The sequence below is a fragment of the Pinus tabuliformis genome, chromosome 7 (assembly GCF_031772625.1).
Source record: "Pinus tabuliformis cultivar Carrire ecotype Pingquan chromosome 7, CPIR1, whole genome shotgun sequence".
In the NCBI taxonomy this organism is placed as follows: domain Eukaryota; kingdom Viridiplantae; phylum Streptophyta; class Pinopsida; order Pinales; family Pinaceae; genus Pinus; species Pinus tabuliformis.
The window spans coordinates 408,900,166-408,972,254 of NC_142293.1; the positions used below are offsets into that span (position 1 = coordinate 408,900,166).

Sequence of the window (72,089 nt, forward strand, 5' to 3'; positions counted from 1 at the left end):
GGAAAGGTATTCTTGAGGCATGTCGGCACTGGACAGACAAGGTGAATAGGGATTCGAGTTAAGAGTCTCTACAAGCTAGAGGTAGATGACTGTGTTACTTTGAGTTCCAAAGCTGAGATGGTGCAAAGCCAAGATGTTGGTGAGCTATGGAATAGAATAATGGGCCACTTGCACCATGCAGCCCTAAAGATCATGAAGTAGATTTCTACCGGATTACCCAAGGGAAAACTAGAGTAGATGAATATATGCAAAGGTTGTACCTTGGGTAAGTATGAAAAATCTTACTTTCCGGATTGAGACATTAGAGTTGGAGCAATCCTGGAGTGAGTTCACTCAGATTTTTGTGGACCATTCTCTACATCCTCCATCGCTAAACAAAGATACTATGTTATTTTTATTGATGATTTTTCTCGTAGATGTTGGATCTACTTTATGCAAAAGAAGGATAAGACCTTCTTGAGGTTTTGTGAGTTTAAAGCCTTGGAAGAGAAAGAATCTGGAAAGAAAATAAAAGCCTTGCATAGAGACAATGGTGGAGAGTATGTCTCCCAACAACTTAAAGACTTATGCGCTACAGAAGGAATTAAACGGGAGTTGATGACACCCCATAACCCATAGCAGAATGGGGTGGCCAAAAGGAGTAATAGATCAACTGTGGGATCACTCGAGCGATGTTGCATGACCAAAGCCTGCCACTGCATTTGTGGGCTGAGGCATGCAAAACAGCAGTATACTTGCAGAATAGAAACCCACACTGTATACTGGGGATGAAGACACCTATGGAGGCCTATTCTGGGAAGTGACCTGATGTAAGTCACTTTCGAATTTTTGGATCATCAGTTTACTATCATGTGACCAAAGATGCTGGGAAGAAGCTAGACCCAACAACTGAGTTGGGAATATTTGTGGGGTACACGGATACACCCCACAACTATCAGGTTTACCTGCCTTACACTCATAGGACTGTGGTACGGAGGGATCTGAAGTTCGATGAGAAGAAAGCCATGAAAGTGTCACTTGAGTGGGAGCTCAAGTTTCATGCAGAGGGGGAACCTTCAGTTCCTAAGGAGGAGGAGCCTTATATTGATGTGGAGCGAGCGCATGCAGAGGATCCGGGAGTGGAGACATCCACTCATGCTGATACTTCCAGAGATGGGAAAAAATGCTCAAGGGAAGATAACAGGTTGATGTTGGATGCACGGGAGAATATGGGATAGCCATCTTCTCACCAAAGAGAAAGGAGGTCTACCGAGTGGTACACTGGTTACATGGCCCTGGTTGGGGAGTGTGTAGATTCTGAGCCTTATTCATTCGAGGAGGTAGTGCAGCAATCAGTCTATGTTGATGCAATGGTGGAGGAGTACGACTCCATCATGCAGAATTGTGTTTGGTATGTTATCTTAAGACCTCCGGACAAGTAAGTGGTGAGCTCCAGATGGCTTTACAAGGTAAAGTAGGCAGCTGATGGTAGTGTTGAGAAACATAAGGCAAGGTTTGCTTCCCGAGGTTTCTCACAGGTTGAAGGGATCGACTACGATAAGAATTTTTCTCCCATAGCAAGGTACTCATCGATTAGATCGATGTTGGCACTATCAGCTCAGATGGGGTGGAAGATCCACCAGATGGACGTAAAGACAACATTCCTCAATGGGACGATTGAGGACGAGGTGTACATTGACCAGCTAGAAGATTTCGAAGCCTTCAATCGTGAGTCACATGTGTGCAGACTCAAGAGGGCTCTATATGGGTTGAAGCAAGCATCCCATGCTTGGTACACTAGGATCGACAACTATTTCACCGGGTTGGGCTTCACCAAGAGTGAAGCAGATGTGAACCTTTACCACATCATGGTAGAAGGTAAGCCATTGATCATTGTTCTTTAAGTTGATGATTTGATTTTGACAGGTGATGATCAGCTGATACAGTCTTGCAAGGAGGACCTTGCAAGAGAGTTCCAAATGAAAGACATGGGTCTTATGCACTACTTCCTAGGCATGGAAGTGTGGCAGAGAGATGGAGATGTTTTTGTGTCTCAAGGCAAGTATGCCAATGAGATCCTCAGGTGGTTCGATATGGAGAAGTATAAACCCATGTAGACTCCTCTAGCTGGGAAATAGAGGAAGGAGGATGCTACTTCATGTGAGGTAGTAGCTGCTACTATTTATCGGTAGCTGGTGGGTTCACTTATGTATCTGGTGAACACACGACCCTACTTATGATTTGCGGTGAACCAACTGATTCAAGCTATAGTTCAGCCTACCAAGCTGTTTTAGAAGGCAGCAAAGCATGTGTTGAGATACCTCCATGGAACATCTCAGTTAGGATTGTAGTACAGACGGATAGAGGGAGTGAAGCTTTAGGGCTTCAAAGATGCAGATTGGGAAGGGAGTCTATTAGACCATAAAACCACGTCTGGAGGAATCTTCAACCTTGGTTTAGTTGAAGTTTCCTGGTATAGCAGGAAACAAATATCAGTTGCACTTAGCTCAGCAGAGGCTGAATACATGTCTGCTAGTCAGGCTACATGTGAGGCCATTTGGATGCGGAAGATTCTAGTGGGATTGTTTGGTCAGAGGATGGATCCTACAGTGATCTACTGTGATAATCAGAGTTGCATCAAACACTTTGAGAATCTAGTTTTTCATGACAGGTCCAAGCACATAGATATCCGGTATCACCATCTTCGGGACTCTGTGGTCAAGAGGATCATTTTGTTGCTATATGTTTCAACCGAGGAACAAGATTCATATATTTTGACAAAGGCATTGTCAAAATGTAAGCTCAAGTTCCATAGAGACAGGATTGGGGTTACTGATAATCCCTTTCTTGTTGAGAGGGAGTGTTGAAAATAGCAACAAGAAATGCTAAAAATAGAAATGTTAAAAATAGTACTATTATAAATAATAGTTCAGCCAGTGTTGAACATAGCAGCAAGGAATGAAAAAAATGGAAGTGCTAAAAATAACATTACTATAAATAGAATTTCGGGATACCTTCCTATTTTAGTCAATCCCTAAACTAAAATAGTGAAGTAAAATTTGAATTTGATCTTAACAACAGTTTGTAAAATAATTAATTAATTCACCATGAGTTAATTAGTTGTGAAAAATTAAAAATGAAGTCTATGTGAGGACATGCAACAATTTCTCCATTGATTGAGAAATTTATCCATCAGTTAAAGAGATAAGGATGAGTTGTAATTTGAGTTGTAATTAGTTGGCTCAGTCAATTGATTCAAGTCCAGTTAGATTAATTCAAATAGTTTGTTGAATTAATTGTGAGTTTAGTTAGTTAATGCATGCTTGCATATAACTGCTGCACTTCAGATAACTGGATATTCTCTCATAAATAACTCATGCATGTCAGTTTAGATAGAGAACTAGTTGAGATCAGATGGAGGGATAGTGTACTATTAGTTTCTAGAATATTCCATTGTGAATATTCCTTGCATGCAGAAGGAATTCTTTCCTTGAGGATTGCACAGTGACTTCTTCCTGTTTAGTGAGTGTGATGTGGTCAATTCACACATGTGGCTTCACTAGACCCCAAGAAAAACTACGAAAGGAAATAGGAGGCTTAGAGGGCTTGAGGAGGACATATATACTGTCTATTCAGTCTATGAGTTGTAATGTTTGATTACAGAGAGAGAAGGATAGCTTGAGAGCTGATTCTTTTTGTAACTTGAACATATTTCCACTTGTATGATAATATAGAGTTGGGGTTTTATGCTAAGGCTTTCCCTGGGTTATTTCTTCTGTGTTATGTGTGATTGATTTCTCCTTATCAATTATATGTCTTCTATTGATCTTCCTCATATTCTATTAAGCTTTTGCATAATTATTCGTAGAAGTAAATAAAGCATTTTTCTTTAGTATATTGCATTATCAAGTGATTTGCAGTGGGAATTTTTACATATTAGAGAATGATGACCTTAATGGTCAAAGTCATGGAAATGGCACCAGAAGATCCCTTGTAGACACAAGGAGAGTTGGCCTTGCTTCGTCAAGGCATATAACAATAGATTTTTGGCACAAATTAAGTGAACAAACGACTAGAGAGAATTGAAAATCACATACCATGTATTCCCCGAGCAGCCAAGCACGAATCCACTGCAAAGGATCCAACTTCAATCGAGTCATTTGATTATCAGTGTTTTTTATTTTAAGTTAGTAGCCTCTGAGCATTGTAAAGTTAGTGTTAGAGGTCAGCATGATATTTCAGTGTTTTTAATGTTACTATACTTGACCGAGACTTTTAAATTTTGTTCGGGGTATGACTCCACTAGATGGTCAATAAACTTGGTTTCCTTTGGGCGGGTTGATACCATCTGGTTCTTTTTTGAACTTGCATGTTGAATCTACACTGATTATAGGTTCAAATCTCATGGGAGGGGTTAACTATGAGAGCCACCTTTGGGAGATTAAACTATCCCCAAATACATGTGTGTGTGTATCTATATATAGATATATATTAAAACAAAAAAATATTTAATTAATAAATATATAAGAATTTAATACTATCATGCTCACTTGTTATTGTGAAAAGGGGCATAAGTAGGAACATGGAGGTTATAGTGGTAGTGGTTGAAATGGACCACATATCATGCTGAGTATGAGACGTTTACTAAGAAAACAAAAAAACAAAACGAAACATATATAAAACTAATGTTTTACATATCACATTAAAAACTTGAATTACAAAAATTACAAAACATATTAAAGAAACATGAGAAGAATAAGTATATGTAATTATATGCATTATCAAGGATTTTAATAAAATTAAACATGAGAGTATTTCTATATATAAAAATGTGAAATATATATAAATATAAATATTATTATCAAGAACCAACATATATTTATCTTAACTTCATATCTGCAAAGTGCCTAAAAGAATTAAGTCTTTTGAGGTGCAATTTTTTCTTCATGCTTTGCACTCAAAAAGAGGTTTGCATCTTGAGATATTTGATTTTCCTAAACACTTGATGGATCAATTCTAGTTTATTTATTTATAAGAATGGATAACTAGTCACTATTTGGACGAGGTTTACGTTTAATTGTTATTGGTTGTTATTATGAGGGTCATGTTAGGTTACCACCAACAACTTGAAAGCAAAAATAACAAATTTTTGACTTATCAAGAACCAATATGTCTAGAAACACACCTTTAAGTGAAGTTCCATTTATCAAAGTCGACCCTCATATTCTTATTTCAAAAATCACATGTGTGGGATAGTTCGTTCACAGCTCATGTTCAAACCTCGTGGTAGTGGGCTGAGAGTGAAAGTCACGTGAAATAAAAATAAACTATTTCATGGGACATATAGGCTCTACCATGTCTTCAACCTAGTTATTTTCAATTCTCATCAGAGTTAGACTACACAGCTAGGAAGCCATAAGACATGTTAACATACCTTGGAAGCCATAGGGATGGGATGTTAACATACCTGTAGGTGGTTACACCTTAAAAAACTATATTGAAAACATACTTAAGTAAATTAGAACTCACATCATATCCTTGCTTATAAATTGTACATAAACCCATCTCAAAACAATTCACAATCTCAATAATTAAAACTAATAATATTAATGAACCACCTAAATTCAAATCCTAACTATAATTAAAATCCTAACTAATCTTCAATATAGTGATTTAACATCCCGATGGAGTTAACAATATCAAATATTAAAACTAACGATATTAATGCAACTACCTAAATTAAAATCCCAACTAGAATCAAATCCCTAACTAATTTTCAATATGGTAGTTTAGTTTTTGGAAGACTGTCAATAAAATTGGAAAGATATATATGTTTACGTGGACATATTTCTTAGTGCTGCGAGGGAAGGGTAATCCTGAAATAATAAGGTAACACCGTGTATACAATTTAAGTTCAACGACCAATGCTTATTTTAGTTGTCTATTTCAATCAATGGAGGTAATGTTGGAGGCATGGATAGTCTGAAGTTTTATGCTGACATATTTCTTAGTTCGGTGATGGAAAGGCAATGCCGAAATAATAAGGTAATACCGTACCCAATAGAGGTAATGTTGAAGGCATGGATATTTTTAATTTTTATTTTGTGTTTTGATACTAATTGAAGAACCAATGGAGGTAATGTTGAAGGCATGGACCATTTCAATTTTTACTATGTTTTTTTTATAATAATGGAACTTTTTAGTTTTTTAACTATTTTATATTTTGTTATTACTATTTTTAATATTTTATTTTATATATTATTTTTATCCAATGAAAATAGTGTTGAATACATCAATAATTTTAATTTTGATAGTGTGTTTAATAAATTCTTTTTGTTTTTTTGTTTTATATATATAATATAATATAATATGGGACATTATTATTTTTAATTCTTTGAAATACATTTACTTAAAAAAAAAATTAAAGACTTACATTGTATAGATTATAGATTATATAATTCTAACAAATTTCTATTGGATTTCTGAGAAAATTGATTAGAAAATATGTCTCATAAATTTCAAAACAAAAAAAATTAGATTATGGTAGATTATTTTACATCTAATCATTTCACACTAATGTCAATAATTAAATTTGCTGTGTGATTTGGTACTATTTTTTGGAAAAATGGAAATATGGTAAACTTGTTGTTTTCATCTAAAAAATAAGATAGAAAGATGGTAAACTTATTATCGTCATCTCAATGATCATAAACCTATCATTAACTTAGTGCATGATAATCTTCGTCATTACAATCCAACAAACAGTCAAACTACAATTAGTGAATAATGAGAAAACTTTTGGTAAAAAATCACATCATAAGTGCTTTATCGATGTGTTTCCAACCATCTAGTGTGGTTCATCGTTAGAACAAGATGAAGAATCACATCTTGGCATCTTTGGAACCATCTAGTGTTGTAAGAATCACATCTTGGCATCTTTCGAACCATCTAGTGTTGTTCATCGGCACGACAAGATGAAGAATCACATCTTGGCATCTTTAGAACCATCTAGTGTTGTTCATCGTCGCAACAAGATGAAGAATCAGTTCTTGACATTAGATTAAATTAGAGGCAATCAATTCTAAGGCTTATGATGTGAATTTTTACCGGAAGTTTTCTCACTATTCATGATATGGATCACTATTCACTATTCCTGAATTCAATTATTAAAATCAATGAGTTTATTAGTAGCATAGCCTTATAAATTACATAGATGAAACACCCATAGGCACTTAAGCACTTTGTCATCATACATCACATTTTAAGACTTGAAAAACATAAAAATTAACTACTTTATTATTATTATTAAAAAGAATTGATATACTAGTTGAACATATATACATTTAAGAAAATATATAACAGAATTCTTGACCATAGAGATTAGCCTCCACTTTACAATGGTGATTCTTAACCTATAAATCAACCAGGTAAGGTTGAATGCCGCCGTGTTGAATGCACTGTCTAGGTTCGAACAAGAAGTCAAAAGCGACGTGTTTGATTTATGTGCCAACTGGTAGGAAGATTCCAAAGATCACATGGTTGCTCCCTACGCCCGCGACTTTGGATGATAATGGAAGTTTAAACTAATATTATTACATCAAAACTAAGATGGATTTAAACTAATATTATTACATTAAATTTGAAATTAAGATAGATCTAAATTAATACTTTTATTTTTCATAATATATTTCTTTAGATTTCGTTATTACAAATACTATACTAAAAAATAAATATATTAATTTTATTATGCATGTCTCGCTATATTAATAAACAACATATACAAATAAGCAGCCCATGCATACAAGTCAGTTTTGCTCGGTCCGAGAGGGAACCGGTCAACTCAACAGCACATGCAAGAGGCTACTCAACTGCTAGGAGAAAATGCGCATTTCGGGAAGGCATATGGGCTGGCTACCCAGGATATTTGCATAATTTTTGGGTCGAGGAGCTGACTATTGCCCAGGATTGCATAATTCCTGTGCTGAGAAACCCTGCTAAGAGGAATTGTGCAATTTTTTGGATGAAGCTTGACTGGAAAAATTGCACAATTCTAGAGCCTAGCAGGCTGCCAAATAGAATTGCACAATTTCTAGAGGGAAGGTTGGTTTCCCTCCAGAATTGCACAATTTCTTGAGGGAGCTGCTCAGCCTACAACTGGACTAAGTCTGAAGGAACAAGCTGTGAGGGGAATGCAAAAAGCTTTGATGGACAGGCTGTCATTCTACAAGAAATCATTGAAGCTTGTGTGCTTGACGAAGCAAGACATGCTGCTATGAAAGGTTGGTAGGGAGGCTCCAAAACAAAGCTAAGGCAAAATTTTCCCTGATCAAGAGGCATGGTGTTGGGGGGCTGGTTTTGGAGGATTTAGTCAATGAGGTCATCTTCATCAGGTTGCCTCCCTCTTATAATAACATCAAGGATACAGATTGGATGGGATGTGGTATGATACACTTCATGTTCCTCCTCCTCTTCCAACCATAGGGGTAAGTCATGCTCCAAGGATGGTTGAGAAGGAGGGTACAATACCAATTGTTTGGACAAATTCCCATTCTTAATGGTCATGTTCCTAGCTCTGCAACTTATGTAAGCATCATCATTGGCTAGCCATGGTCTTCCAAGGATGAGAGGATAGCCATTGAATTTGGTCTTGGGCTGGAGAACTAGGAAGTTAGCAAGATACTCCCAGGAATCAATAGAGACCATTACATCCTCAACAACTCCCTCAGGAGCCATTGTGGACCTATCTGCAAGTTGAAACACTATGGTGGTCTTTATCAAAGATCCTTGGAGGTTTAGTTTGAGCATGGTTTCCTTATTCATCACATTGATGGCAACCCTAAGATCAATCAAGGTGTGAGGGACAATGATTCCATCAATGTGTACATCTACCATAAGACTTCCAGGGTCTAGATACTTTGGGAAAATCACTCTCCCTAGCATTAGATCAGACAATTGACTAATGACATTGATGATAGGGGTGTATTTATTTCTCCTCCCATGATGTTTGAATAATTTCTATTTTATATGTGTTTTGTAGATGGGAACATCCTTGATAGATTGGAGGAATGGGATTTTAACATGCAAATTTTTCAATCTCCCAGAAGTTTAGTCTCTTCTAGGCTATGCTAGTTAGGATGGATCAATATTTCAGGAAAAGGAGGTGGGTTTTCTTGAGGGACACTCTCTTCCTTTTCCTCTTCAATCTCCTCAGGTGGAGATGGGGGTCAGTTATCTAGGAGCACTCTTCTAGACCTAAGTTTGATTTCTTGAATCTCCCCAGCATAGGCAGGGTAAGATGTCTCTCCACTGTAGACTTGTTGTTCCTGCTTGTTGTCTAGGTTCAGATTTGGTTGAGTAGGCATCTGAGGTTGCCTAGGTGGAGAAGGATGAATGAGTTTTGTTTGAGATGGAGGTGGAGGAAATAAAGTAGGTGGTTGGTTGAATTAACACCTCCAACCTTGTGATGGGTTATTCCACTAAGGATGTGTAGAAGCATATGGCTGAAATGTTTCATTGGAAGTTTGGGGAGGATACTGAGGTGCATAAGGCCAATGAGAAGGTGTGGACCATTAAGGATGAGTAGGATAATACCAAGGGGGCAAGGGTGCATTATGGTTGGGATGGTAATAGGAATAGGATGCACCTTGCATGCCCTGCTAGTATGGCCAAGGTCCTTGAGGCCTCCTTTGATTAATGTAACATAGTTGTTCAGCCCCACCTTCGACCCATTGGTATACAAATTTAAATCCAAGCAAATAAGGACACTTATCACTAGAATGGTTTTGCTCACAGACTAAGAAGCCCTCTATAACATTTAATGGGCATTCATTCCCAGGGTGCCTTCTAGTGCATTTAGGGAAAAATATAGCTAAGTCTCTCTCTGCTTCCTCTTGTATCCTTTTGATCTGCATGGTGTCCATTTGCAGAGCAAAGGTATCCATCATTTCACTTTTAAGGTCCTCCAACATTTTTCCAATTTCATTCTTGCTAGATGTGGTGAAGGAAGAGGAACTGGCCAAAGCTCTACTAGACCTGTCCTTCTTCCTAACAACCCTAGAATGGTTTTTGAATACTGTCTTGATGTTTCCATAGTGTAGTTGATAAATGTCTCCTCCATACGACATGTTTAGGGTTTCTAGTATGTCCTCCCTGATTCCTCTAAGAAGGACTAACTTGAGTGATTGAGGATGAAGGGAGCATCTAGCTCTTTTTCAACTGAGTTGGAACAATTCCTCATAGTCTTCCAGGGATTCATCTGGTCCAAGATTCATTCTAAAGATTTCCTCATTGGTGTATTTGGACCTACAATAGTCCATGTACTTTTTGTTAAAGGATTGTTGCATTTGAGCCCAGGTAGTGATGTTATCCCCAGGTAGACCCATGAACTAGCGCAAGGTTGCATCCTTAAGGGTGGATGGGAACAACTTCAACTTCTGGTCATCAGAGGTATAATCATAAGTTCTACAGACAACAACAAACTCAAACAAAAAAGTATCAGGGTCCTCTGAGGTTAAGCCATGGAAGTGAGGAAGGGAAGAAGGGCTTATATTTTTCATCCTAGCATCTCCATTAGTCTCTCTGATGGGAAAATCACCCTCATTTTTGTTTTCAACCATGGTGTAGGTATGTGGAAGGGTTTATTATTCTTCTTCCCCAATAGGCTCTTAAAATATCTTAGGTTGTTCACCTAAGGGGTCCTCTAACCTCCCCTGCAGTTAGAGAGGGAAGTTGACAGACACCGAGGAAAAGTGAAGGTTGACAGTTATGCTAATTTGCAGAAAGGAAACTATGTTAAATTGCACTCAATCATCTAGCTATCAAGGTTGCTTGAAAATAGAATATTATTCTACCATTTCTGAATTCAAGAATGCAAGCATTGACTATATAATTCACACTTGCAAAGTAAATAAGTTCTGCTTGCTAAATTTAGAAATGAAAGAACTAATGCTATATGATCTTACAGTAAAGGAAGAGGAGTGAAGGGACTGGTCTAGGTGCACTTTTGGTCATGGAATCCAAGCTAAGGGGTCAAACTACTCCTAAAATAAGCTAGGCTATCATTGTAGGTCAAAATGGGGTCAAAACATGATACTATAGGTATGCCACAAGATGTTGTTACAAGATTTCTGTACTGCTAAATGATATCTTGAAATGATATAGGAAGTCGTCTGAGAGGTTTTGGAGGGTAAGGATGGTGAGATGAAGTGTTGGAAAGTTGTATGAAGGTTGTGGGAAATGTGGGGAAGGTGATCAACACCCTTAGCCAAACCCAGTACTTCAAGAAGGTTGGGTTTGGGCTAAGGTGGTTTCTCACGGTGACTGGAAAAACAGAGATCTAGAACATGGGTTGGCAAGCATAAAAAGAAGGTGGAGAAGACCTTAATGGGGATGGTGAAAGGGCTCCTTTCCTGCAGATCCAAGAACATTGCAATAACACATGCACCTATTTCTCTTTTCATTTGCAAATTATTACAAGTCAATGTGGAAAATATTAATTGAATTTGGAAATCTTATCTAACTAATGCTAAGAACTTGATCTATGAAATGAACTACCTTCTAAGCTACAAAAATCATACGAATAAAAATAAAAAATGTAAATCTTTCCAAGAAATCATAAACAACTATCTAACCAATGCTAAAACTTGATCTATGCAATGAACATGAAATCACGCTCTATTTTTGGGTTGTGATAGTGGGGTCCTCTAATCATGATCCCATGAGGGAGACGAGATAGGGTTCACTATCGTAGGATTTTTGATGGAATTTACTCTACGGAACTGCAATAACTAATTTACCCTCTAAGATAAAGGAAACATGCATGAGCAACAACTTAATCTATATTCTAAGCTAAAAGAAACATGAATAAACTTTAGCAATTACTCAACATTCTAGACTAATAATATAGATACAACAGAGGAACTTCTGATACTAGGGTTGGGCCCTAACCTAAGAGCTTCAACCTTTGAGTCAACTTAGTACTGGGTCAAAAAAAAATTTCTCATTATCATTCAAAAAGTGTCAAATACATCATAAAAGTAATAGTAGAATGTGCTTCAGCTCAATGGCCTCTTGGCTACAATAAAAATTTAAATCCTAATGAGTCCCTTGGCTTGTTTACTTACACAAAGTTGGGGCTACCAACAAATCCCTAGAAAATGTAGATATCTGACTCCCTAACTCGAGAATAGTTGAATCTAACTCTTCTTTGACTTGCATTGGCTCAACTATCAATGAACTCGTTTTGCTTAGCCGCCATTGCCACCAAGTTGATGAGATAGAGCGGGGGGTCTTCAACTGATTGGAGGAGTTAAGGAGGTGTGCCACCTCCTAAAATCTCTCTTTCTTGTCTACTCTGAATTCCTACACTCAAATCAAATCAAAATTTCTCAAATTCCTAAATTTAACACACATTAGGCCACAAGACATAACAACACATCTTTAACTCTCACACTAAGCATAATATAATGAAATTTGTAGATAAATGTGAGAAAAAGATAATTTAATAAGCTGGAGGATGGCATTGTGACCCATATAATATACCTATTGATGAGCCTCATCAAATAGTGTAGGTGTGAGCAATGCAACCCAGGTTTGTAAAAATTAAATGAATTGATGTGTGATGGGTTTTCTCCATCGAGTGACCTAACCAATTTTCTCTTATTATTTAGGAATTTCATCATGATTGAGTGACAGGAACATGAGAACCAGGAAAATGATATCCAAGCCCTCACTCATTCCCTAATCCTTTATGCTCACAGAGACTATGGTTTTCTTAAATTTTTCAAAACTCAGAGCATGAAGAGCTAGACAGGGTTACTACAATGTTTGGTGGAGATGTGGAATTTCCAAAACCAACATTTCATAGTGAAGGGGGGAGTTTTGCAGCTAGAGGTAGAAGACATAAGCTTTTGGATATGTTCACACAAGCAAGGTGCACAATTAGTTCTAGATGGTGTGAGGAGAACCGTAAAGGACAATGTGGGTAAGCATGTGGCTCAATATTGTGGGCCATGTGTGAGAAAAATGAGCAATAAGGTACCCATCAAAGATATCTCATAGCTCACCCTATAGACTATACTCTTCACTATCCTTTGAATGCTTGGTTCATCAACACCACACCTAGCCACCAAGTCTCATATGGATCTAGCTATATGATGTGTGGAGCCAAAACTCTTCAATTGGTGTGAAGGATTACTCGAAAACATGAAATACCAGCACACCTAATGTAAGATGGGATGGCAACAACAATTTTTATATGCCAATATTATTTGTTCTTCCTGGAGTGAGTTCTAATTATGAGACCATGGATGTAAGTTTGTTGACATTTGTTTTTTTATTTAAATGGACGTAAAGATTGAACCTTAAGAGAATACACTCGGGATATGCTTTGTCTTAGTGCTTCATCAAGAACTATCATGTAAGGGAGTGTCATCCATTTGAATTTAAATGAAAGTGAAAATAAATTTAAAGTTAATATAAAGGTCAGCTGACTTATCTATTAAAATATATTTAAATGTCAGTTGCTAAGTGTTGTTGTCAGTAACTTATTGATTAAATAAATTAATGATTGAAGTATTATTGATTTAATATGCATTGATTTAAAAAGTCTTGAATAATATTTTGATTTGAGAGAAATAAGTATTGGTCATATCAGCAATATTGACTATATTGATTAATCAATTAAATTTATATCAACTATATATTAATCGAATATATATCAACTATATTGATTAAATATATTTTTTTTTTCTCGGTAAAAACTAGCTAAACTTTTATATTATATGTACAAGATAACTTTACACACAGAAAGACATGCCTTCCAGGGCCTGCAGTAGCACCCTGGGAATCTTGACTGTAGACCGAAAAGCTCCCTCGCAGGGGCAGCATCGCCAAAACAACCCAGAACTTTCCATGACAACAAAAGCTCCCACACAGGGGCAGCACCGGACCGAATTCTCAAAACAATAGCAAAATCTATCAGAATCCCTGAGGAGCAACATTGTATAGACCAGACACATGACTGCCCACGCAGGGGCTTACTGCTAAGATTGACTGACCCATATACCGGACAGATTTAAGCATGACAGAGTCACGAGTGTCAGCTGTCAGCTTAGACCACCCAGAATTGAGACTTAACCATAGACTCGACAGATTTAAACAAGGCAGAGATACAAGTATCAATTGCCAGCAAACATAACCGAATAACAAAATCAAAATACCCGCAGCTGCATTAGTCCTGGAGACGGGCTGAAGATGGAGGGAGGGCCGCGAGATGTGCATCCGCCTCTTCACAGAGGCTCTTGTCTTCGACCACGAACGCCCAACCGTCACCTTCTTCACGTCCTTCCCACATTTTCTTCCATTTCTCCTCGTCAACGCCTGGAGGGGCTGGCCCCAATGGAGGAAAGAGGTCTTGCGTGCTTTTTTCCCCCATGCTTCCAGCTTCAGACGTTGGAAGCACCGTAGCAATGACCTTTTCCGCAGCCGCTTCTTCTCCAGTCTCAATTTCCTTTCCAGAGCCTTCCAGTGGCATCTCCAGCGTGCCCTGAGGATTTTCATCCTCAATTCCTTCCGGAATTTTGGTGAATAGGACTGAAATGTGGGCATTAACTCCTGCATTGTCCTCAGAGCTTCGCAGGGTGAATACCACAGAGCCGAAGGAAGGAAGCGCCGGCTTCCCTTCGCTGGAACTCCCGACCTCCACGAATTGTCTAATGGGGAGCTGGGTCGCCCGGGCTCGCCTATGACAATAGCAGCAGCAGCAGTGGTGATGCTCATCTGCTGCAGGGGTTCGTGAGGAGGACCCTCTCGATGGACCCCTTCTGCTGGGCTGTCGCTCCCGTACTTTAACCATGGTGTATCTGATGCCTCCTTTGTATGCCTGAGGGTAAGCTTGAAATCGGTAGCAATGCCAATTCCTTCCCAATTCGCTCTCTGGTGCACAGCACTCAGCTTGAATTCCTCCACTTGGTGCCAGACTATTCCATTTCCCCAATTGTCGTTGCGAATTTGCCAATTGCCCTCCCCTTCCAGACCAGCGGCAAGGATGGCAACAGAGACAGGCTTCAACTGTGCCGCGGGGTGGTGAAATCTTCCTCGGCCTAAACTCTCTGTGCTTCCGCACCCACCAACTCTCAGCAAACCAATATTCCTTGCTCGACCCATCGAGCTTGTCATATGCTGCTTCATTCCCTCGTTGCAGGCGCTCAATAACTGCGCTCTGCTCCTCCATCTACCTCTCCTCTCAGCCATCAATTGCATTAACTGTGGCTTTGTGCGGAAGGGGGGTTTAATTACCATATGACGGCTTTCTCCGGGGAGCCGTGGAGTTAACACGGGGCGGCCCATGCTGGGCATGTGGCTCGCCCTTCCTCGACATTCCAACACCCGCATCCGGGGCTTCGTTGTCCCTGTGGATGAGACTCTCACATTCCTGTTTGCGTTGGTTGCTAGGAATGATGTCCAGGTTGCCCTCAAGGAAGGGCTGGTCTGAGTCTACTCCTATATTAGCAAGAAGATCTGCTATCTTATTACCCTCTCTTTTTGTGTGATGAAAGGAGATGGCATTGTAGTTGCGTACTTCAACAGCCAGGCTGCTGAGCCTGGCCTCGAGTCTCCAGCTGTTGGCTACCTTCCTGGCGTGCGAGCCATTCTGAATACGAGTGGCCATGTTTATAAGAATTTGAGAGTCTCCTTCCACGATCAGCGGTTGAAGATTATGTCGCCTTGCTGCAAGTAACCCCTGCCACATACCCTCCAGCTCTGCTGAGTTATTGGTGTCCCAACCTATATTGCCAAAGTAGATCTGTTGCAGGGTTCCTTGGTGATCCCTGATGATTCCTCCAAATCCTGCTGGACCAGGATTACCTTTAGATGCTCCATCAAAATTGAGCTTGTATGAGTGTATAGGTGGAGCTTCCCAGCTTCCGTCCTCTTTGCCTTTGCAATTTGCTGTCTGCTGTGTAGTTGGCTCTTGTGGCATTTGCAGCCCCCAGTTGTTTAGGATGTTTTTCTCATTATCTGCAGTGGGGAGATCCTGTTGAGTCCAAGCCTTCAGTAGCATGGTTTCTTGGAGGTTAGCGTGCACTCTGTTCCATATGTCCTCCTTATTCGAGCTGAGGTTTTTGAATATGCGCCTATTCCTTTCCTTCCAGATATTCCATAAAAGAATACCTGGGATTATGTTCCACAGGTGGTTGAGCAACTCACTGTTGTAAGGTCTTTTCGGCCATTGCCGAATGGTGTCTATTATGCCACCCGCCTCTCTGCATCTCCTTTGACTTCTGAATTCTACCTTCTCCCACATCTGAGTAGCAAGCGGGCATGTATCCAGAAGATGCTGCAAGGTTTCTTCATTCTGGAAGCAGTTGTGGCATAACGAGGGTCCATGGAAGTTGCGTTTCCTCAGTTTGTCCCAGGTAAGAATCTTTTTATGCCCCACCATCCACAGAAAGTGAGTTATTTTGGGCCAAGCCGTGAAGCTCCATATTCTTGCCCAGAGAGGATCCGGCATGGTGGGGGCGTCTTCTAATAGATTATAAGCTTCAGAAGTGGAGTAAGAACCTTTGGGAAGATAGCCCCATCTAAGAATGTCCTCACTGTTGTCGTACCTGATGCTTCTCTTTTTCAATTCGTTTTCAAGGGCTACTACTTCCTGGCTGCTGGTGATGTTGGTTATTTGATTACTTGGTTGCCATTTCCTGAAGCCAGTTCCCAGTTCCTGAATCCAGAATTGATGAACCTTAGCGTGCTGCTGCTCCTGTCTGCCTGGGGTAATGGCTGCCGGCAAAACACTTGAGAGTTTAGGTAGCTGGTTCCAAGCATCGTTCCAAAATCTAGCACTGTGACCATTTCTTATTTCCCAAAAGCTGTGTTTCTGAACCAGCTGGTGATTCTGTTTGGCCGCGTTCCAAATGAGTGAACCTGTGATGGTGGGCGTGAATCTTATGAGCTCTGCTTGAGGCATGTTGTTGGTGTATTTAGCTATCCATATTTTGGCCCATAACTTGTCCGGATTTGTCAGCCATTGCCACCAGATTTTGGCGGTCATGATGATGTTACTGTGCTCAGGATCTCCGAGGCCAATACCACCTTTGTGCTTGGGCTTGCAGGTGGTGTCCCATTTTACTAGTGCCCATTTGCGGTTAGTAGCTGAACTTCCCCAGAGAAAGTTGCGTTGCAGATTTCTCAGTCTTTTTAAAACCCACTTTGGAGCAGCCAGGATGGAAAACAGATAGAGGGGCATGGCTTGGAGGATGGATTTGAGGAGCACAGTCCTACTGGCCAGATTGAGGGAGCGATGCGTCCATAAGTTAAGTTTGAATTCCAGTTTCTCAATGAGGCCTCGCCAAGCAGGTTGCTTTATGGCTGAGGCGGTGAGAGGCACACCCAAGTAAGTGGAGGGGAGAGAGGCGGTTTGAAAACCCAGGATGCGGGAGACGGCGCATTTTACAGAGGGAGGAGTGTGGAAGAAAAATATTTGGGATTTGGTGTTATTGACCTGGGTTCCTGAGGCTCTAGAGAAGTCATTGAGCAAGGATTTCAGACAAGAGGCTTCCTGAGCAGAAGGATAGCCATAAAGCATGGTGTCATCCACAAATTGCTGATGGGAGGAAGCTGGGGTGTTATGAATGGAGATTCCTCGAAGTTGATTGGATAGCAGAGCCTGCTTGATATGCCGTCCTAAACCTTCCGCCATGATCACAAATAAGAAGGGGGATAAGGGGTCCCCCTGTCTAATGCCCCTGGAGGGTTTAAAGGGACGAGAGGGCAGCCCATTGACAAGGATGGAGAAGTGGGAGGAGGAAATAAGGCTCATGATCCATCTTACCCAGGTGGCACAAAAGCCAAAGGCTTTCAGCATGTGCTGAATATAGGACCAGCTGAGTTTGTCGAAGGCCTTGGAGAGGTCGAGCTTGAGTAACATGCCCGCTTGTTTGGAAAGCTTAAGCGAGTGAATGATCTCATGGGAGAGTATTATACCATCCATAATCTGCCTGCCCTCAACATAGCCAGACTGCTCCGGTGAGATGAGCTGAGGAAGAAGGGGCTTGAGTCTGTTGGCAATGACTTTGGAAATGACTTTGTAAAGGACATTACAGAGAGCGATGGGCCTGAATTTGTCAGGGGTGATAGAATTCTCTTCTTTAGGAATGAGAGTGATAAAGGTGGAGTTAAGAGAGGGTAGCAGCCAGCGAAGGGCCCTAGATTCCTCCACTATTTGCCAAATCTCTACCTTAATCATATCCCAGAAAGCATGGAAAAAAGTAGTGGTAAAGCCATCAGGGCCAGGAGCCTTACCTTCTTTAAGCTGCGCCATTGCTTCATCAACCTCTTGGATGAGTATTGGACTCATGAGTAGCTCGTTTTGCTCTTCTGTTACTAGCCTGGGAATGTTGCTGGTGATTTTCTCAATAGCTAACCTCCGGTCCATTATCGGCTCTTGGTGAACCTGTTGGAAGTGATTGAGGAGGATTTCCTCTATTTTCTCATGCTCCTCCTCTTTGACCCCTTCCTGATTTTGGATGAAGGAAATCTTGTTGTGCATTCTTCTTTGCACTGTTGTGTTATGAAAGAATTTAGTGTTGTGTTCCCCCTCTTTGAGCCACCTGATCCGTGATTTTTGTCTCCAATAAATTTCTTCTTGCTTCCTCCTTTCTTCGAGCTGATTATAAATGTGCTTTTCTTTATCTAAGGTTACCTCTTTGTGCCCTGTGTTGATTACTGTCTGGTGGAGTAGCTTGAGCTCCTGATTGAGTTGCTGTTGGGCTTCAAAAATATTCCCAAAGGTCTCCCTATTCCAGCGTTTGAGGTGGCCTTTTAGGTATCTTAATTTCTGTTGCAGCTGGAACATTTTGGTACCTTCTGGGGGGACAAAGGAGGCCCAAATGGTTTTGACGAAGTCCTTGAATGCCGAGTGTGTTAGCCAAAAGCTTTCAAATCGAAATGGCTTCCTGGTGTTGTTCCCTGGTCGCTGCCAGTGCAGAGCTATTGGCCAGTGGTCCGAGCCTGAGTGAGCCAAGATCTCCGCAGTGAAATCCCCCCCAATGTGCACTGCGTTATCCGAAATCAGAAAGCGGTCCAGTTTGGAGGCAATCTGATGTTTCCCCTTTCTGTGATTGCTCCATGTGAAAGTTCCATTGCAGAAGGGCATGTCGATGAGTGAGGCGTTTAGGATGAAGTCCTTGAAGTGTTCCACTTCAGGTTCCAATCTAGTTCTTCCTCCCATTTTATCCTCGATTTTGGTGGTCATATTGAAATCCCCTGCAACAATCCATAGTGGGTACTGTCTGTTGATACTAAGCGCCTCGATGGTGTCGAGAAGCGCTTTTTTACTACCTCCGTCCTGTGGGAAATAGACATTGGATAAGTTTCCATGTACCTTTGTGCCTAAAATGTGAAAGGCAGCTTGTATGAGATGATGGGAGGCGTGGAAGTCAGTGAGTGCTATTGCCTGAGTGTTCCAGGCTATGGCAAGCCCTCCCGAAGCTCCGGTAGCGTCCACGGCCACTGAATGGCAGCCTGGCCAGGCCTTTGAAAGTATTCGACCCAATGTGATACTATTGCATTTAGTTTCTTGGAAGAAGCATATTTGCGGTTTCTCCATCTTGATCATGTTTTTGAGCATTCTATATTTTGCGGGGCTGTTGAGCCCTCTTAGATTCCAAGAGACGAGCTTCATTGATAACTGATTTGAGTGGGGCTGAAGTACTTCGTAAGCTTCGCATATCTGCCTGAGTCCACTAGGACTTTGCCAACCTCTATTGTGCGTTGAAGATCTGTTTTTCTTCCTCTTTTTTTGAAGTCTTTTGGACGCAGTCTACCATCCCAGGTGCCTCCAGCTTGAATTCCTAGCTGATGTTGGTGGTAGGCTTTGGAGATGACCATTTCCAGCTTTTCTAAATCAGTCTCAGCGATGGATTCATACACTTCTTTCCTGAATGCCAGCTCTAGCTCGTTGATATCCAGACCGTGCAGGTCTACACTTTCGGATTCTTCCTCCATTATTTCAGCTACATTGGTGTCTTCCTGTGCGGTCTCTGAATTCTGAATGGGCTTCGATCTCCCATCTACCTCCATTTCTCTGGGGGTCTCCACGGGAGCCTCCTGGTGCCTGCTTAGAATGGTCGGGATTAGAATGGGGGATTTCGATTTGGGAGGGGGATTGGAAGGGGGGTGGTTTGAGGAGGACGGGTGTGCGGAGTTGCTGGTGTTGTCCAGGGGCTGGTCTTCTGGAATATCATTGAGGGTCTCAAAGCTGTTCTTAGACGCGGGTTTGTGGAACTTGGTAGGTTGAGCTTTAGGAGCATTCTGAGGTTTTTTATGAGCACGCTTTCTGTTTGAGACTTTGGTGAAGCCATCTTGAGATGGGGATTCAGAAGATTCAGGAGGGCTTGCTTTTACATTGAGTGGACAGTCCCTGAACAGATGCCCTAATGCATGGAATCTTCTGCACCTAAAAGGCACATGCTCGTAATCCAGGGGCTGGGTCCATTCCTCGTCTCTATGGGAAAGGGTTATGGAATCAGGAAGAGCTTCATTCAATCGAATATACACACAGATTCTTGCATAGGAAATATACTTACGGGTTCTTGTTTCTTCTGAAGCCCTGATGTATTTTCCCACCCCATTGCCTATACCCATTAGGCAATCTTCTTCCCAGTACTCATCAGGGAGAGAGTATAATCTGATCCAGACCGGCGCCCAGGTGAGATCCTCCTTGTCTGGGGTGAATCTGGGCTTCCAGTTTGTGATATAGAGTCCTGTCGAATTGAAGAAGTACGGGCCCTCTCCTAGGATTCGGTACTTATCTTCTAGGCAATAGAAGATAGCCGTGAAGGAACCCTTTGGCCCCAGCTGGAGAGTAACATCTCCTTTGGGCTTCCACTTTGCTGCAATCCATGCATTTAGGGCTTGTTCAGTTGGCCAATACCCTATAAATTTCCCAATAATCGCATGCTCTGTCATGAACTCAATCCTGCTATTGATCTTGTCACCAGGCAGTTTGATTCGAGGTCTGACCTTGGCTACCGGTCGACAGGTAGAGGAGGTGACTTGGGGTTTATTTGCCTGATTTTCTTGTGCTTCTGGCATTTCATTGTCGTTAACTTGTTTGTCAGTTTCCTGTTGCTTCTTTCCTTTGCTGAAAATGTCCGGATCTACTGATCCAAAAGTGACTTCAGGGCCCATGCTATGCCATGAGGGGGAGGGCTTTGACGCCCCCCCTGAGCGTGATCCATTGTCGTGCTCTGATCGCCTGCCGCCCTGTCCCTCTGCAACAGATCTGGTCAGAGCCTTTGTTCTATTCGCTGTGCCTGATGCGCCGTCGAGGGCTTCGTCTTCGTGCCCTAGCTCCCTCGCAGCTCCCTCATACAAACCTCCGATCCCGGTGGTCCATATTGATTAAATATATTAATTAAATATACTAAAAATAATATAAAATATTCTATCTAATTAACAAACCACATATCCCCTAAATGCTTTAGCTCAATGGATTGAATATTATTTATACTTCAGATAAAAAAAACCATCACAAAATGTACTTGATAAATATAATTAAATTTAAACATTTACTTTAGACATTTCACTTGCATGGACATTTCAAAAATACAAAGATAAATACAAAATAATTTTATATTGTGAGACATACTACTTAAAAGACACAATCTCCAACTACGTCATTAATTTGTACACTTCAACAAGCCTCATTTATGTAGACCCAATATATTAAATAAAATTTTATACATATGAGATGTGAACTTGCAATATATCAACATATAAAAGTAGAAGTTAATTAAATGGATAAAGCAATTAAATGATTCTTAAATTTAATGGTTAATTGAGAATCTATTTATTTGAATTAATTAAATTAAATATTAATTATAAAATAAATATAAAATTTGCAATTCTATATATATAAATTTGATAATCTAGTTCGAGAATGTATTGATTTATATTATATATATAATTGTAATAAAAAGAAAATTATTGGATAAAAAAAATGAAGAAATATACGAAAATTAAAAAGATAGAGAAAAATAAATAAAAAATATATAAAAATTAAAAAGATAAAGAAAACAAAAATGAAGAAAAAAGATTTTAAAAAATATGTAAAAAAAAGATAGTAAATTTTTACTTGTAATAAAAAACCATTTGATAGAAGAACTTTGAGAGTTACATTTTTTGTTACAAAAGAGTTGGTTGGGTTTCTCTTCCTCTACATCGTTGGATAATGGATGTCTAGGGTTTGGGAAATGGATTTATTGGGCCGTGAAATTGTAACAAACACAAGGTATGGATGTGTTAAGGAAACATCCAAAGGCAAAGTATGAATGTGTTAAAAATACATCTAGGAGGAAAGGGATTGATATTCTAATACTCAATTAACAAGATGATAATCTTGTCACATGATATTTACAGCTTTTCATCCTCTTAAAACCATAGATTCATTTTTAACTTTGCACCCATTTAGTTTAAAACTATAAAAATAGTAATCGTTAAAAGATTGTATAAGATACAAAATTGAATGTTTAACTTTAAAATTTTTACTTGTCCAAAAAATATGATTGTAAAACACCTTGAAGTGAGTTTCTAATTTATTTCTTTTGTTTTTATCTAATTCATTCTCCTTCAACCAATAAGATGAAAAACAACAAGACAATCATGGAATTCAATATTTCTCGAATTTTCAACCAATAAGATAAAGAACAATGAGACAATCATTGAATTCAATATTTGTAGAATTTTTCACAGATAAGATGGAAAACATTGTGTGGAATTTCTAAGCACTAGTAAAATCACATTAGCCTCATTTTCTACCATTTAGCATGGTCATTTTCCACCTTTTATAAACAACATATAATTGTGCTATTATTATTATTAAAAAACCTAACACATAAAACCTAATATTATTATAATAGTAAACTAATAAAACCTAAAATAAACTAGCATAAACCTAAATAATAAAATCTAAAACTTATTTATTAAATGTAGCAAACCTAAATAATAAAAAAATAAAACTTAAAATAAACTAAAATAAATAAAGTAAACAAGAACACTAAAGAAAATGGTAATCGTCCATGAAAGAGTTGATAAGATGTTGTCACTTACTCGTTATCAAAATCTTTGTGAGGTTTTTTATACTAAATGGAATGAACAAATAATTGAGTTTGCCAAGTCTCTAGCTTCTCTAATCTAGTTAATTGAAAGTTTATGAACATTTTACTCTTGTAACAATCAACAAAGTTGATATAAGGTAGCACTGTTGGGAAATTAGAAGTAGTGGCAATGATCCATCACTAAGCATTTTTCTCACCAGAGTGGATGAATTTGTTGATTGGAACTAAACTAGCTTTTATTTCTTTTATTTTTTAATAAATTATAACAACCACTAGGTTCTTTTTGTTTCATTTTTAAATAAATTATAATGACAGCCACGTTTTATTAATTATTTTTTAATAAATTAAATATAAGAATAGACCAAAAAAACTAAAAAACTATTCACATATTTTCTACCAGTAAGATTGTCTACCTTTTGAATTTTCGTCGCTTAGAAGCAGAGTCTTTCAATGTTGTTGAATTTTCTTGACGCGTGGAAAATACCGTCTTTGTCAATTATAAGTGACTTTTGATGTGCAAGCAAAGTTTTCTTGAGTACCGTTTGTTTGTTCTCATTGACTTGGTTTAGGCACCGACAAAAAGGGTCTGAGCGGGGTGATTTGTTTAATTTACGACTTTATTGACGCATTGAAAAGGCCAAGCTTGTCTTTGGGTTGAATTTTTATTGCTCAAAAGCTTCCCACAAACTTCCTTGATGCGTGGAAAAGACTGCCTTTGTCTATTGTGAGTTACTTTTGATGTGCAAAGCAAACTTTCCCTGAAAAGGATACGTTTTTTCTTAGTGATTTGCTTGAGGTGTCAATGAAAAGGGTCTGAGTTGGGCAATTTGTCTTGTGTACCTTTGTCCTTCCTGAGTGACATTTCATGCTGCACCGCAAACTTTCTAGATGGGTTCAAAAGGATATGTTTTGACACGTTGAAAAGGCAACTTTTCTTTGTTCTGAGTGACTTCAATGTGCATGCAAACTTGCTTTAAGGGGTGGAAGAAAAGGCTCTGGGCTGGGTGATTTGTCTAGTCCAAGTGTGACTATTCATTCTGCATGCAAACTTTCATGATGCGTCTAAAAAGATACCATTGTCTGTTCTGGGTGACGACCCAAAAGGGTATAAGGAGGGCGATTTGTGTATTTTACCTTTGTTTGTTTGAGTGACTTTTCAAGCATATTGAAGAAAAATCGTAACATATCAACTTTAACCTGTCGTTGCCCATTGGTGCACCAATCAAACCTGTCGCTTTTGAAGCTTACTTACATGTGACATTCAACTGTGCCAAAAACACAATCAAGATAAGACTTTGTGGAGTCTAGTCTTTGTTTCAATCATTAACTTGCAGCAATATTCCTTGTCAGCTAAAATATTGTTTGGCTATTAAATTAGTCTTTAATAGCCAACTCTCTAGCTCATGTGTTGCATAGTTTTTGAGCACAGTGAGGTTTGCGTAGTTTTTGGGTTGTGTCTCTGGGATGCCTCTCCTAAGAGCGCAGTTTCCCAGCTCAAGGTTGGTTGCTAGTCAAGACTGCACATTTTCTGAGCTTAAGGTTTACTCGTAGTCAAGACTGCATAATTCCCAACAACAAGGCTAGTTGCCCTCAAGAATTGCGCAATTTCTAGGGGAGATCCTAGAACTGCTATGGGACCAAGTGAGGAGATTAACTTGTGGGTTAGAAAATCAACTAAGTAAACAAACTCAATCCAAACTAAAAGGACAAGTCTCAATCGAAGCATGAATACCTGGATCAGTGCTAAATGAGTTGTTGCGGTTAAGAAGGGAGGCTCCAAAATCAAAGCATAGGCAAAATATTGGAGGGTGGTTATAGTCACTACAACAAACCCTTACTATCTTGGCAAGTCTTGGGAAGGCTTGTTGGAATAAAGTAGTTTACTATAGTAGATGAAATATCTCCACTAAAAACTACACTAAGTGGGAAGGCTAGAAAAATTTGTTTCAAGCTCAAGTTTGATGGTGCATTTTTAAGATAAAGGTCAAGGGAGAATTATAGTGCAAACAAGAGGCTCAAGGAAGCACTACACAACCCTAGAGGGACCTAGATTTGCAAGAAAAACTAAGTAAAAACATTTCTTAGAGGATTACCTTAGGAGGCTAGAAATTAAAAGGCTACTAAGTGGTTCTCTGACTATCCAAGCAAGTTATATTTAGATCATAATTCTTTCTTCAATATCTCAAGATAAAGGGGGCAAGTAGAGACCACTGGATAGATTTGGCAACATGATTTATGCATTGATTTCAAAGAGTACACCCCTTAAATCCCTCCAAGTGAAAGTAATTAAGTGAAATTAAGAAGAGTTATTGTAGAAACTACAATAGGTTCTTTAACTCTAATGTCTCTTCTACAATTTTACGGAAGAAAAGAGGAAAAACACAAACAATAGGCTTATAAAATTATCTATGGATTTAATAACCCGAATATGAATTCAATAACTAGAGTATTTTTTAAAAATACCCTTCACACCACCTGTAGTCTACTTACGGGGATCATATGGGGCACAAAGGGAGGTACCCAAGGGAATAATGTGATTTAATAATATAATGGGTGATAATTAATAAATAAAGTGGCTAACCCACATTATGCAAGGGATCGCAAGTATTTAGGGAATAATGTGATAAGCCTATTGTAATGGATGTATGGTATTGAGAGACCCATGGTATTGTATGTATGAAGCCTATATAGAGGCTAAAGACTCTTCATTGAGAAATGTCAAGGATTGTTTTGTATTGACAGACATTAGCTTGTGGAGTGATCTCCTTCCTTAAGGAGTAGTTGTATGGTGTTATCCTACCTCAAGGGTTTTGATATTAATATAGATCTTAAGTTCTATCATTTATCGTGTTATTTCTTGGGCATATTTTGCATTTTTATATATTTGTAGTCATATCTACTACATCACCACACGATGGTATCTTGAGACAACTTGAGCTAGGGGATATGGTGGCTTTGCAAGTGTCGATCTATTTGGTTCTTATCACGATGGTTGTGGTGTTTTTCAGGAAGGTTTCCCATGCCTCCTTTGATGAACAACGATGAATAGAAACTGTGCAAACGACATAACCATGATGTTTTATGGATGTGAGGCTACAAACTGTCAATCCACATTTATACTTTGATTACCAGTTGTGTAAAAATAGCCACTCAATTGTGGCCAAACATTATTAAACATATCTACAGATCAAGGTTAATCATGATAGTCTCACTTCTCCATAGTGCGTTCTGTACACTTCAAATTTGGGAACACTTTATTTATTTTTGAGACCTTGAAAATCATGCTAGAAGTCAATGTGACTAGAGTAATATTCCTACAACTCAAAAGTCAAGTATTTATGTGGTGTTGGTGAGAATTTCAACCAAAGAAATACTAACCCTTTTGACCATGTCAGAAGATTTCATTAACTCTATTCTTGTTTTTCAATAATTAACCTTCAGAGAGCATTTGTTGAAAATAAATTCGAACTACAAACAACAGCTTGGTGCCTTTAGTCCATAGTTACCAAGTTTGGTCATATTGGCCAAAAAAGTATGGAAATTCACCAATTCGGTTCGGTACAGATGATAATTCGGTCAATTCAAATTCGATACAATAATGAGTGGTTTTCTTTTGAAATATTATTGTTGTCTTGATGAAGAATGCAGTGTGACTTTGAGTGTGTTTTGACATGTGCAGTGTGTTTTGGAGTCTTCGAAACTGAGCGAGAAGGACTCTTGTATGAAGTGCATAAAGAAATAACTGGTGGGAATAATGCAGGGAAGCGCATGAAGAAATAACTGGTGTAAATAATGCAAGGAAAGCTACAACCAGGGAAATGTTGCGTAGAACTTTGGTAACCCTAAGCCTTCAGTCCATCACGACGCAAAAGAATATTGCAAATGATGTGGCCAATAAGGACACGATACAAGGAAAACCCAACGAGAGCTCATAGGAGGCCATAATAAAGGTCTCAATGAATCTAAATAGCTTTTATATTGAAACAAAAAAAAATAGAAAATGGAAAATTACAGTTGCAAATGGGTAATTTTATTAAAAATTAACTTCTATATTTGAAAAAAATATAAAATAGCAAATTGCAGTATAAGAAACGAAAACTACTATATTAAAAAGATTTTAAAACAACAAATTGCACTAACAAATCATTAATTCCTATAAAAAAAAATAAAAAATAAAAATTATATAATAAAAAAAATATAAAATAATAAACTACAATTTCAAATAGATAATTAAAAAAAAAAACCATTGTTTTAACTATAATATAAAATAAACTTCATAAATTTTAAATATAATAATTAATAATAAATTTTCAATATAATAATTAATGATAATTCATTTGAATTTTTAAAAATTTAAAATACAAAATAATAAACTTAAATATTGGTAAGAAGTATACTATCGAATTTTTGCCTTATCCGATTTTACACCATCAAATTTATTTCGTATCGAATCGAGTTCTAATCACAATTCGAATTTGGTAACCATGCTTTAGTCATCAGCATGTGTTACTCGCCACCCCAACGGATTTCACCTAATACTTTAGTCATCGGCATGTGTAGCTAGTATTGGGATATTATGCTCCCATATTTTCACCTTGATGCCTGAGTGAAATGCTTTGTCAGCTTAACATAAAACCATGAACAAACGACTCCTGCAATTATTCGCCGGAAAAACCCCACTAGTGAAATTGCAATTAAACTTTTAAGTTACTCATTGTGCTTTGATATCTATATTTTTCACTTATCATGATTTGTGTAGAAAGAGTTGGTGTTTTTCAGACGAATTTATATATTCTTCTTAATAGTTGAGAGTTCCTTTCTAGGTTTCTTGGGTAAGTATTTAAATTGTGTTTGGACTCTTTCCACGCGATTTTCCTTTCCTCGCTTCAATACCCACATTTCATTTTTTCTCTTTTCTATGATCCATGACAGAAAATAGCATACAAAAGAGCGGGACCATTTTCCCTGCAATTACTTCAATACCAACATAGGGAACCTTTGTCTTTTCATATTTTGGTAATTAAATGATGAATTTCATATTATGGATTTTGAAATTATTTTAAAAATTTGGATTGTCCATAGATGCCCGTCACCTGATAGATTTGATTTTTTTGGCTCCTTTTCCATACTTGCTTCGATGGTTCACGCCTAAAACTTCTAATTTTATAATCTGGCTGACTTAAACCTAAATGTATATAGAGAGACACTAACTTTCTGTTAATAATATTTTCTCCAACTAAACTCTTTTGGTTGTTTTAGGGCATTCCAAGATTCAACCTTTCTGTGTATGCTTTTAATCTTTTTCTGCCCGGACTTCATGGCTCTTGCTGGTCTGCTAGCCTATTCCCATTCTTCTTTTTTAAAGTTTTCGATTTCCTCATGCATAGTAGGATAATCTTTTACCCCATTTAAGTTGAAACATGACCCTTTTCACCTGATAAGAAACACCAACAAAAATGAACGTAAAATTGAAAAGCAATGGCCATTCAATTATTCATCTATCATTTTATTTTTAACTTATATTATAATCCCAAAATATTTTAGAAGCAAACAAATAAAATCATTAACATGATTTGGGACTCTTTCCAAGTGGTTGAAGGGATCTAAAATTGGCGTACTTTTCGCCTCCCTATATTTTGTAAAAGGTCTACAGGGGATAACTCTCTCATTTGGTTCAATAATGCAGTTTATGCTTGCATACCATTTTTCACATTCATCCCCCTCTTCCCATCCATAATGTTTATTAAAAAAGAACTGGGCTAAAGAACTGGACTACTTTCTTTATTACCCGAGTTGCTAGTTAGAAGACAAACCAAGGAACTTCTCTTAAAAGGTGCTCATGTCCTATGTATTCATGTTCTATGTATTTAGGCTCTCCACATATAATAGGAATGGATATAATTTCAAGATCAAGTTTCTGTTTCACCACAACGTCATACATTTCCTTCAGAGACGAATCAAAGGACCTCAAATCTAAAAGAATAGTTTTTCCTTTTAATTGGTCAACCCCACAAGTAGTTACCTAAAATGGTCACACCAACAAAGTAAATGAGCAAATTAAGAAAAATTAAGATGAAAATTTTGAAATGAAGTAAAAAATTGCTTTACACAGAGAGACAAATAGAATTACTCACAAAATTTTCAATTCGTACTATTCAGGTTGATCTTACAATGGTGAACGTCAATAAAATAAAGGAGCGTGATGAGTAAAATGAAGTAAAAATTGTTTTATATAAATAGACAAATAGAATGAGTAACAAAAACTCAAAACATGTGCATACCTACCCTGATGAATATTTCTTTCCAAAGACGGGATCATTGTTGTCCTGCATTTTCAGAACAAAATATGCATGCATTAGAGAGTGGCATGTAGTGAATTTCACAGCTGGCACTGCAAATCTTATGAAACCAACTCACAAAAAGAAAGAAAAGATAGTTGAACACCTTAGAATTCAGCCTCTTCGAGGGGGCAACCTCCTCTACATTATACAAATGAACAATTCTTGGATGATTCAAATGACAAAACCTTCTTTCTATATATAGGAGTCTAAGGAGTCGCAATATAACCCAGCCGACCTAACAATAATAATATAAAGCCACAAAAATAACAACAAAGGGATTCTATGGGGCATAGTAATAACAATATGGGGACAATAGGGGCATAACCATATTAATAAGGGATACAACTACAATAGTAATGGCATAATCACTAGTATTATAGGGACCTAACATGCCCCACTCCTTCAAAAAAGTGTTGTCCTCAACGCTTGAGTAGTTCTGGATGCTTCTGTATAGAATTCACGTCCTCCCATGTGGAATCTTTAGCGGATAAGTCCTTCCACTTGATGAGATACTCCAAAATTGATCGATTTCGTAGCTGTTGAGTTCTTGTTTCTGTGACTGCTTCCAGTTCCAATATAATTATTCCTTCCTCGTCAAGTTCTGGCAATATTTTTTGAACTGGTAGCTTGTCACCTATAACCTTCTTTAAGCATGAAACACGGAAAACTGGATGCACTCGAGAAGTTTCAGGAAGCTCCAATTTGTATGCCATAGTACCAATCTTTTGCAACACCTTGTACGGACCATAATACTTTGGTGATAATTTATTATCCTTCTTAGCTTGCTTGAGGGAAATTTGTTTATATGGTTGTAGCCATATGAATACCCAATCACCTACATCAAAACTTCTTTCACTGCGATGTTGATATACCTGTTGTTTCATTCTATTATGTACCAACACGAGGTTATCATTTAAGAGTTGGAGGACTTGTTGTTGACGTTTGATGTGATGTTCCATTACTTGAACCTTAGAATTTTCTCTTAAATATGATGTGATGGATGGTGGCTGATATCCATAAAGTGCCATAAATGGGGTCATTTTTATTTTTGTATGGAAGGAAGTGTTATACCACCATTTAGCCAAAGGCAACCATTTGACCCATTGTGTCTGTTTATCAGATACAAAGCAACGAAGATATCCTTCCAAAAATTTGTTTACTATCTTAGTTTTCCCTTCAGATTCAGGATGATAAGATGAGCTATGAGCTAACTGAGTACCAAGACAAGAAAATAATTATGTCCAAAAATTTCCAGTGAAAATGGGATCTTTGTCACTTACAATAATCTCTGGATTTCCATGTAGCTTTTGAATTTTTTCCATAAATGCAGTAGAAATTGTATTAGCTTTAAATGGATGTGATAATGCACAGCAGTGTGCATAATTGGTACGTCTGTCAACTACCACCATGATGACACTCTTTCCCTCAGACTTGGGTAAAACTGTGATAAAATCCATTGAAACCTCTTCCCAATGTTGGCTTGGAATGGATAAAGGCTGTAATAGACCTGGGGTCTTAATTGTTTCAACTTTATTTTGTTGGCAAAGCAAACATTCTGCCACAAACTTTTGAATATCCAATTTAAGGCCATCCCAAAAAAACTCCTTCTTAACCCTATGGTAAGTTTTTAAAAGTCCTGAGTGCCCTCCTAAGGGAGAAGTGTGCAATTCCATAAGAATCTTTTGTTTGAGTTGGGAATTCTTACAGAGGTATAAGCAATCTTTGTACCATAACAAATCATTTTTCCAACTAAATGTATAACATGTACTGGAATCTTGTTGTAACTTTCGAATAAGTGCCAACACTTCTTCATCATTCTTCCATTCCTCCCTCGCTTCATTTATCCAAACTGGTTGGATAATAGAAATGGCACACAACAATGCTTCCACATCCTTATCCTTTCTTGACAGTGCATCTACCACCACATTTTGCTTCCCTTTTTTCTAGATGATTTCAAAGTCATAAACCAACATCTTTGTGACTGACTTTTGTTGCTCTTCAGAGGATAATATTTGTTCTAAAAAATATTTAAGGCTATCATGATCCGTTTTTACCTTGAAGTGTCTCCCCATTAGGTAGGGTCATAATTACTTAAGTGCATGTAGTATTGCTAACATTTCCTTCTCATAAATAGCTTTGTGTAAAAACTTTCCCTTGATTGGACGACTTTCAAAAGTAATGGGTCTTTCATCTTGCATTAAAACAACACCAATTACATTTCTTGAAGCATCACATTCCACAATAAAGGTTTTTGTGAAATCTGGTGTAGCTAAGACCGCTGCTCGGCACATTGCCTCTTTAAGTTGTTCAAAGGCCTTTGTTGCATCTGGAGTCCATGAAAATGCATCTTTCTTCAATAATATTGTTAGAGGTGTTGCTATTCTCCCATAATTATTAACAAACTTGCGATAATAACCTGTCAACCTGAGAAATCCTCACAGATGCTTTATGGATGTGGGAATTTTCCATTCCTTAATGGCTTTAATTTTGCTAGGGTCTACCTTAACTCCTTCATGAGATACAATATGACCCAAATATTCCACCTCTTGTACTCCAAAGAAACATTTGGATTTTTTTGCATATAATTATTTCTCCTCCAATAGTTGTAGCACCCTATCAACATGTTCAACATGATCCTCCCAAGACTTGCTGTAGATTAGTATATCATAAAAAATTACTAATACAAATTTTCTAAGGAAGGGTTTGAAAATAGAATTCATCAAACCTTGAAATGTAGAAGGTACATTGGTAAGGCCAAAAGGCATGACCGAAAAATCATAATGACCCTCATGAGTTCTAAATGTTGTTTTCGAAATGTCTTCAGTCTTCATTATGATTTGATGATATCCTGAATGAAGATCCAACTTCGTGAAGTAAATTGACCCATGCAATTCATCCAATAATTCATCAATGATAGGAATGGGAAACTTATCTTTAATAGTGAGCTTGTTGAGCTCTCGATAATCGAAACACATGCGCCATGATCCATCCTTCTTGTGCACCAATACTACTGGAGCAGAGAAAGAACTTTGACTACGTTGAGTTATACCAGCCTCTAGCATTTCTACAACCATACGTTCAATTTCACTCTTTTGGGCATAGGGATATCTGTATGGCCTGATGTTTGGAGGAACACTTCCTGGAATCAGATGAATAACATGATCATTATCACGAATAGGTGGGAGACCTTTGGGAGTCTCAAATACCTTAGAATGATTGTCCGAGACTTTTTGGAGATCCGGAGAAATATATGATTCTGATGTGGAAACATCTAGCGAACATAATTGTGCAATTGCACCTCTTTGTTCCTTTTTTAGAAGCTTTGTCATACTATTAGAGCTGACTATCTTTCCCAGTTTCCCTGCAATACCCCTTAATTCAACTTCCTTTCCTTCCAAAGAGAATTTCATGAAAAATTCTTGAAAATTAAAAGCTATTGTACCCAAGGATTGTAGCCATTGGACTCCTAGTACAACATCAGCACCTCCCATTGGAATGGAAATAATTGGGCTAGTCAATACATATTCTCCCATGGATAGCTTGATATTATGGCACTTTCCAGAGTGTTATAGACATTTTTGTGCCTTACAGCATTGAGCATGAAATGTCCATAATCCAAGGGATCCAAAGTCCCTAAAAGAGTTGTTCCTACCCCTAAAGGAACAAGGTCAACAAAAGACAACTTCTCCCAGAAGTTCTCCACCAAAAACCACTCAAAAACAGTCAATTCAGGATCAATTCAGGAGCTCCACTAGCTGCCTGCATTGAAATGCAGAAGCTACACTTGCTAGGTGCACTGCAACGCAGGTGGAAGCACTACCAGGGTGCGCTGAGCGGGAAATGACAAATGGCAAGCTCATTCAACGAGGTGGAAAGACCCTAGAAGCTTCCAGAATCTTCGCCAATGACACTTGCCTCAATGAATTCGACTAGTGATGAGTAAGAGGCTCTCAACCTCCAAGTGGAAGCAAGAACTAACAGAGAGAAGCCACAAGTCAAAACATAAGCTGACTCATCCTCTCTGCTTACATCTATATATGGATCTCTCACCCAGAGGTTCAGGAGGCTGGAATTTTGTACTTTACAAAGAATTGCTGTTGGTTTGAGATTGAGATTAGTACATTGGGTGATTTATGCTTTGTTGGAGGAGAGGAAGGGATTCCTTTGCTGGGAGGTAGATGCTGGATCGAGACTCACTTGGTTGTATCTCCTCTTGAACTTTATTATCATATCAATAAAGTTGTTTGAGTTTCTCCTATATGCTTGTATATCAATGATTCTTTGTTATATTTGCATATTTAGTTTATATCTGATCCTAAACTAGTTATGAATGTAAATCCATGTCTTTTGTGTAGTTTTCCTCTCTTGTGATCTTGCAGGGACTTGGTGAACCTGGACCAGTGAAAGAGCAGGAAGCGAGAAGCAAACAAAAGAGAGAGTGATTGGATCGATGAACTAGCGGAAGACACCGGTTAGTTACATCCTTCTTTCTCTATTTACATCTCATAAAGAAGAATACTCAGATAGTTTTCCTTATTTGTTGCTAAGGCACTATCACACCTTAGAGTGGGATAGGGGCATTCCGAATTGGATACTTTTCCCAACAACAAATTGGCGACTCCACTGGGGAAAGTATCTTGTTAGTTTATTTGTGTTTCTATTGCTATTCATTTCATAAACTCAAGAGTGCCGAATCGAACTGCATTTGCCATTTACAAATGCAAAGTAGAGATCTGCTACTCTAGTCCATTCGCTGGGCCTGTTTATGATCTGAACAGCTGATCCACAAGTGATCTAATAGCCCTTTGTGATAGATCTTAGTCCTCCTTTAAATCATCCTTCTAATTGTACCTAATTGATAGCTTTTATCCGGCCAAAAACTGTAGATTAAACTGCAAACCGTAACCCAGAACCCAGAAGCAACTCTTGCTTCTGCTTCAGCGCAGACTCTGTGAAGAGTTTCTGCATTTCAACGCAGGTCCCGTGAAGGCTACCTGCACTGAAGTTCAGTTTCTCTGTGTTGAGGGTGCGCTGATCAGTCTTTGCCTTGTGCAGCTGTGGTTCCCTGCTTCCTTTTGCTCAGTTTTATCTCTGTTTTTTGTAGCCTGTTATCAGTCAATGTACCTATCTGAAACCCCTTTTCTTTGCCTCAATTCCGCCTCAGTTATATAAAGAAACTGTATTTGTTCTTTATGTATTTGTTACATCATTTGCAGTTTCCCATTACAAAAGTAAACTAGTCATACTGTCGCCCTTAGATCTAGACCTGTCGTAAGTGTCGTTTTGATCTTAGGAGTGAGTCTGTTTGTTGTTCACAGTTGATTTAGCTTTTACTTTTGTTTTTTGGTTTGAATTTATGCATTTCAAGTGTCTAAACAAGTAAATCATAAAGTGTTGTAATCGTCTTTTTGATTTCGAAAAAGGAACTTGTTTGTGTTTTTCACTTGAAATCGAATTCAAATTTGTACAACAGCTTTCTTTTTAGGCATCAATATTAGGAAAGTGAAAACAAATACATGCATATGTGCATTTGCATTTTGACAGTTTGTATGTTGATTTATGAAAAAGTGCATTACAGTGTGCTCTATGCTCTTTAAGAAAAGATGGTGTCTTTCTTTTCCCCTTGTAGCTAGGATTTTCATTGTTGAAAAGATATAAAAGCTTGCTTATCATCTTTAGACTGCATTTAGGAATTGTATCATACGTCTCGTGATGATCTAAAAAGGCAAACTTCTAAGAAAGATCAACCTAAAATAAATTGAATGAACTTAACAACGCTTTGTAACTTAACGCACAACATAGAGGTCTAGGCTAGAGACGTGTTCCGGCATCGTAAAACCTGGTCATTGGTCGCGTCACTGATGGTTGGGTGATTCCTCCTGAGAGACGATAAGTGCCAGTACGGATTGTGCTCCCACGTACCATCGCATATATATTGGGAGACCGCTATAGGAATAAAACCTTTATCCATAGGAAGCCGTGTCGGCCGCCCTACTGATCGCAATGCACTGAACACAGCATTCGAGAAGATTGACCGCCCGTACCCTAAAAAGTATTCTGCGGTTTTGCGAAAAGTTTGGCACACCCTCTACCTAGAAGTCTAGAGCAGTTTATTTTGGCCTTTTTCAGACTCTATAACGGAAAAAGTCCATCCGAGCATTTGTCACTTCGGGCTCGTTAAAACATCGAAGGAGACTAGAGTCATCTTTAGCTTTTTCTCGACTCTTTAAAATTGAAAAAGCAAGTTGTGTCTAAGCATCGTTAAAATTTATTTTAAACGGAACAATCACCCCCTTCTTCCTGCGTTGATATTTAGGTTGAGAAAATGGAGCCCACCAACCAAGGAATTCCCCTTGGTGGAAATCCTAGTCCCTTCTCCTCTTGGGGAGATGTTGGTGCGCCCCATATGGCCACATTGTCGCTTCCAGGACTGACAATTGGCCTGCCGGTCTGGCTCTTCTCAACCAATGTCGTTCAGAACACCACTACTCCTGAACAATCGAATCAACAATTAGACGAGTCCAGAATTTCCCACCAACCTTCTACTTCCTATAATTCTTCCTCTCTTCCTTCCTCTTCGCGTGATGGAACTGGTAAAGTTAAAAACCAAGTTCCTAAGGAGAAGAAGGAAAAGAAGAAGAAAGAGAAAAAGAAGGAGCGAAAGGCAAATAAGGGAAAACAAGTGTCGTCTGATGAAAATCCACACACAGCACTGACCAGGCCTAAATCGCCATGTGTCATCTGCAAGGGAGACCACTTTCACAGAGATTGTCCCTGCATCCCTCGGATACTAAGGGACTGGTCTCCCCGTTTGCACAATCCGGTGTCGTCAACCTCTGATAGCCATGTTGAAAGTACACCGTCAACTAGCGAAAGTGAAGTTCCAGGACAGAAAGGGAGGGCTAGACCTCCCTGTAGACTGTGCGAAGGAAACCATGCCCTCCACCGTTGTCCCTTCTTAGACGAGGCTAAAAGAGTCTTGGAAGATCGCCCGGTTTCACCGTTACGACTTCCTCCTGGATATAAGAAACTCTTGCCAAGTCCTTCGTTAGTTGAAAATCCAGCTGGCCCACTCAAGTGGTCAGCTGAAGCATCTATCATTGAGGATAAACCGACTGAATCCATACCAGACGAAAGTCAAAAGGTCGAGGCGGCAGTTGACCCGGTCTTGCCTTCAGAGGATTTATCCTTGAATGATACAGTCACTGAAGAGGATAAGGATGACACCATCCAGATTCTTTTCATCAACACAGACTCCGACGAACACGGGGGCAATGCATCCATTCCTTTATCGCATGAAGGAAGTTCGTCAGAGCGATATCCGGCCGTCTATTCGGTCCCACCACCAAGCAACCTAGTTGTATCCTTCGACTGGAACCAACTAGGCAGACCCCGGTTGCCAACCAACATACCAGTCAGAATTATCATTCAAATATACAGAATGGTAATGGCTGGCACCATCATTGATGAGGGGGCATCTGTGAGTATCCTTTCCTCTATTGCTTGGAAAGCGCTTGGTTCGCTAGCGCTTTTGCCTGAAATGAGAAATCTATCAGGTTTCGATAAAGGAACCAGTCGACCTTTAGGGATCCTCCCCAATGTGCCTATCACATTGAAAGGGAAGACCGTTCAAATGAACGTGATGGTCGTTCAAGGACCTTTGGATTATAACCTACTCCTTGGACGAGACTATATATATTGCATGGGAGCCATCGTCTCCTCACTCTTTAGAGTAATGTGTTTTCCGCACGAAGGAAGAGTGGTCAAGCTCGTGGACCAGCGTTCATTTCCCGGATCACGCATCACAAATAGTCACATACCATCCCTAAATGGTCTTTTCACGCAAGAAATGTCTCAACCCACGGTCCGTCCTCTCGATGAGCGCGATTGATTCGGAAGGATATGACTGGAACCCAGGGGGCATGTGTCCTAGTCTGCTTCGGCAGGAAAACTTTGGGTATAGGGTAGGTTTCCGCGGGAGAATATGACTAGTCCGTACCCCGTCCGTGATTGGAAGAGGGGTTGTTCTAGAATAAGATTCTTTTGTCAAAGTTATGTGAATCGGCAGGCATCGTCATTCACCTTTGTTTATCTCGGTAGACATTGCCGAAGAAGTGTTTTGTTTGCTGCGCAAATGAGACAATCTTTGGGTAACATGAAAGAGGTAGGCCTTTCCTGGTAGAACAAATGTTTTATCTGCAAATTGAGGGGTAACCTTGAAATCATACTTTATACCTGGGGGTATGCAAACCTTTTGGAGTGCAAGCAAGGGGTGGCTATTTATTTTTTAAATTTTTAGGTCCTCCCTTTAAACTTGTAGGTCTAACCCTTTAAACTCGTAGGATTAGTCGTTTCCGAACTTGCATAGAGAAAGGATTCCGGGGCAAAGCTTTATGAAGTGCAAGCCCCATAAAAAATGGCATCTTAAATGAGACATTCTTATCATATGACTGGAATCGAGCAGTTTTAGCACATAGTTCATGCTCGTTAAAAAATAAACATAAGATTGAGCAGTTTTAACACATAGTTCATGCTCATTAAAAAATAAACATAAGATCGAGCAAGTGTTTCAATTTGCGTTTAAGCTCGTTAAAAAATGAACTATCCTCCGGTAAATAACCACTGCGAATGTAAATTTATCAGCCATTAAAGCCTTGGTCGTGTTTGCACCGTCACCTCCACTTTTCATTGGCCGATTATTCACCTCCATTTGATTGTTTACCCATTTTGAGGAACAGCTGCGAAGAGTGATTTCACTAGCCATCCTTGTGACACTGCCGTGATTGGAAAATTCCAACCCTTACCTGGAATCAGCTGCTAACTCGTTTCATCACTCGTTCCTCAAAAGACGAGTCTTCTTTAAGCTCTTTTTATCTGACTCGTAAAATATGAAAAGATTGCCGAGTTTTGGCCTTCCAGCTCGTTAAAGCGACCGGAAGTGCTATCCCTCCTCTAAATTTTAATCTTTTTGGAACTGAGGGATTATTGCACAAAAAGATCGAGCGCTTGTTTTGTTCGGCTCATTAAAACTATCGAAAATCCATCCCTTCTGTATTGTTTTATACTTTTTCAGACTTAAGGGATTAGATGACGAAAAAGGAACTTTGGAGTTATCTTTACGTACCTTTTCAGACTCTCTAAAATTGAAAAGGACCGAGTTATCTTTGTCGTTAGACTCGTTAAAAAACATTAATAGCGACAAACTTGTCTTTAGACGAGAACGAGTTTCACTATCGCTAAGCTCGTTAAAACATAGCGATGGGTTTGCCCGAAGGGCAAATTATAGAACAAGCATATGTTATCCTCCTCAAGCTTGACAAAAATAAAGAGGTACTGGTCAGAAATGACTGGGGAAAATTGGGAAGAAACTCAGAGAACTTTTATTGGTAGCAAGTCGCTCTTGAACATGACACTTCCACTCCGTGCCTGAGTCGGGTTGGGTTGTTTCATTCACCGGTCACATCACCATGGTCTCGCCAATACCATCCATCTTTGGGGTAAATGCTACCGATCCATCACACAAGTGTCGCCGATATGTTCAAGAGAAGTCATCCAGAGAAGTCGACCGTATCCCATCCACTACCATACATTATCCTTCATCCTTTCATGACCGCCACCCTGAACCATATATCATCAGATTGTTTTCACCTCCATCAAAATCATTTGCTCCGTTCCGTGTCACTGATGTGGGATACATTAAGGCCCTCCTTTGATGGATCGATTCTTGTCGACATCAGCTCATTATCCAAGAAGTTGATCTAGGAACACCCCCTTCAGTACTTTGAAACTTGCATGCCTCAATGGCAAGTTTCTCACTTCCGGCGACAGGTATACATCAATGACCTTCGACCAAAAGATTTTGCGTGGTGTTCGACGCCAAGTCCTTTATTCACACCACGTGAATTGTACTGCAGTACCTTGAGGGTCATTATCATTATCGGTGATTCCTCTCGCGCTTGTTAACAGTTTACATCATTGACTGGTAATCAAGCGATGTCTTTCCATGTTCGACTTCAGAACATTTCTCACATGGATCGACTTGTACTTAGAGTGAAGATCGAATGAGATTGAAGACCCCGGATCTAGTTTCATCCATCCGGGCTGCGATATATATTCAGGAAAAATAAAGACATTGACATGTACAGCATTACAGCAGATAATCATCCTACCAAAAGGATGATGATTTCATCAAAATCATCAGTCTATCATCAGACGATTGTCTGTTCTATGTACAGAAAAATGAATTTATAAAGCTGAGCATGGGAATTCCCGCCTCAGCTAGATCATGAAAGCAGTATGAAAAATAATGTATTGTATTGTATCTTATTACAGGTCTCCTCCCAGCATTGGAAGAACTTCAGATCCTCCTAATAAAGCATTTCACTTGATAAACGACCTCATACTTTAGGGGGCAACTGTTATAGACATTTTTGTGCCTTACAACATTGAGCATGAAATGTCCATAATCCAAGGGATCCAAAGTCCCTAAAAGAGTTGTTCCTACCCCTAAAGGAACAAGGTCAACAAAAGACAGCTTCTCCTAGAAGTTCTCCACCAAAAACCACTCAAAAACAGTCAATTCAGGATCAATTTAGGAGCTCCAGTAGCTGCCTGCGTTGAAATGCAGAAGCTACACCGGCTAGGTGCACTGCAACGCAGGTGGAAGCACTACCAGGGTGCGCTGAGCAGGAAATGACAAATGGCAAGCTCATTCAACGAGGTGGAAAGACCCTGGAAGCTTCCAGAATCTTCTCCAATGACATTTGCCTCAATGAATTCGACTAGTGATGAGTAAGAGGCTCTCAACCTCCAAGTGGAAGCAAGAACTGACAGAGAGAAGCCACAAGTCAAAACATAAGCTGACTCATCCTCTCTGCTTACATCTATATATGGATCTCTCACCCAGAGGTTCAGGAGGCTGGAATTTTGTACTTTGCAGAGAATTGCTGTTGGTTTGAGATTGAGATTAGTACATTGGGTGATTTATGCTTTGTTGGAGGAGAGGAAGGGATTCCTTTGCTGGGAGGTAGATGCTGGATCGGGACTCACTTGGTTATATCTCCTCTTGAACTTTATTATCATATCAATAAGGCTGTTTGAGTTTCTCCTATATGCTTGTATATCAATGATGCTTTGTTATATTTGCATATTTAGTTTATATCTGATCCTAAACTAGTTATGAATGTAAATCCATGTCTTTTGTGTAGTTTTCCTCTCTTGTGATCTTGCAGGGACTTGGTGAAGCTGGACCAGTGAAAGAGCAGGAAGCGGGAAGTGAACAAAAGAGAGAGTGATTGGATCGACGAACTAGCGGAAGACACCGGTTAGTTACATCCTTCTTTCTCTATTTACATCTCATAAAGAAGAATACTCAGATAGTTTTCCTTGTTTGTTGCTAAGGCACTATCACACCTTAGAGTGGGATAGGGGCATTCTGAATTGGATACTTTTCCCAACAACACAGAGAAATTTATCATTCCTCCATTTGCAACCATCTCTTAACACTCTGGTGCTAGATATATGAAGAAATTCAATTCTTTTGCTACCTTACAACGAATAAAATTGTGGGTACTTCCTAAATCAATCAACACTATTACCTTTTTCTTCTTGATTTGTCCTTCTATCTTGATGGTTTGAGGAGTGGTAATTCCAGCCAATGCATTACAATATAGGCTCGGATTCATTTCTTCTTTATCTAGGCTTTGTTCCTAGAGTATATCCTCTTCTTTTGACCTTTCTTGCTCCTTTTCTTCTTCCTCTTCACAATCTATCTAGAATAATTTCTTCTAATCACACTTATGACCTTTAGTGTATTTGCTATCACAACTGTAACAAAGCCCTTTTTCTCTTCCATCTTTATAGTTGTGAGGCAACAACACTTCCATCTTTATAGTTGTGAGTGTTATGCTTCCTGGTTGCCATAATTTTCCTTTCCATTTTTCTTGCTAACCTGAATGCCTTCTCTAATGAATTAGGTTCCCAAAGGCGAACATCATGTTGGATATTATCCTTTAAAGTCCCTATGAACACATCAATCCTATGCTCCTCTAGAATATTTTTTACCCTTATGTTCAATTTTTGGAACTCCTCAATGTGCTCCATTATTGAACCCTTTTGTTTGAGACTTATCAACTGGCTAAAAAAAGTGTTGCTTTTTGTATCCTCATAATGTGCTATCAATTCTTCTGTAAAAATTGCCCAAGTGATAATTTGTTTACGAGAGGAAAGCCATTGATACCATACAAAGTGATTTGGTTCCAAATATAAATTTGCAATATGTACCTTTTGTGTGTTTTGCACATTATTGAGATCGAAAAATTGCTCCCTCTGTAATATCCATGTTGCAGGATCCTTGCCATCAAACTTCCTCATATCGATTTTTGGAATATAGTGGGTCTTCGATCCAACATTAGAGTCTATGAAATAATGATTAACATTTATTTTGTTCTCATCATGAGTTTCCTTTACTACCCTTTCACCATTAGTAAGCATTTCTTGTAGAAACTTTGTCAAATATGTCTTCAAATCTGTCTTCAAATCTTCCATGCGTGTCTTCAAATTGTCCATCTTAGCTTCCATGTCATTCATCTTAGTTTCTATGCCTTTCTTTAAACAATCCATCTTAGCTTCTACGCCTTTCTTTAAACCATCCATCTTAGCTTCTACATCTTTCTTTAAACCATCCATCTTAGATTTTGTTGCTTTTTGTGCAAGTGACACTTGTTGCACTTGGTCTCGTAATTTTGATATATCATGTTGCATTTCTTCCTCTTCTTCATGAGTCATGCTAGAGCTTTTAGGTTGCTTACTAAGTGTTAGCATTTTCTTTCCTCGGGGCATCAATTAGCGATAATAATGATTTACTATTCCCTTTGACTTCCTTCAAACCAATTTTTCAAACCAATCTTATTAAAAAATTTGAAGAAAACTACACATCTTTTTTCACTTTCTAGGAGCTTGATATTGAATCTGAAGTATCTTTGTAATTTCGGATCATACAGTTCTGAAATTGTGACCTGCAGTAGCCCTCTGTGTCCTCTTTCCAGTGCCACTAGTCTGATCGAAATTGGATTCTCCAGGGAAGAGTTATGCCAAATCTCCCACAGTGACCTGATCATAGACTAGTTCAGTAGAGCGAACTTGTACGACGTGCCACGAGTCACTGTTTCGACATTTAGCTGTAAAAAATATATACAAGAAACTACAGTCTGTTCTCTTTCCGTACCTTCTTACCAAATTTCAATCCAATGCTCAGAGAGAAAGTTATGATGATTTTCCCCAAGCCACCTATTTGGAATGTAATTCAGGAGCCTACAAAAACACCAACTTCCTCAAATCATATCTCCGCAAATATAGTGCAAAAAGCTCTAAAATTTGGACTTGAGGTTCCGTGTGATTTCGTCTCAAATGGTTTTTTTTTTTTTAGCTTCTGAAACATCACAAAAAAAAGTTATAGCGAAAATGCCACGATGACCTATTTGGAGCAGCGAAGCCTTAGAATCCAAAGCTCTGATACCAAATGTTATGAAACAAGCTCACCAAAAGAAAGAAAATATAGTTGAACGCCTTAGAGTTCGGCCTCTTCAAGGGGGTAACCTCCTTTACATTATACAAATGAACAATTCTTGAATGATTCAAATGACAAAACCTCCTTTCTATACATAGGAGTCTAATGAGTCACAATATAACCTAGCCGATGTAACAATAATAATATAAATCCACAAAAATAATAATAGAGGGATTCTATGGGGCACAGTAATAACAATATGGGGACAATGGGGGCACAATAATATTAATAAGGGATATAACTACAATAGTAATGGGGTAATCACTAGTATTATAGGGACCTAACAGCAAAAGCTTGGTGTTCAATGTTGGAGGTACTACACACCTAGGACCTTCATTACTGGCACATGCAGATAATTAGAGCATTCATTGACATGCAAGGCTTCAACATTGGAATCTTCACCAGATTGACGCCTTTGACTATTCATGCATGCATGGGACTACATGTAAGATCCTTTCTGCATGATTTACTCCCTGATTTGGTGCTCCTTTAAATCTGCAATTGGGTAGTTCTTCTGCATGATTTACTCCCTGATTTTCTCCTCCTTTCACTCTGCAACTGGTTAATTCTTCTGCATGATTTGCTCCTCCTTTCACTCCACAAATAGCTAGTTCTCTCTGGAACTTGTTGTAGCTGTCGAGTCCTCTCATTGATCACCACTATGGTACATTACCTTGGGATCTTCACCCAGTGATGCTATATCATGAGCATTGTAACCTATTTTCTGAATATCAATAATTCTTTTTGTTCTTTCAACTTTCTTTTAGTGTTTTTGCTCTGCAAAGCTGTGTATTCAACCTTTACTAGCTATATTCATCTGTGTAGGTTTTATAACACATTTACGTGGTATCAGAGCCCACAAGTTGCTATATAAATGGATCACCATTAATTTATTTTGCAGGTATTATAGCTTGGAGATCGAAGATCGATAGAAAAATGGAGTTTCCCAAAGCATCAATCCTATCACTGTACAACTATCAAGAATGGAAGGAACAAATGGCTTGCTACCTTCATCAGAAAGGGTTGTACAAGATTACCATGGATGCAAAAGTGGAACCCACTTTAGCCATAGATAAATCCAAGTACATCAATCACATGGATGAGGCCCACGGATCCATATGCATGTGCATCTCCCTAGAGTTGCAGCTTCATCCATCTGCCTACAGTACTCCTAATGAGATTTGGAAAAAGGTTGAAGAACTCTAGGAGAAAGAAGATGAGATGAAAGGAAATCTGCTCGAGGTGGAGCTTCTCTCATTGGATCCATGGAACTATGATAGAATTCAAGACTTCTTCACCAAATATAATGATCTATTACTGCAACTCAAGGGTTGTGGAATTTACAAATCCAAGGAGGAGAGTCACCAAGTTCTCTCTATTATATCAAAGTTCGGACTAGAATAATTTATCTTTGTGTCTACATTTCATTTAGTAAGGCATGCAACAAGTAAATCCTACACTATGCCTTCTCTCAAAGAGTACATGGAGTCCCTCACTGTTGAGCAAGATAAACTCATTGGCATGGGCAAAATCAAACCTCCAAAAGCAAATGCACTTGCTGTGCATGATGGCAGCAACAATAAAAATCATACATCTGATTCAAATTAGAAAAATCAGTAGCAAAAAGACAAGGGAAAAGCGCATTCCCATCCAAAGAAGGAAGGGTACACCAAGCCCTTCAATCACTGCTCTAGCTCCAGAAATGGGAAAGGGAAGAAAGGAGACAAATGCACCTACTGTCATTGAGGATTCCATCTGAAATCATCTTGCATGAAGAAACAAATTGACCAAATGGCAGAAATCCTTCAGAAGCACAACTTTGGGAACCACATCCCTTAGGGCACCAAGAAGAAAACTGAGGATCTGCCACAAAAGCAAGGTAACTACCTTCATGCTCTAGTTGCAATTAACTCTTCCCCTGATGCATGGCTTATAGATTCAGGTGCATCACATCATATGGCTGCTACAAAGGAAGTCTATTCCTCTTTGGATCCATGCAAAGGACCTCCCATCCTCATGGGAGATGACTAATTTGATCACTAATTTGATCACTGATCGTGATATTAAAAGAAAAGCACATGCTTGAACTACTGTAATAAGTTATAAGTGGCATCTTTGACTAGTATGCTTAAAAGCAAAGCACATGCTTGAATTGCCGTAATAAGTCATAGGTGGCATCTTTGACTAGTACAAAAATGGGTTGACCGAAAGTAAGGATCACATGTCTTCTTGGCATGCCCAGTGGCCCATGAATTTTGATTCATAAGTAATATTTTGTGTAGCTCTGAGGAATTCAAAGACATATTGAATAGACCAAGGTACAGTGTACACAAACCGCCCTACTCATAAATATGCTTCCTCGCCTATCTGCTTAGCCTCATTTATTTATCTTCTTCAAGTCCCTACTTCTGCAACATACTGCTCCTACTTCTGACAACACTCTTCCATCTTATTGCTGCTGCTTCGTATTCTTTCAACAGTTTACTATCCAGGGCTTTCATGGGTAGGAATTTGGGATCCATAAGTGTGCTCATCATCGCCACCCTGAAAACACTCTTCCATCTTATTGCTGCTGCTTCGTATTCTTTCAACAATTTACCATACAGGCCTTTCATGGGTAGAAATTTGGGATCCATAACTGTTCTCATCATCACCACCCTATTAACATGGAATCTTATAACCCCCTTCGAAAGTTGTTACCTGGGTAAACACTATCCAGCTTTAACACTTTGACATTGCTTGTCTGACACAATTTTATATCAAAAATTTGAATGTGGCTTTATTAGTTGTTTTCTAACAGATAAATGTGTGAATTTTATTTTTCCTTAGTGTATATTGGGAAAGAGCTAGTAAAACATTAGGTCCCACTCTTTCACAACCATTCTCTATTTATTTCCTTTATCATGTACGCAACATATATATATATATATATATATATATATATATATATATATCTGAGTGATTTGATTTTATGTAAAGTAATGTTTTTTTTATGGACATGTAAATGAAAAACCATATGGATTCTGTTCCATCATATATTTGTAACTTATAGTTAGGACATTTTCCAATAATAGAGTCCTTGTTTGATCTCTAAAGGAGGGTGGAGACATGTTTAATGCAGCCCAATATAAGTTGTGTAAAATGGACAAGGTCTTAAAAAGATAATCGACATCTCAGTGAAAAATTTATAGTATTCTTATACTAATTAGGTGGTGCAAATTAGATGGTACAACTACTTGTGTAGTAGAGTCTTCAGGTAAGAATGTTTCATTAACAAAACTTAAATTAACCTACAAAATAATGAAAAGAAACATAAAAAATTATAATATTATATTTAAATTAAATTATAGTGTAAAAATACCTGTGTGTTGGAAATACGAAGAGAAAAAGTATAATATTATATTTGAATTAAATTATAGTTTAAAAATACTTGTGAGTTGGAAATGTGTTGAAATGTGTTGGACATACTGGGAGGAAGGATGAATAAGTATTTCATTCAATTCCTATATTAAGCAATTGCTATTTTAAGCTAGTGAAAATATTTCACAATAAGAAACTCAAGGTATACCGAATACTCTAATCCTCAAATTTTGGCTTCAATTTTTATAAAATTCAATCCTTTCAAGGCTCCAACCATGAATGAGAACTCTAATCCTCTCAATCAATCCTCTCAATCTAATTGAGGCTCCCTCGAGGCTCCCTTGTGATCGTGATCTATATATGAGGACTCCAATCCTCACAATCTAATCAAGGCTCCAACATGATCTTTATACATGACTCCAATCCGCACAATCTAAATATGATGACTCCAATCCTCTTAAGCTAATTTAGCCTCCAACCTTCCCAAAATATTTTCTTCAAGGTGTCTCAAAGCTACTCCAATATATCTTCAGTAGATGCTCCAAGGATGACTTCAAGTCTGCTCCGAAACTACTTCAGATCTGATTCAAAAAAGTATTATAGGGTTGCTTTAAAAATTTCTTCAATAAAAAGTCTGCTCCAAAGCTCTTCAAGTTTGCTGAAAGAGTGTCTTCAAAGCTCTTCTAGCATGCTCCAAAGCTCTTCAAGTTTGTCGAAAGAGTGTCTTCAAAGCTCTTCTAGTATGCTCAAAGGTATCTTCTAAATATTGTTCCAAAGTAGCTACAAGGCTACTCTGACATGGTTCCAAGAGACTACTCCAAGCATGCTCTAAGGTTTGCCTCAGGAGGTCACCAAGTTCTATCCAAAAAATGCATTCAAGTATGCTCCAAGAATCATAAAGAATGCTCCAAATTTTCTTTCTTCAAAGTGATTATATGATTTCTTCAAAACATTTAAATTAATTCCTTTAAGGCAACTCAAAGAGGTCTACAATCTTGCTCCAAGAATCACTTCATTTTTTCCTCAAAGATTTCTTAAGAACTTCTAAAAATTGTCACCAAGGAAAGCTCTTGAATGCCTCCAAAGTAAGCACAAAGTACACCTAGAATATAAGCCACAAGTGGGCGAAAAAGAAAGATATTTGGGGTTGAAAGCCTATCCTTAGGAACCCGAATTACAAGCCTGAATCAATTCTAAAAAAATCCCTAGTTGCAGGGCCAAAGATATTGGTTATAGGAGTCGAGCTTTAGACAGCTGAATTCGACCTTCCACGGGCCTAAATTTCTCCACATAGCCGAATTCTAAACTTTACCTCTGGATCAAATATGAGATGTTAAGAGGCTGAAATTTGAGTTGTAAGGTGGTCAAATTATGTGCTAAAGATAGACTTAGTTCTTAACCTTCAATAGGCCCTGAGATATGTGCCAGAAGAAGCCAAAATTCAGGAATAGATTTGTTTAAGAATATATCATAACACGTATGGATGAACTCACCAAGAATCTTCAAACCAAAACAAAAATAGTAATCCAAAGAATTCTTCTTTTCATCTCTTTTTAGGTTCATGAGATACAAACTTTTTTTTCCCTTATTCACAGGTTTGAATTCTTCTACACATTCTTGGTCACACTGGTGGTTGAAATGGAGGAGAAGTCTCTTGTATTTATATTAGTTCAATCACATTAACTGAATTGACATGTCTATTTGGGGAGGGCCGACTTGTTCAGGTAAGGTCGACTTGGACAAAGAGTTAAATAGATGGTTTTTAGAGTTAAGAATTGAATTTCTCCTCAATGGAGAGGAGTTAAGAGGCATGCAATAGATCATTAGAAAGGGCTTAATATGATCTTTAAGCCTGTGATAATTTCCTCTTCAACTGGACATCCCTTTGACATCAATAACAATTATTTCTTCCAACAATCTCCCCCCTTTATTATTGATGGAAACAATCACCTCATCATGTTACTCCCCCTGTCATCATGTTCAATAGCAAAGGGATGCTCCCCTATCTGCAACTTCCTGTCAATTGATCCCCTTACTAAGGATTGCTCCCCATGAGCTTGTTCTTCCTCTTTACATTTCGAGGCTTGGACAAACAACGTTATTGTTTGGTGAATTTCTGTAATATCCGCTGTGACTTGACTTAAGACTTTTAACCAACTTCCTATCAGTTTATCCCCTTACTAAGGATTGCTCCCGATGAGCTTGTTCTTCCTTTCTACTTATGGAGGCTTAGACAAACAATGTTATTGTCTCGCGCATTTCTGTAATATCCCCTGTGACTTGACTTAAGACTTTATTGGTTAAATTTATATTATAGTTAAAGAAAGTATTTCAATTTATTTGTTATTATAAAATTACAAATGTTTAGTTTAAGTCGGAAAGAAAAGCAATGGAAATTAATTGTATAATGTTCTTGAGAATATTCCAAGGGTTACTGCGAGAGTTAAAATTCACTAACAATCAGTAAATAGTTGGAAAAGTTAGTTATGTCCCAAAAACAGAAATCACAAAAGAGGAAAATTTCCTCATTCATTATGGATTTTCTTTCTAAGGAAACAAAAGCAAGGAAGGGTTCCAGAAGAATGGTTAGAGAGAAATCCCATTAATTTGGAAGAGAAAGGAAATTTGCTGAGAGTTCAGAAAATAAAGAAATGGTTGGAGATCAATGACATAATTCTGGTTCTCTTAGGTGGGGTTACTGTGGAGAAAAAGACTGGAACTTCCAAAACACCAGTGCGAGATAAATGTTGGTGAAACCCTAAAAGAAGCATGATATTGCTTAGGGTTTTGCTGAGAAACCTATTGGTACATTGTTATTCTGAATGGAAAGGAAAATAACTTGGGGCTATCTAGTCGAGCTGCTAGCTTACGGTTTGGTGGTTTGTGGAAGCCCTTAGCATATTCCCGATTCCCTGAAACTTTGAGATAAGTATTTAAACCCATAAATTAGAAAGAAAAATAGAGAATTCAAAACTTATTATGCTGGTAAAACATCGTTAAATTTTATGTATATATATGCATAGCAATAGTATGCAGTGCAGGATTGCAGGTACCAAACGCTTGTGCAGGAAGGATATGAAATAAACAAAAACAGGTCTAGCAAGTACATCGTTGGAAGAGCATTAAATTATTCTTTGGGAAAGGTAAAATATGGTGGGTACAATTTGGTATTATTGATACATGACAACCAAAACTAGTGTAGTAGCATAACTATGGAGGGCAAGAACTATTTAGTAGTGAAAACCCCTTTTAGTGTAAAGACTCAATTAAAATTTATATTAAGGAGGTGTTTACCCTGTACCTAAGTAAAAAAAAATAAAAGAGACAAGGTTAGTGCCTTACTGTCAACGACTATTGCCTACTGTTTAGCACAATCCCTTACTTTAGAAAAATATTATGGAACCAAAACAAGGGAAAGGAAACTGTATCGAGCCCATTTTAGGGAACAAGAGGGGTGCTAGTTAATATTTTAAGTAGGCTTTTACATACATGATAAATATATTCTCAAATGCATGAGAAATGATGCACTATAAATCTTGATTATGATAAACAACATAACTGAAAAATAGTATAGGTTAAGCAAATAATGAACTATTTACTAATGACTATTTCCACCTCAAAACAAAAAAGAGGAAATTACAATGACTAAACTACATTAAACCCTTAGTCCATAAATAATAAGGGTTCATTATAAATTGATAAAAAATAGTACAAGTTTAGCAAATAATGAACTGTCTATTGATGACTATTTCCACCTCATAACAAAAAAGAAGAAATTACAATAATTAAACTACATTAAACCCTTAGTCCATAAATAATGAGAGTTTATTATAAATTGATAAACTAGCACAACTATATACACAACCACATTTTCCAATGTGGTTGATATATGCCGATAGGCTTATATCAACCACATTAATAATTATTATGGGTATTTAGGATTATTAATAATTATATAAATAACTATATAGAATTATTAATAACTACTCCAATATATTAACAACCAGATTATTTATATATATTACTATATAAATATTATATTAATATTAGAATATATATTAATTAATAATAAGAATAGCTCATAATAATATTAGATTATCATTATATTATTTAAATAATCTAATAATATAAAATTATAAAAAAATAATAATTATTATATTGTATTATTATTATAATAATAATAATATTTGATTATAATATTATAATATTATTATTATATTATTATAATAATATACAAATATAATTACCATATTATCATAATAATATAATCAATATTATTATAATATTATTAGGAGTCTATATTAATATAATATTTATATAATAATATATAGAAATAATCTGGTTGTTAATATTTATATAGTTATTAATAATATTTGATTATAATATTATAATAATATTATATTATTATTATTATATTATTCTAATAATATAAAAATATAATTATTTTTTTTTATCACGTAAGTGTGGGACGTTCTATTAATCTAGTAAAAATACATAATTTACAAATTGTAGTCTCGTGAGAGTACAACAGACAGCAGAGCAGTCAAAAACCGATCCCCGCATCCACAATCCCGCGAAGTCAACAAACTGAACCCCGTTTACTCTGGACAATAAGAAATCAATAGACCAATTGGTCAAGCTTCTGAACCGGCCTATTAGTAACCACTGGACCCGCACTGAACATGGGCCCACAACAACCCACACCAAACCAACCATATGGACCTGGCATAATCTCTATTCCAACCCTCTAAACTTCTTTCTGGTCTGGGACACCATGCTGACCTGCACGATCAAACATATACCATTGATCTGTCGTCGATGATCGAATGGTTTACGGAGATATCAGGTGGACAAGTCACATAAGGGATAACCATCTAATGAGAGCGGTATTCTATCACCTCTTCCTGCCATGTGTCACACACTGAGTGGAATCAAAGCCTTCCTCAAAGAAACCCGATACCACTTAGGCCCCACCCAATAATCCTCTTCTGGTTTTAGAAAACAACTCCTCACGGAGTAACTCCCATGCTCTTTTTCCAAGCGGTAACCATTGATCTCGCGCATAGGGTGATTCTTGTGTTGTCCTCCCACCATCACTGTTAGTCCCAAAACACCATTAACAATTCCACCCAAAATTCTATTCCATGGACGACCCAGTCTGTAGGACTCCCTCAGTAGTTCGGAAGGAATACTATGCTGTGGTTTGCAACCCAAACCCCAAGAGGGCAGAAAATTTAGGGTTCCCTGTCCTCCCTCCTATCTTTTGTACCAACTCAGTCCAGCCTATGACCCATAACTCTATATCTTAACTACCTGGCAGAGACAGTCCTCCAACAGTTTGCTTGGGGTTACAAGATCCCATTCATACTGAGAATCCTTAGCCTTGTTGGTGACTCCCTCATTTGCTAAGCAATATGCTAATATGTTAGATTTCCTCTTCACATGGACAAAGTTGACTGTTTTTAAGGTTTGCAGATGGAAGTGGATATGCTGAAAGACTTGCAAAAGCCTCCAGTGCTTAGAAGCTTTGTTTGGAGAAGTACCATAACATATTTTCTTGTTCGCTCTAATAATCAATTCTTAATCTGCTTCTATGATGACATTATTCAAATTAGAAACTAACAAGATTTCCAAGCCTTGTTCTAGTGCCATGAGCTCTGCCATGTTGTTAGTAGCCTTGCCCAAGTGGCCATGGAATATTTTCTTTATTTGACCCTGTTCATCTCTTATAACCCCTCTAAAGCCAGCTAACCCTCGATTACCTTTAGATGCTCCGTCTATATTAACCTTTAGGAAGCCATGAGGAGGAGGCTGCCAAATATTAATATTTGCATTAATTTGGCTTACTCACTTGATTAAGCCCTGTGGGTTTATCTATTGGAGGCCCAACTGCATAAGAATGCTCATCTCTTGGGCTAGAGGAGGATCCTTGGAGCAGAGAAAGAACTTTGACTAGGTTGAATTATACCAGCCTCTAGCATTTCTGTAACCATACGTTCAATTTCACTCTTTTGGGCATAAGGATATCTGTACGGCCTGATGTTTGGAGGAACACTTCCTGGAATCAGATGAATAGCATGATCATGATCACGAATAGGTGGGAGACCTTTGGGAGTCTCAAATACCTTGGAATGATTGTCCAAGGATTTTTGGAGATTTGGAGAAATAGATGATTCTGATGTGGAAACATCTAGCAAACATGCAAAACACACAAAAGGTACGTATTGCAACTTTATATTTGGAACCGAATCAGCTTGTATGGTATCAATGGATTTTCTCTCATAAACAATTATCACTTGGGCAATTTTTACAGAACAATTGACAGCACATTATGACGATACAAAAAGAAACACTTTTTTTTGGCCAATTTATAAGTCTCAAACAGAAGGGTTCAATAATGGAGCACATTGAGGAGTTCCAAAAATTGAACATAAGGGTAAAAAATATTCCAGAGGATCATAGGATTGATGTGTTCATAGGGAATTTAAAGGATAATGTCCAACATGATGTTCGCCTTTGGGAACCTGATTCATTAGAGAAGGCATTTAGGTTATCAAGAAAAATGGAAAGCAAAATTATGGCAACCAAGAAGCATACCACTCACAACTATAAAGATGGAAGTGTTGTTGCCTCTAGTCTTCCACAACCTATAAGGTTGACACCACAACAATTGGAAGAGAAAAGAGCAAAAGGGCTTTGTTATAGTTGTGATAGCAAATACACTAAAGATCATAAGTGTGCTGAGAAGAAATTATTCTACATAGATTGTGAAGAGGAAGAAGAAAAGGAGCAAGAAAGGTCAAAAGAAGAGGATATACTCCAGGAACAAAGCCTAGATAAAGAAGAAATGAATCCGACCATATCTTGTAATGCATTCGATGGAATTACCACTCCTCAAACCATCAAGATAGAATGACAAATCAAGAAGAAAAAGGTAATAGTGTTGATTGATTCAGGAAGTACCCACAATTTTATTCATTGTAAGGTAGCAAAAGAATTGAATTTCTTCCTATATCTAGCACCAGAGTGTCAAGTGATGGTTGCAAATGGAGGAACGATAAATTGCTCTAGAAAGTGCCATAATATCAAGCTATCCATGGGAGAATATGTATTGACTAGCCCAATGCTTTCCATTCCAATGGGAGGTGCTGATGTTGTACTAGGAGTCCAATGGCTACAATCCTTGGGTATAATAGCTTTTAATATTCAAGAGCTTTGCATGAAATTTTCTGCGAAAGGAAAGGAAGTTGAATTAAGGGGTAATGCAGGAAACATGAAAAGATAATCAGCTCTAACAGTATGACAAACCTTCTAAAAAAGGAACAAAGAGGTGCAATTGCACAATTATGTTCGATAGATGTTTCCACATCAGAATCATCTATTTCTCCAGATCTCAAAAAAGTCTTGGACAATCATTCCAAGGTATTTGAGACTCCCAAAGGTCTCCCACCTATTCGTGATAATGATCATGCTATTCATCTGATTTGAGGAAGTGTTCGTCCAAACATCAGGCCGTACAGATATCCCTATGCCCAAAAGAGTGAAATTGAACATATGGTTGTAGAAATGCTAGAGGCTGGTATAATTCAACCTAGTCAAAGTTCTTTCTCTGATTCTTGGAGCAAGCTTATAGACCTCTTTGAGTTTCCTTAAAGGAATTCATTTAAATGCTTTGAAGAAATCATATAATCATTTTGAAGAAAAACTTTTTGGAGCATTCTTTATGATTCTTGGAGCAAACTTGAATGCATTTTTTGGATAGAACTTGGTGACCTCCTGAGGCAAACCTTAGAGCACGATTGGAGTAGTCTCTTCGAACCATGTCGGAGTAGCCTTGTAGCTACTTTGGAGCAATATTTAGAAGATACCTTTGAGCATACTAGAAGAGCTTTGAAGAAACTCTTTCAGCAAACTTGAAGAGCTTTGGAGCATACTAGAAGAGTTTTGAAGACACTCTTTTAGCAAACTTGAAGAGCTTTTTAGCAAACTTTTTATTGAAGACATTTTTAAAGCAACCCTATAATACTTTTTTGAATCAGATCTGAATCAGTTTTGGAGCAGACTTGAAGTCATCCTTGGAGCATCAACTGAAGAGATCTTGGAGTAGCTTTGAGACACCTTGAAGAAAATATTTGGTAAGGTTGGAGCCTAAATTAGCTTAAGAGGATTGGAGTCATCATATTTAGATTGTGAGGATTGGTGTCATCTATAAAGATCATGTTGGAGCCTTAATTAGATTGTAAGGATTGGAGTCCTCATATATAGATCACGATCACGAGGGAGCCTCAATTAGATTGAGAGGATTGATTTAGAGGACCAGAGTTAGATAGAGAGGATTAGAGTTCTTATTCATGGTTGGAGCCTTGAAAGAATTGAATTTTATAAAAATTGAAGCCAAAATTTGAGGATTAGAGTATTCGGTATACCTTGAGTTTCTTATTGTGAAATATTTTCACTAGCTTCAAATAGCAATTGCTTAATATAGAAATTGAATGAAATACTTATTCATCCTTCGTCTCGGTATGTCCAACACATTTCGACACATTTCCAACTCACAAGTATTTTTAAACTATAATTTAATTTAAATATAATATAATATAATTTAAATATAATATTATACTTTTTCTCTCCGTATTTCCAACACACAGGTATTTTTGCACCATAATTTAATTTAAATATAATATTATAATTTTTTATGTTTCTTTTCATTATTTTGTAGGTTAATTTAAGTTTGTTAATGAAACATTCTTACCTGAAGACTCTACTACACAAGTAGTTGTACCATCTAATTTGCACCACCTAATTAGTATAAGGATACTATAAATTTTTCACTGAGATGTCAATTATCTTTTTAAGACATTGCCCATTTTACACAACTTATATTGGGCTGCAATAAACATGTCTCCGCCCTCCTTTAGAGATCAAACAAGGACTCTATTATTGGAAAATGTCCTAACTATAAGTTACAAATATATGATGGAACAAAATCCATATGGTTTTTCATTTACATATCCATAAAAGACAAGTTTCTTTACATAAAATCAAATCACTTCATATATATATATATATATATATATATATATATATATATATATATATATATATATATTGAGGACCAATTTCCTACATTGCAAGGCCAGGAAATTAATCTATGGGCATCATATACTCCTGTAGTCGTCCCTTGTTCCACAAATCTTTCTAGATCTAGATTTTCTTTATCTAGAATCTCCTGTAATTCAAAGTCCTCCATTCCCACTTCACTTGGAGTCATGTCCTAGTCCTTACTTATCTCCATGCAGCTCGGTAGGTCATCCTTTTGTTGTTTATCTACTGTGATGTCCTCCATGTTGTCTTCCTTCTCCTTTTCATTGATTATGTTCTCCATATCCTAGACTATTTCCTTGGTCCCCTCTTCTTCCTCTAAGATCTTGAACCGATTGTGTCTTGACTGTCTATCCTCATCCATATTCTTTTGTGGACGTTTACCACCTTTCCCTCTGCTCCTGACCTTGGTGAAACCCTCCTAATTCTTATCTTTAGTAGTTTTCGCATTTCCTTCCCTATTATTTGCTGGGAAGTCTCTGAGTAGATGCCCATGTTCATGAAATTTTCGACACCTAAATGGGATGTGCTCATAGTCCGCTATTTGCACCCATTCTTCATCATACACCTCCAGAATTATTACTTCTGTAAGAGCTCCATATAAGTCCATTTCTACACAAATCCAAGCAAAGGAGGTGTATTTTCCTTTCAGAGTTTCCTTTGAGATCTTTAGGAAGTGCCCGAGCTTATTTCCTATCATTTTTAGAGATTCTGGTAGCCAATAATCCAGAGGAAGGGAGTACAGTCTAATCCATACTGGTACTGATGTGAAGTTTTCATGCTCGGGGACAAAGTTCATCTTCCATGGCCACATGTAGAGTCCTACTGTAGCATAGAAATATGGACCTCCTTCGAACACTCTATCTTTATCATCTAAGTTCATGAAAACCACTGTAAATAAGCCCTTAGACCCCAGATGTAGGTTTATTTCCCCCTTAGGCTTCCAATGACTCCTTATCCAGATATGTAGCACCCTCTTCGTCAGCCATGGCCCCATAAACTTGCAAATGATTGCATGTTTCGTCATGTGATCCCTATGTGCTTGAAGTGCAGGATCGCTCAATATGACCCATGGAAGCGTGCTTGACTTGGGTTTGCATACCCCCGTTGTCCTTATGGAAGGATGTTTTCCATGGCTTCCTGCATTCTCCTTCTCTCTATTTGTTTCCGGTTTATCCCCTTCTTGTTCCTGAAGTCCATTTCTTTCCAATGTTCCTTTGCCTTTCGCTTCTACTGCCTTTTCTAGAGGTTTTTAAAAGTGTTACTTTTTGTTGATGCCTCGAAAATCGCTGCAACAACATTGGGGAAACCACCCGGTCCGGACCTTAGTACAACTCCTTTTCCGTTTGGAATAGTGGCTCCGACTGGGGATAATGGGACCAGTTTCCCAAAAGATAGATAAACGGGATGGATGAGTGATTTATAGAATGTGCTGGCGATAAGCGAATAACTAAAACTATCAACAGAAAATATAATAACTATGATCTACCCTGGGGACTTGTCAATTTCTAAAGCGTAGCGTTTGATGGTCTATGCTTTTTAAGACAGGCATATAGATGACTCTATCTCTAAAACATAGATATTAAATCATTCAAGACTGTTGTGCATAAATAGTTATGCAAAGCGATAACAGCGAAATTACCACACTTTATCATTTATATCATTGTTACATGCATGATTAAATGAAAAGGCATATCGCAAAACATCCAATAATGGAATGAGATAGAGATTTGATGTTACAGCGCATACATGTATTCAACAATAGCAAGAATAATTGCATAACAATTCATATAAAAGGAATGAATACATATGCAGATAGAAGTACCATATAAGCTGCTTAACACTCCCATATATCAATCGCTATGTCGCAGTTCTTCCTTCAACATAGAAAATCGTCTTCAACAAAGGCAATAGTGCACAATTGCATTAAAAACTTTCATGTCAAATTAAGAACCATTGGCCGAGTTTCATAAAAGAATATAGGCTGAAGCACAGTAATGCAAACTTTAGTCTTTAACTCTATTACAAAATTTTACGACCCTTTCCAAAACAATGAAAGGGTCTATAAATACTAAACTAATCTAAATATCTAAGAAACTGAAATGCTATTAAGTTGGCATCAATAAATATTTTTCCTATTTTCCTCAGCGATATGGCAATCCGCAACAATGATTCATCAGGTAGACTCTTTGCCTTTAAACCTGAGCTGACATATCGCTAGCATTGGCTCTACTTCAGGCAGTTTGTTGAGGCGCGAACTGAGCTGAGCAGCGTATGTGGCATATTGAATATCGGGAATCATACACCCGAGTGCATCAGTTAAACACTTGAGGGCAGATCTTTGTGTGTGTGGCTTGATTAGAAAGAGCCAATATGCATCGAAAGTCAAAGTGTTAACTCCAGCGATTAACCTTCCCTTCTCCTCCAAGTCAGGATAACTTGATTGCTCAATCATATTTGCTGTTGTTATGCTTCCAGGTGTACACTGGGAGATCTTGTTCGCCAAGTAAAGGGTGTTGTTGACCAGATCAACCATATTGCTGGCAGTTAATTTACATCTCAAAGCCGCCCTTTCTGCTTTCATTAGTTGAATTTTCCATTCTGTGAAGAGTATGTCCTTGTATGTTTCTTGGATTCTAGGCAAATTCGCTGCTTTTCCTACATCAGTATCTTGCCAATCAAGATATGCGGTTATGGTTTCTTCAGCTTGGTCTAACTCACTCTTGGCCTTCTCTACCTGCTGACATACGGATGTAGTTAGCTCGCATAATGGTTCTGCCTCAGTGAGTTGATGGCATAGGAGCCTAATCTGTGATATTAATGCATTGTTTATTTGTGATGTCTCTGCTCTGAAATCCTCCACCTTTTGGGTGCCCTTTACGACTTCGCGCTGTGTCGACAACTGAGCTATCTGCTCGTCCTTCTTTTTCATCATCAGCTCATTTGTTGTCTTCAACTGTGCCAATGCCTCCGATAATTCCTTTTGTTTTTGGATCGCGCTTTCGTCGATCCTCTGCCTCTCTGTTTGCAATTGTTGGGTTAATGAATTGTTCGCTTGCTGTTGTTCCAGCAATTGCTCTTCTGTTTGCGCTGCCTTTTGCTTTGCCTCGGTCACTTCTGCTTGTAATGCAAGGATTTCTTGGTCCTTATTCTTCAACAGAAGGCTTACCTCCGATGCTTTGTCAATAGTCGCTGCAGAATAAGCTCCTGCATACTGTGACAGCTTTGTTAGGTCATCGGAGGGGTCCAATTCCTCCTTCCATACTACATTACCCGTGACTGTTTGCTCCGGAAAGATCGAAGGTTGATCAATCCTTCGTCTTTTCCTTGATCGCTTTACAACTGCTCTATGCCTTGGGCTCTAGAAAACATCCAGGGGAGGAATATCTTCCACCTGGAGAACGATTTGATCAAAAGGGTCTTTAGGAATTACCTCAACATCCTTAGAAATGGGTGGGCCGCTGGTTCCACTTAGAACCTGATGAGAAGTGATGTCCTGCGTGTCATTAGTCTTAGAAGTGTCTGTATCTTTTGAGCATTCTAATCCACTGATGATAGAATGAAACTGCTGCCATTCCTAGAGCAATTTAGGGTCTATGGTAGTGTCCATATTGACATCAGTAGTGGTCTGTTGCCCTTTCTTGGTTTGAGACTCCTTCTGTACTTGTTCCTGCTCTTTCCTCTGCTGCTCCTCTCGTTCTTTCCTCTGTTTTTCTTCTTGTTCCTTTTTCTTTTGCCTTTCCACTTGTTCTTTTCTCTGCTTTTCTGCCTGTTGCTTCTTTTATCTTTCCTCCTGTTGCTTCTTCTGATCTTTTGTTGTAACAGGGGGCTGGCTTATCTGTTGCTGACCAGGCTCACTTGAAGATGTCGCTGGGGTTGTTGCCAGTAAATCTAGAGGCAGAGTTTGCAACCTCTGCTCTCTAAGTTTATTGAACTCAGTTAACCGCTCATCATTATATCTCATCCTAGCGAGTACTTTAGCATGGCCTATTGATTCGGAGGCAATGAACAGGTCATCAAACATATCTTCTTGATGTTCAACTTTTGTCAATTTGGCCTGTTCTAATGCAGTGTAAGCAGTTTTATTTGGATCATATAGCCTATTCGGGATAGTGGCCAGGGTTAAAGATTGAATCTTTGCGGCTTCCTTTTCTGCATGCTTGAGATCATGCAGAGTATAGACACCAATTCTCAAGGGAAAAGAGGGCCAGCCCCTCTTCTTTTCTTTCTTGAGAGTCTGTGTAGTACTCTCGGCCATAATCTGATAGGCGATTTCTCTAGCTAACAGTTTGTCTGGAATATACAAAGGGAGAACATGCGGATTGGCTTCGCTGCCAAAAACTCTGATATAGGTGAACCTCTCTTCTCCAAACCAACTTGCTACCGCCGGTAAATCAAAGGAGGCTAGATAGGAGATTTTGGGAATGGGCTTATCAAAAATAGAATAATGAATCGGAACCATAAATCCGTTACAGATTTGATACAGATGGTGTTTATAGGAAGACTTCCACAATTTTTGGTGGTATATATGAATGGGTGAGGGGTCTTGGGTAGTCCACCTCCAACCGAGAACAGGGAATTCGGAATTGAAACATAGTGTGTCTAGGATGTATGCACTGTAATAAAACGGGGGAATTTTCCTTTCAGTGACAACAGAATTGGCCCTAAAATCACGAACAGCTATGGCTAGCTTATCAGAGAGAATGGTGGCCCAATCCATGATTATACTGTTTACTGCTGCCTCCATTAGAGGAACCATTTCAATGGTAAAATTGGCAGAATCATGTAACCCCCATAGTCTACACATCATTATCCCTGCATAACAATAAGGAGAAGCCAAAGAATCAACTGAGTACTTACCGGAAGATTCGTGCTTGTGCTTGTTTGGATTTTGTCTCCACTCCTTGATGGGTTCGGATTCGATCTCATTTTCGCTTGCAAACTTCTCCAGAAAGGCCTTGTTATATATTTTCTCCGGCTCGGGCAGATGATACATTTGCCTTAGATGCTCTGGCTTGAATGATCCGACAATCCTCCCATCTCTGGTGCTAAAAGTCCTATCGAAGATTGGAATTTCCTCAATTGCCCATTTCACGACATCTGTGTAGGGGAGAATCTGTTCTCTGGCCGCTATCCTGTGAAGGAAGGAGTCGGCCATGTCTTTGAGAGTGGCATCAGACTTCTTGAGTAAGTCCACGCTAGCTTCTGTTACTGTCTTCTGTGGTTGCTTGGCTTCAATTAGGTTGTAAGTGCCTTGCCAAGTAACTCTGGTGAGACCCGTGCATGTTGTATCAGATATTAGGCCCTTCTTCTTGTTAACGGCAGCTTGCCCTGCAACTGATGTTGCAGCAGAACCGGAGGACTTCTTAGATTTCTTTCCCATCTTGCTCAGGCTTCTCTCGAATGATGAATTCTACACAAAGGCAAGAAAACCGTAACATAGAAATATAACAACGAAAATCTAAAGCGAGAAAGATATATCAATCGAAGCGTGCTGAGAGATTAATTCTCAAAAATGGTTGCGGATCCGATCAATGAGAAGATCTTACAGATGCATTAAATGGACGTTTAAGGCCTGTTATCCCTTAAATGCTTATTACACCATTATTCGGCTGAATGACCCTCTTAAGCGTGCAATGGATATTTTGGCGGTTGAGCGCAGGTGATCGTTAATCGAAGGGGCAAAACTTTAAATACGAATGCATCACCTTATCCCTCCATTTAACGGATTTTTCGAAATCCGCGCTTTATCGCATCGCATCAGGGTATGATTAGTGTGCTTTAATGGTGTGTATTGGATACCACCGATCGCCGAATGTGATATCGCATCGGCGAAAAGCTTTAAGCATGATAAGACTTGAGTGAGATTGCCGACGATACCCGATTCCCGATTGCGCATCGCATCGGGACAAACCTTTGGGAACATTAAGATTGTTGTAACGTGTCGCCGATCGTCGAATGCGCCGAATGCGCATTGCGTCGGGAGTATTGGCATCATAACACATACATGGAATATTGCCGATCGCCGAATGCGCATCGCATCGGCGGAAAGCTTTGGGGCGCTTGTTGACAATTCATGTGTCATTGTGATATGCGATCTTGCGATCACTTTATCGCAATGACAAAACATTCTTTGATTTCTTTTAATGGGTTTTTCCAAAAAGTTTTATAAAGTGCACTTATTCGATTATTGGACTTTTTGGACTATAAAAGCATTGATACCAATTTAAGCTCTAAAGGCACCCATTTCATATGTTAATGTTTCGAATAAAAATGATATGAAATGGGGGGTTGTTGTAGAGCACAACAATTGGTGATTCGCTGGAAGAACCAGTTATCTCTGGAAATGATAAAAATACTTGAGCTTTTTCAAATAGAGTCTCAATTAGAAGGGGGAAAATTCTAATATAACTAGATATCTATGCATTCTGAATAAAGTGAAATCATTTTGTTAACTTCCTCCCTTTTTAAAGAAAATAAATGCATTTTAAGCTTTAAAATAGGCCTCTATTAGTTTATAATGATAAAACAGAAAACTTTTCCAAATCAGCTTTTAAAATAAACCCCTCTGACATAGGTAGAGCCTCTGTTGCCAGCAAACGTTTATAGTCTCGACAGGGATACCTTTTAACCATGCTATTGTCCATTGTTCCATTCACTTAAGAGTGTGACTAACAGAATGAATCCAAAACATATTTTCATATTTTGTATTTCATTTCCATTTTCTTCTTTGTTATTGATAAGATAAAAAGCCATTGTCCTGGTTTGGTGGCCAGCTGTTGACAATGCCATTCACTGGTAGTAATCTAACTGAACAAGCTGGCTCGTGATGAGACCCCTTGTCTTGTAATTTCAAGCCATTACCCTGTTTTGGTATGCAGTATTGGTAATGTCAGTCAAACTATTTTCCTATGAACATGGTAAGCAGGCTTGTAATAAGACCTCTTATCTTTAATCTTTTATATTTTAGAATTACACTCTGAATAATCAAAAGCCTTAGTGAATGGAGTGAACAATCTTCTCCTTAAGAGCAAATGGATGACAGGTCAAGAGTTGGAGGTGCTGAAATTGGATTAGTTTCTATCTTAATATGGATAACCTTTTGAGACAAATTTTGACAACAAAAAATGATTTACAGTACTTCTATACTTTGAGAGGAGTTTACAAAAGTTGGACTATGGTTTCAGAACACAAAGATATCTAATTTCCTAGAAATTATCCCTTTTGGTTAAGAGTTCTATTACTTAAAAGCAAGTATTCATACTACTTCTGTGAGACAGCTTTTCAAATACAGCAAAAGGTCAATGGAAGCTATCTTACAACATTATTTTCTGCAAATCCTACAAACTACGGAAATCTACCAAACTAAAAGGAGAAGGGGTTACCTCCTCAATTAAAGAATTTCTTCAATATCAGGCCATTAACGGGGAGAGAATCTCTCAACCCTGATAAGTCTTGCAGTATAAAGGTCGAATGGCCTACCTTTTCACAGATCTGAAATGGTCCAAGCCACATCTTCTAAAACTTGGTGTGTTTGCCCTTGTCTTCATGGGCTTTGTCCCATTTCAGAACTAAATCACCGACTTGGAATTGTTTTGAATCGGATGAGACTGAATCAAATGCTGCTTTGATGATTTGCTGATGCTTGGCATGGGTATCCTTGGCTTTTTCCCTTTCTTCTTCTAGTTTTAAAATTTGGTCATATCTGAGCTGAATAGAAGAGGAAAGAGCTTCCTCAATGAACTGTACTAGGGCTAAAGAGGGAAGAATAAGATTTGCAGGTATTATTGCTTCTTTCCCATACACAAGATTAAACGGAGAGGTTCCTATAGAAGCTTTCTGTGTTATCCTATCAGCCCATAATGCAAATACTAAGGATTTGTGCCAATTTCTATGATTATGTTCGATGGTTCGCTTGATGATTTTAATCAGATTCTTATTAGTGGATTCTGCTAAAGCATTACCCTGGGGATAGTAATTAGCAGAATACTTTAATTTAAACCCTCTTTTAATAGCGAAATCAAACATAGCATTGCCTGAGAAATAAGAAGCATTATCAAAAACAAGAGCGTTTGGGACACCAAACCTGGTAATGATGAATTGATCTATGAATTCAATGATCGCTTCAGAATTTGTTGTCTTCAAAGGGATTTCCTCAACCCATTTAGTGAAATAATCGGTAGCAGTAAGAATGTACCTATGTTGTTTGGAAGATGGTGGAGTAATCTCCCCAATGATATCCAATCCCCATTGCTCAAATGGTTGTTCAATGTTGACTGGTTGCAGAGGGAAGGTCGGTCTTCGTTGTCTTCCACTAGAAGTTTGGCAATTGAGGCATTTCCTTACATACTCGTGGGCATCTCTAAATAGAGTTGGCCAATAATATCCAGCATGAATAATCTTGTGAGCTGTTGTGTCAGCTCCAAAATGTCCTCCTGCTGGTCCATCATGTAATTCCTACAAAACCTTCTGGGCTTCAGGTTTCTCAAGGCATCTTAGTAAAATAGAATCATAATTCTTCTTAAAAAGCACATCATCAATAATTGTAAAACTTTTTGCTTTTAACCTAATGGCCCTTTTGTTCTTGTAAGATAAATTTGGAGGAGCATATCCATTCTTTAAATAAAATATTAAATCTGTATATTGGGATTCAGAATCAGTGACACTTATCTGATTGATTGCTTCAGTCAGATCTGTATCGCTTGATTCGGGAATGTTGGATGCTCCTGCCAACATCCTGCAAAAACCTTGGCCCCTAACAATCTTTGCTGGCTTTATTTCTAAGTCATACTCTTGAAGCGCTGTGACCCAATTTGCCCTTTTTTTCTCCCAATTCTTTTTGGATTAATAGTTGCCTCACTGTGGGGAAAGGAACTATAACTTTTGTGTGAGTTTTCAGAAGGAAGGGTCTATAATGTTTGACTGCCTTAAATACAGCAAAGGCTTGTTTTTCCACATCGGAGTAATTCAATTCGGCACCCTGAAGATTTGAGCTAAAAAATGAAATAGGTGCTTCTAAATTGTGCTCATTTAGTTGTGTGAGTACTGCAGCGTATGAAGAGTTGGATGCGATGGTATACAATGTAAAATGATTGGAGAAATTTGGAGTATTTAAGGAAGGGGCGTTAATTATGGATTGCTTGATTAGATAAAAAGCTTCTTTTTCTACTGATCCCCACTTAAAGACTGAATTTTTCTTAATCATTGTTTGAAGTGGCAAAATAATTTGAGAAAAATCTGGAACAAATCTTTTAACAAAATTGATCTGGCCTAGGAATGACTGCATTGATTTTTTATTGTGAGGGAATGGGATTTCAGAAATTTCTTTTATTCGATCAGGATCGATATAAATGCCCTCTTTAGACACAATAAAACCCAAGAGTTTTCCTTGATCGAGAGCAAAGAATGAATTTTTAGGGTTGCGAGAAATACCATATCTTTTGCAGCGTTGAAAGATCTGACTTAAGTCGTGTAAATGATTCGACCTCTCTTTAGAGAATACAGTTATGTCGTCTAGATAGACTACCACTATTCTATTAATCAACCCCCTAAAAGCTGTATCCATGGCTCTTTGGAATGTCGCTCCTGCATTTATTAGTCCAAAAGGCATTTTCTGATATGCATATGTTCCCCATTTTGTTCTAAAGGTAGTTTTAAGCTGGTCATCAGGATGAACCAGGACTTGATTATATCCTGAGAAATCATCTAGAAAAGACATCAATTCAGAGCCTGCCACTGATTGAAGTATTTGCTCCATAGTAGGCAATGGGAAATTGTCTTTCAAGCTTGCTTTGTTCAAGTTTCTGAAATCAATACAAATTCGAATGTCGCCATTTTTCTTTCTGACTGGCACCATATTAGAGACCCAGTTTGAATGTCGGACTGGAAAGATAATCTTGGCTTTCAAGAGTTTGTTAAGCTCTGACTTTATCTGGCTTTCTAAGTTTGGGTGTATTTTTCTTAACTTCTGCTGAATCGGTTTCTGATCGGGAAGCATTGGGATTGTATGTTGGATTATAGATGTATCATAAGTCTTCAAATCGTCGTATTTCTAAGCAAAAACTTGTTTATTCTTCCTTAATAGTTTAATGAATGCTTCTTTCTCTTCTAAAGAAAGTCCTAATCCTAAGTTGACATTTTGAGGAGCTTGCTCAGTACCCAAATTAATCAATTCAAACCTTAGGGTAGAGCTTTGGATCTTTGCATTAGTTACAGGTTTAAATCTGTCTTTGATATCATAAAGATCCTCTAGCTTTACCACAGGCTTAGGAATTGCATTTTCATGGGGTATTTCTTTTATTTGGGAGTCATGCTCATCTTCTTCAATGATTTGATTATCATAAGACTTCTCAGAAGTTAAAAATTGTAAAAGATCATCATCGTGGTTGAATACTCTCCAATTGGTGACATTATCAGGGATTGAAGGCATAAAAATTAATTCTACGGAAAATCTATCAGGGGTGTAGTCTTCAGAAGGTAAAAGCTTGGAAGCTACATTGGCTAGTAGGTCAGCTGCAGAATTCTGGGACCGAGGAATGGAGGAAATGTTGAATGCCAAAAAGTGTGAAGTAAGGTCTTGCACCAGCGATTGATAATGCTTAAGGTGATTTGAAAGGCAATGAATTGCATTTCTAACCTGTTTAACAATTATTTCAGAATCGCCGAATACTTTTAGATATTGCACTTTAAGGTCAATTGCTTTATATAATCCCTGGACTAGAGCTTCATATTCTGCTATATTGTTAGTGCATTCAAATTCTAATCTACAAGACAACATTGTCTTTTCTCCCTGTGGACTAACCAAGATGCACCTTGCTCCTGAACCTTCACTAGACTTGGAGCCATCAAAATAAAAAGACCAAAATAAAGGAGTATTAACAATCATATTTACAGTTTTCTCACCATCATCAAAACATCTAGATTTATCTGTTTGTGAAAAATTCTCAATCTGAGATGAAAAATGATTAACTGAGAAAGGGGAGGGTTGGGCAACAAAGTTGCCAAAGAATGACTCTGCTGAATAACTTCCCAAAATGTTATTGTTGAATGCTACGGGCTGGTTTTCTTGTTCAAATTCAGTAACTGTATGGGTCATATGGTTTTCTCGATCGATCCTTATTTGCTTTGGCTTACCCTTATAGGGAAGCCACATGTGTGACCAATCAGTGGAAATATACCCATGCAATTTCTCGGACCAATCCCTACTCAAAATTAAACCGTAAAACTCAGGTATATCAGCTATTAGAATGTCAATCCTTTGTACTACTCTGGGATCAGCTGACAACCTGATAGTTACGGAGTTAATCTCTCCCACAACCTGTACTTTGGTTCTGTCCAACTGTACAATATGGATGGCAGACTTCTGAGGTTCTATGTTCAGTTTAGAACAAACTGAAGTTGGCATTATGTTAGATGATGCCCCTGAGTCAATTAAACAGTTGTGCAGGTTTCTGTTATAGATCTCATAGGTCAGAAGGAAGGGTGGAGTATGAGAATTTGATCTATCACCAATCAGAACTGAATCGGTAGCTTCAACCATACCTGGGGGAGGTTGGCCTGAATCATTAGCAGCTTTCGCACTAGGAAGCGGTGTAGAGGGAACATCATTCAATTCTTTAAGAAGTAATTTTTGCTGATGCTTTAATTTACTAAGTTCAAACATGGTTATGTTTGCTTTAGTTTTCTTCATGTCATCAACAATGTTGTATTCCATTGAATCAGATACCACCAACGTTTTAGATGTTGAAGGAGAATTAGAAGTTGAAGGCTGGTTTTGGGGAACTACCGCAGGTGATTTCTTTGGAGGCACTTTTTCTTTTGTTGTAGCAGCACCTGCACTCCTTTTCTTTGAAGTAGCCTGGATAGGTTCGGAAGTACTCTTGCTTCTAGTGGTCACTGGGAAGGCTTCTTCTTCATTGTCGGTATCAGAATTGGGGAGTATAAAATCCCACATTCCATGGCATTCAGCTACTTCTTCTTCATCATCAGTTGGTGAGGTTGTCGCCTCTTCCTCCTCTTCTTGCTCCGAATCTGCATTGGATATGACATTGGGTGGCTTTGTTTCGGTTTTCTTATAAGTCCTAAATGGTCTTTTGTTTGAAGTTTCGGCCACCTGTTTCTTTATGTCAACCATTTCATTAGACAAAGTTTTCAGGACCTTTTGCAAACCCTCCATGTCATATGGGTCTTTCGGGCTTTTCTTCTTGGAGTCATCTTTGAAAGAGACTTTTTTGGCTTTTCTGTCTTCCAAGGCAGCTTTCTTTTCTAAAGCATTGATGCGCTTTTCCACGGCAAGTGCTTCTTTCATGTTTTCGGCTAAGGTAAGTTTCCCAGCCCTATCTACGAAAATGGCTATATTAGCAGGTAGGGCAGTGATATACCATTCGCTTCGAATTTGTTCACTTGGTTTGGAAGCTGTTGGGATTTTGGTTAGGAGTTTATTGAATCTGGCATTAAATTCCTTTATTGGTTCCGGGCAATGTAAACTTTGAAATGGGAACTGATACTGTTACCCGTTTTGTAGAGGTGGCAAAAAAATGACCCGATTTTCAAAAGCGTTGATGCAGAATACACATGTTTTTTTAAGAACATGCTTTTTGGAACTTTAATTTTTTTCATGTGCATTAAGTGGGTGAGGCTCGGTGAATGGTAGTGATTTTCATCCTGATTTTAAAAAGTGTGTATTCTGCATCACACCCTTTTTTTAAAAGACCTATTTTTTGACTTTAAATTTTCTAGTGTGTGAAATGTAAAAAATTATTTTCTAAATTTGATAGTTTTTGAAGTCGTCATTGTATTCATATTTTCTTGTTCTCTATCTTAATTTTATTTTTTTTTAGTGGGCTTTTTATTGTTTTGCGTTTTTAAATTATAAAGTCGATAGTTTGAATTTTAGATAATCTACATATTTAGACATCTTTTCAACCCCCTTAATTAATTTTTCAATCGACATGAAATAATTGTTTCTAAAAAACAACATTTTTTAACAATGGACATAAAAAATAACCATTTTTAACATAAATATAACAAAAAAACTAAACGTTTTGATAATTTTTTGCTAGAATTAACATGTCAAAATCACAATTTTTATACAAAAATATTAACTAAAAATGGTCAAATAATAGTTTTTTTTATGAATTTCATGTCAAAAGGATAATAATAACTACTTTTTTTTCAAAAAAAAATGATTAACTTAAAAATCAATGCAAAAATCACATATTACCAATATTGAACGTATAACAACCCTAATTGAGTGTTTATTCTTGTCATAAAATGTCAAAGTCAAAACATTGCAAAGCTTGAGTTACAAGCATAACTTAAATTTAATCAAGAATGTCACGTAATCCAAACTCTTCGTCCTCTAGAGTTTCATCATTGTCCTCTTCCACGATATTTTCTGTTTCATTTTGCTCATTTTGCTCATTTTCCTCTTCTAATGGGTCTTTCATGTCTGCAAATCCCCCAATATGTGTCTTTCCATACATTCCATGTAATGGTGGTTGGGGTTCCTTTGCCTTTTTTGCCACACGTGATTCACTAAAGTCCCCTTTCTTCAACCCAATTTCTTGCATTGCATCTGGAAGAAATTGAAGAGCATTAATTCTTTGCTGAATGAAATTGCATTGTAATGGATCTTTCTCAATTGCAATGCAATTTCTTCCTTTTTGAAGGCAGCATGCTAGTGTTGTACCTAATTATCAAGCACAAAAAAATAATGAAGTAAATTAGTACAATGACATATTAATTAAAAAAAAGAACATATTGAAATTCAATTCCATGTGGCAAAACGTACCTGAGCCAGAAAATAAATCCAGAACCCAATCTCCTTCATTTGAACATATGTCTATAAGATAGTTAATCAATAATTGTGGTTTCTGATAAATGTTAACTATCTCTCCTTTCATTTCTTTGTCTTCATATGTTAGTTTTCTCACAACAGCATCATAAGTCAGTATTTGGCTATGACTCTTTTTGTCCACCCGATTAAAAATCATAGACATATGGCTATCATCTTTTGCCCAACTATCAATATGAATGAACTCACAGTCATTTATAAATTGTTGATCTTCATTGTCAAGAAGATTTGACTTTTTCCTGTAACATAAAATAGTAAAATTTCAATTAACTTGTACATAAATTATTTTTTCAACATTAATCAAATATACCTTTAAACATCTTACCATGTAAGCTGCATCCTTGAATTTGTTTTCCCCTTGAAGCTTGACAATAACATTGCCAACTGTGTGTCTGAATGAAATGTCACAAATCTCCATAATGGTGATGACGTCACTTCCTTAAATCCCGCCACCACTTTATTAAAAGCTTGATAAGTATAAGGGTCATTATCATAGCAAATGTTTGGAATATTGAAACCATGGGGAATATCTGCAATAACGAGGGCATAATCCCTTTTTGGTATGAGTTTCGCAATGTCTTCACAGTCGCCTTGTATTACTTGATATTGAATAGTGTCTAGCCCATTCCAAATGAAATGATTAAGAGTTGGATCAAGTTCAACATTCTTAATACGTTGCTTTCTCAGTCTTTCAATCTTTATTTTTTCAATAAAAGTCTTGAAACTGTCTGGTGCTCCATTATCTTCTTTCTTCATCTTTTACCAAACAAACAAATGTATGTGTAAGTTTTAATTTAAATTAAAAATAGTACACAGATGATTAAAACTGAATGTATAAATCAAGTTACCTTTTTAAATGCAAGATAAAAAGCTTTCAATGTTGATGTAGAACTTGAATCTGGATAGTTGCGTACAACATCATCCCAACTATCTTCATTCAACAATTTAACCATTTGTTCCTGAATTTTCATGTAAACTTTGTGACTGCATAGATAAAGTAAGAAAAAGTTAATATACTGATATGTATAACAAATACTACCAATAACAACATGTTTTAGTTAAAAGATAACTATAATCCTGGAAATAAGTAAAAATAATTCAGCAAACTTACTTTTGAAATTCTTCAGACATTTCTTCCAATGATAATTCCCCCGACTTCACACGAGATAATATTGTTTTGACAATTTTTTCATCTTTCACTCCTTGCATCGCCCTCCAAGGCGTGATGGTCATATCGTCTGGAAGTTGCTTCAGTTCAGGCGCTGATTTATTGTTGCTACATATCAATGGCTTAGACTTTCTGACCTTCTGGTTTTTAATGCCAATGTCTTCCCACATGCTAAAAATGTCATCAATCAAATTCCAAATATCTCCAGTTCTAAATGCCAATTGGAAAATGTTATCAACACCTCTGAATAAATCGCTAGATCTGTTGTCTTTTCCATTTTTTGAATTGCCTTTATCTTCAATTTGATAGCCTATTTCCATACAACATTCCTTTCGGAAATCTGTAGTAATATTGATCTTATCCCCACCACATTTTTCTAGGAATTCACTATGAATAAATCTAACCTTTTGGACCAAAGTCATAGACATCTTATATTCATTATCTGAATTATGATCCCATGCCACTAGCTTTGCTTCTGTTTCATTTAAACCAGCATAAATGATACATTTCATCGTTTCAAAACGTGGATTATTAGGATATTCCTCCATCAATTGTCTTTGAGCTTCAACAGAATGGTTCCCCCCAAGCACATAATAATTGTATTCAAAACATTTTGACTTATCAAATGCTTCTTTGTTGGGAACTTGAAGTGGATCAACAAGAAGCACATAACTAACCACATGAGCATATGGATTGTACCTCATCAATGTCTTCAAGTTGTGAACATGCAGATGGTGCGGCTTTCTGACTTGATATTGGCATTGTCCTTCACTTGCCTTATAGGTTTGTGTCACATTTAACTGAAATGTACGACCACCATCAACTAGGTTTCTCTTTGTCAAATTCTGTCGAATGGCATTTTGTTTTGTTTTGATAATGCCATCACCTAAATCAGCTCCTGGTGTAATGATTTCTCTGCTTTCTTTTGAAGTTTCACTAGGTTCTTGACTGCTGGTAATGACTACTTCAAGATCTTCAACTCTACTTTTTTTCGTCTTAACATTCTGAAGAGATCTATTCTTGGCCATTGTTACTTTTGGTCTTTTACGACCTTCCACAATTTCAATGTCATCTTCAGTAATGGCAACATATGCTTCATTGTCAACTTCATCGTCCTCAAAAGTAACTTGTTTACCCTTGCTAGATTTATCCACCAGAGGCCTTTTTTTCTGATTCTTTGGATGTAGTTTTGTAGCATCATCAATTACTACATTTTCCATGATTTGCATATCTTCCTCTGACACTGAGTAAAAATGGCTGACAACGTTCATGATATCATTCTCTATGTAATGAATGCCTCCCACCATAATTGAACAGCTTTCAACAAAATTCTGCCAAACAAAATATCATATGTTAATATAATCAAAGTTAAAAAATATAGCGAGACATTTTCAAAACGCAAAATAAAAATACAAATAACAATACTTACCGTGTTTTGTGTCATATCATTTACGATTTGTTTACACAACTTTGTAGATACCTCTCTCCTATCATATAATGAATATGATAGTCGGTATTTAATCCTTTCATGTGACTTGGCAGTTTTTGTAAGTACGTAAACAACTTCAGTGTTTGGTACCGAACACATATCTATGACTTT

General features: G+C 37.9%; 1 protein-coding gene across 1 annotated transcript; it reads right to left on the reverse strand.

Moving 5' to 3' along the window:
* Window positions 1-15,268: 15,268 nt before the first annotated feature.
* On the reverse strand, window positions 15,269-19,585 carry LOC149247686 (uncharacterized). Its single transcript, XM_089444956.1, has 2 exons — window positions 18,680-19,585; window positions 15,269-18,493 (listed from the first exon to the last, which is right to left on the reverse strand). The coding sequence occupies exons 1-2, from the start codon at window positions 19,583-19,585 to the stop codon at window positions 15,269-15,271; spliced, it is 4,131 nt and encodes a 1,376-aa protein (XP_089301082.1).
* Between the last annotated feature and the right edge of the window lie 52,504 nt (window positions 19,586-72,089).

Excerpts from the sequence above, each read along its gene's own strand:
- LOC149247686 (XM_089444956.1), bottom strand. The coding sequence starts at position 19,585 with ATGGAGAAACCGCAAATATGCTTCTTCCAAGAAACTAAATGCAATAGT. Across the intron at positions 18,494-18,679 it reads TCAACACAGGGCACAAAGAG|GAAGGGGTCAAAGAGGAGGA; the intron begins GTAACCTTAGAT and ends ATCCAAAATCAG.